This window comes from Ochotona princeps, chromosome 13 (genome assembly GCF_030435755.1).
Source record: "Ochotona princeps isolate mOchPri1 chromosome 13, mOchPri1.hap1, whole genome shotgun sequence".
In the NCBI taxonomy this organism is placed as follows: Eukaryota; Metazoa; Chordata; class Mammalia; order Lagomorpha; family Ochotonidae; genus Ochotona; species Ochotona princeps.
In genome coordinates, this window is record NC_080844.1 from 4,198,357 (window position 1) to 4,268,524 (window position 70,168).

General features: G+C 56.1%; 1 protein-coding gene across 1 annotated transcript; it reads left to right on the forward strand.

Annotated features, from left to right (window-relative positions):
- Positions 1-12,653: 12,653 nt before the first annotated feature.
- RET (ret proto-oncogene) lies at positions 12,654-57,669 on the forward strand. The gene is made up of 20 exons (XM_058671560.1): positions 12,654-12,931; positions 35,392-35,655; positions 36,587-36,874; positions 39,166-39,407; positions 40,194-40,389; positions 42,397-42,596; positions 44,069-44,327; positions 45,164-45,289; positions 45,559-45,669; positions 46,077-46,196; positions 46,455-46,711; positions 48,066-48,213; positions 49,274-49,381; positions 49,921-50,135; positions 50,224-50,346; positions 51,386-51,456; positions 53,112-53,249; positions 53,989-54,088; positions 55,181-55,328; positions 56,472-57,669. The coding sequence occupies exons 1-20, from the start codon at positions 12,856-12,858 to the stop codon at positions 56,627-56,629; spliced, it is 3,348 nt and encodes a 1,115-aa protein (XP_058527543.1). The 5' UTR covers positions 12,654-12,855; the 3' UTR covers positions 56,630-57,669.
- Positions 57,670-70,168: the final 12,499 nt, after the last annotated feature.

The following is a 70,168-nucleotide window of genomic DNA, read 5'->3' on the forward strand; positions in this document are numbered from 1 at the left end:
CCCAGGCCTTTCCCAGAACTGGGCACTGCCCTGACGGTGACCTGAGCTCTGGGACTTGGTGTTCAGTGCCAAGTGGAGCTGAGGATGGGCTCAGTCCATGAGAAGAGCTTGCAATGGGACAGCGTGCGGGGGAGAGGAACGTGGGCTCTGGGACAGGGTGGGAGGAGCTGCAGGGTCCCCCAGCACTGACGGCAGCGGGGTCGCAAAAGTTCATCCCAGAGTCTGCCCTCCTGGCCTGGCATGGAGGCTGGACAACATTGGTAAGACAGCCCAGGTGTGACAGAGATTCTGGGGGTAGCCGACGACATGCAGGACAGAGTGCTGGCATGACAGATGGGCAGGCTTACCCACATGGCCCCCAGGCTCATGTTGGTCCCTAGTGCTGACACCCTGTAAGAATCACACACACACACACTCATCCATACATACAACTGCACACATACAAATGAACACACACAAATGCAAATACACATATACACAGTACACACATACACACATGTCCTGCAGTAACCCCGTCATCCCTAACTCCTGATGGTGACTCACACTGGAGAGCCAATCCTTCGGTGCCACCTCCCTGCTCTGACCTACAGCCTAGGGTAAGGCAGACGACAATATCTCCAGCAGCATCCCTAGGGTAGGATACACACATGCACACATGCACACATGCAGACCCTGGTCGAGAGGCAGGGTTTGTCTCTCCTCTCGCTGAACTCCCTGATCCGGGGCAGGACAGGGCAGGCTGTCACTGGCAGCTTGATGAAAGGACGGCAAGGAAGGAGGTGGTGCCCTGGAAGGTGAGGTGGGAGCCTTCAGAATGAAAGATTTGGCCATTTCCCTGCAGGCTGCCGGGTATCTGATGCTCTCCTGCAGATCGGCAATGAGCTGTCCTGCAGAGAAATGGCCTTTTTTAAGCCTCCATCTGCGGGAGCGCTGAGCCACGGGTACCCCAGCATTAGTAGCACACTGGCATTCTCCGAGGTCCATTTCAGATGAGCAACCTTCGATTTCAGTGGCGGTTCATGCCTCAATTTTAGGATAATCATCACTACACAGAGAAAGCTCACAGAGTTCTCTTTAATGTTTGTTTATTTGTTTGTTTGTTTGTTTGTTTGAAAGGCAGAGAGAGAAGATCTTTCATCCCCTGGTTCACTCCTTAAATGGCTACAGTGGCCAGAGCTGGGCCAATCCCAAGCCAGGAGCCAAGAGTTTTCTTTGGATCACCCACATGGGTGCAAGGGCCCAAAGCTTTCTTTCCCAGGTCCTCAGCAGGAAGCAAGATGGGAAGTGGAGCCGCCAAGACTGGAACCAGTGCCCATATGGGATGCTGGCTCCACAGGTGGGGTATTAGCCAGCTATACACCACCTCAAAGTCTTTATTAAAACAGCCGTGGGGGTGGGGGTGGTGTAGCCGTTCAGCCACCACTTGGGGAAGCTCAGAGCCTGGGTCAGGGTGCCCAGATTCAAGTCTCAGCTCTGTTCCCCATTCCAGCGTCAGCTGAGACACACCCTGGGAGGCCACAGGGGACGGCTCAAGCACCTGGGTCCCTGCCACTGGTGTGAGAGACCTGGCCTGAGTTCCAGGTTTGACCTGGCCCAGCCCTTGCTATTGCAGACGTTTGCTGAATGGACCAGTGATGGAAGATTGCTCTGTATCTGTCTATCTCTCCATCCATCCATCCATCCTTGCCTTTTAAATCAATCCTTAAATTATAAAATAACACTGAACTGCTGCTCTTGGAAGAAGCCCACCCTTCCATCTTCTTGGCTGGGCAGGGATACTCCAGGTGAGCCTCCTTGGGGCTTGAGGCCCAACCTCACTGCCGTGGCTCACAGGTAACTAAGGCCTACGGCTTTCCTCCCAGCCTGTAGCTCCCTCAGCAGATGGCAGAAAGAAGCAGCAAGGACCCACATCTGCCCCCCAGGGGACAGCAGAGCCACCACAGAGCATGGCATAACCAGAAGCTGTAATTGTTTGGGCAAGTTTCCCCTTTGCCAAAGGCATGGCCCTGGAGTGCTCACAGATGGACATGTGCAGAGGATGCTATGCCGAAGTCAGATCATTCCCCTGAGGCCCAGGACTTGGCCCTACCCACCCACTCCCTATACCCCACCCTGGTCACCTCCCTCGACCCCTGAAGAAGCCTGCTGAGCAAGGAGTCCAGGGGCCAGGCACTGGGCCCCAGAGCTCATGGCGGTGGGTGGGTGCATGAGGAAGGGGCAGCAGGGTGCCCCCCCACCCTAAGTCATTGCCCCCAGCCCTGACGCAGCCAGCCCCGCTTCTCATTCCCAGGCGACGAGAGGTACAGCACAGTGTGTAAATCAGCCTACCTGGGGTGTTTAACCCAGGGAGGGTTCACTGGAGATGGCATCCCTTCTAAGTCCTACATCTGGTGATTTTATATTAATTCTTATAGCTGCCAGATTAATTTTTCTTCTGCTGCCTGTTATCTGTTCTTCATTGACTCGGAGACATTTCTGAGAAGTGCCTATCGAGTGGAGTATCAGCCACTCAGAGGCTGTATCCGCATCCCCTACCCCACCCCCCATCAACCTGCCAAGGCCTGCCAGGCTTTCATTAAAGAATGGAAATTCCTCCGCTCCCAATCCTCTGGCTTGGGAGAGAACAATGCACAGCCCAGCCTGAGGCACCGCCCACTGCCAGGCCTGGTGAAGCTCCCCGCCCCCAACCAAGGACACCCACACCCCTGTGCTAGCTGCACCAAGCGGGTCATCACCGAGACCATGCCAGCCCTCCCCGCTGCACATCTCACTGAATGTCCAGCCTCTGTGGCAGACAGAGCTGGGGCTGCCACTGGAGCCGTTCTGCAGGCAGTAAAGCATGCACCTGCTGCAGATTCCCTGGGTCCCACAGGTCCTCCGTGCTGACCCGATGTGGGCACTGCTGTGGGCACCCAGGACTGTCGACCTCACCCAAGGGGGCCCCGCTGAAGAGGTGGGTGTCAAGGGGAGACCAAGGGCTGCCTGCTGTGGGTGGGGGGAGCCAGTGTGCCCTGAGCACCCTCACAGCAAAGCTGTGGCCATAGGCGGAAGTCGAGGGTCTGAAAGAGCCTGGACAAGGAGGGGTAGCTCCGCACTGCCAGTTACCGCTAGAAGCCCTGTGAGGCCTGGGAAGAGTGGGTGGATTCCCCTCTGCTGTCCACTTGCTCTGGATCTGCAGAGCCAGAGGGGAACTGTCCCTGGGGGCCTGCGACAAGTGCACTGTGCCCTATGCAGTCTGGACTTGGGGGGCATGAGGAGTCAGGCAAGGCACTCAAGAACCACAGGCTGGTCGAGCAGTGAGTGGAGCGAGCACACCTGAGCTTGTACCTCAATCCTGTCACCTGGAAAATGGGGGGTACTGCCGCCCCCCTGGAATGAGTTAGCGGCCCAGGCCTCACAGACCCCCAGGGTAGGTCTCCTCCCAGCCTACCTCATCACACCTGGCCCTGGCTCTGCTGCTTTGGGGAGAAGAGGGGATTCAGGCTCTGGGAGACGTTTGCCCCATCACCACCGCCACCATCGCCACCACTGCCACCATCGCCACCAAGAGCTGCCTCAGCTCATCGGGACCCAGACACGCATGAACCAATGCTAGCCCTTCAGGGCTTGGTGAACACTGATCAAGGACAAAAGCAAGTGGGAACAGATCATTGCCTGCCACCCCACACATCCAGGTCCCCAAAGCCTCTAAACTCTTACAAGCAATTGGTAGAGCTACTTCAGAGACCCAGAGGGTACTGTGAGTACGGGCTCAGAAACTGGCCATCCCGGGGCTGGACTCTGCAAGGAGTACCCCTGCGTGCCTTAAGAGCTGAGGTTCTTAGCAGATGAGTTCTGGGCCCCATGTGGGGAGAGGGGAAGGGGCCGACCCTGGGAGAGAGGGGTGGGGGATAGGCAGCCAGGTCCAGTTCAGTCCTGGCCTCACTCACTGTCTGAGGCCAGCCCCACAGTGGCCCCACGGTCCTGTTCCAGGAAGTCACTGAGACCCTGGCTCAGAGACTGGGTGGGGGCTGAGATGGTCCCTGAGGACTGACTTGTCTGATTTCCCTCTGTTCCGGAAGTCATCTAGAGGTGGGGGCAGAGGGGGACGGGCCTCCTGCTTAGAACAGAGAACTTCTCACTTGTTCTCCACCCACCCACGGCTTGCCAGGGTCCCCCCAGCACCAAGAAGCCAGCCTGAGCTTCCTCAGGTGAGCCAGGTCCCAAGTCCCACCACGAGTCTCTCCTGCCTGGGATGCTCAGGCCCTGCCCCGTCTGTGCTCTCAGAGCTGTGAGGACCAGCTTGTGGTCGACCCCATAGGTTGGGAAGCCGGGCTCCGTCCCTAGCCAGAGGTGGAGGATGAATGCCCTGGGTCTGGAGTTTGGAAAGAGGAGCAAGCCAGCTCTGACGCGTGCCTGTTGAAGTGGGGCCCACGACGGGCAGGTGGGGGCCTGTCTCTGCCGGAAGGCAAGAGCTTCCAGACATGATTGCATCTGACCTTCTCCTCGAGTCTCCTGTCCCTGGCGTGGGGCCTGCAGTGAGCTCAGCTGCTTCCCACTCCTGGGCTTCATGGAGGGGAACATTGTCACATTTCCAAAGCACATGGAACTGCCTGCCTCTCCGGGAGTCAGGGGAACCAAAACCCGGAGTCTGTGAACCCTTTGGCGCGCCCCAGGCCCCAACAGCAGGCTCCAGAGAGGCCTCCCACAACCCCCAAAGTCCTCATAACCCATCCCCTTCCCCACACAGCTCCATGCTGGCCCCGGCACTGAGGCCTCAGAACTGGCTGGAGCATTCCTGGCTGAGCAATCCCATCCCAGGGCAAACCCAGGGGGATCCTCAATGGCCGCGCCCCTCTACTCACCCCACCCGCCTGCACCAGGATCCTGCAACCTGACATTTAAAGGGCCAGAGGGCAAATTACCTCCCTGGGCTATGTTTTAAGGCCAGTGTCTGCACACCACACTTCCTGATGTTTGTCTGACACTAAAAACCCATTAAAACCATAAACTTCTCCCACGGAACAGTCTCCGAAATGTATTTACCTAAAGGGCATCTGTGTTTGGTCTCTCCCTTGAGGGCTCCAAATGTCAGGCCCCAGGTGATTTATCTGGGGGCACCTCTGCCTTCTCCCTGCTCTCTGCCTGGTCCTGGGTCCCTCAGAGAGGCAGAGCAGAGAAGAGAGCCAGGGGCCCAGGGGAGCGTGTGGGGGCGGGTCTGCTGAGGGTGGGGCAGCCAGCAGGGGCCTGGAGGACCACAAGAGTGCACCTGAGAGTCCTCGTCCTGTCCCCAGCTGCTGTGCAGGCAGGATAGAAAGCAGCAGACAGTGTGAAGTGCTGACATGGAGACCACAAGTCCCACACAGACCAGGGTGTCTGGGCAGGGACTTGGAAAGAGAGGGCATTTTTCCAGGACCAGAGGAAATGGGAAGAAGCAGACAAGGGGTGCCCTCTCCCCGCTTCACTGTGGCCAGGGAGCCCCTGGGAAAGCCTGAGTGGCTGGAGTGGGGGCTGTAGAGAATGGGACGGGGCTGGCATCTCAGCATTAGCTCACAGGCCCAAGGGCCTGGGTCCCCTGACGGCCCTTCATCACTGCGTCTTAATAGTCTTAATATGCAAACACTCAGCAGCCCTCCCCAAAGAGGCCCCAGAGAGCAGCCTGCCGGAGGACCAAGATCTGCACCAGCCATTGCTGCCACTGCAGCGGGCCTGGGGAGGCCAGCACAGAGCCCTGCAGGGACCAGCACCTTGCTCAGGGTCCGGAGGTTGGGAGTGGTTGCCCAGGTGTGTCACTGTGATGTGCCCCGTCTTCTCCTCCTGCTTCTGCATCTGAGTCGCCCTGAAGTTGGGCTGCAAAGCAGAAACTGCTCACTCTGCGGACTGGTAGGGGCTTCAGGTTCCAGCCAGGACCTGCCCTCCCCAAGCACCCCAGAGCGTGTCAGGGGAGCGGTTTTTAGTGTGTAGTGGCTCTCACCTCTAACACTTTTTTTCTTTTTTTTTTTTTTTGAATAAATGTTTTATTTATTTTTTGATGATGTTTACATAGTTAATCAAGGTGGAGAGCTTCAAGGGTTAGGGAAAAGTGGGTGGTAATCACTTTTTTCCAAATTCTCTATTTCTTCTTCCTGTTTCTGGGGGAAGAGGGGAAGACAAGGAGAGAAGCCACACCCAATCTCCCAGCCGCCCATGTGCCCAGGGATAGGCCACAGCCACCTGATGTCATCACAGGGTCCAGATACACGCTGAGGGTTTTGTCCAGGTGGTTTGGGTAGTTCTGAAGTGCTGTCGATCTCACCAACCCAACCATGAGGGAACCCTTCCAATGCCCATTGGCTGACATAGTTGACCTTGCAGTCTCCACTCGCCCAGCTTTTACATCATCGTTTGGCTGGGGTAGTTGTCCAATTGTTCTGTTCTCTTGCCTCTGCTCTGGCACCAGATGTCCTCTGCAGGCCCCAATGGGCTGCCATATCTTCCACATGCATCAGGGCTTGCCACCCACTGCTCTGTCTTTTCCACTGAGGAGGTCCAGTTCTCACAGGTAGACCTGAAGGCTCAGACCAGGAGACCTAACTCCCCAGTGAACCCCTGGCACACAGACACACACACCTGACACCCACTGCCACTCAATTTAGCATGGATCGCCTCACCTTGGCATCCACCAGTGGGTGCTACAGCCTGGCTTGGTCCAGCCTGCCCTCAATTCCAGCTCCTGCTGCTGGGTGATACAACCTAGCCTGTCCCAGACAACCCCCAATCCTGGCCCTAATGTGAACTGGCTGGTGTGGGGCAGCCCAACCCACACCCTTCTTCACCCCATCCTGGCTCTCAGATCTGACAGTGGGTGTTGTGGACCAGCCCAGACTGGCCCGGCCTCACACCTGACCCACATGCACACCAGCAGGTACTGTAACCTGGACTGGTCTGAGCTAGGCTGTTCCTCGCCTTGACTCTTGAGCTCCCCTGTAGGAATTCTGTCCTCACAAAGGAGTTTCCCAAGCTCCCCTATCAGGTCTCCTCCCAGTGTCAGAGCTCACGCACACCAATGGGTCCTTGGCCAGGTTGAGTTTGTCCACCTCTTGTCCTGGCAGGAACAGTCTCCTTGTCCAAGTGGCCCACACCCATTCTGGTTCTTGCTGTTGGATGTAACAGCCTAACCACGCTTGGTCCATGCCCAGACATAACTCTCACGTGGTTCAGTGGGAGCCAAGACCTAGCCCAGCTGTCCTGTACTCACCCTGACTCTCATGAATACCAGTGGATGCTGGAGTCTAGCCCAGTCTGCCACTCCCCAGAACCAGTGCCCATCCATGCCAAGGGACACTGCAGCCATGTCCAGCCCAATCCACTGCCCCCATCCCAGCTCTCATGTTCATCAGTGGGAACCCCAACCAGCTAGGGTGTCTTTTTAGCTCCCCAACTAGGCCTGTTTCCAGCCACAGATCTTGCATGTGGCAATGGAGATTATAATTCTACAGGAATGAGCCCACCCACCCCATACAGATTCTTTCTCCAGACCTGATTCTCTGTGTGCTGATTAGTGTCATGCCCCAGCCTAACATTACCTGTCCCCTGTTGCGACTCTCATTGGTGGGTACTGTGATCTAGCCCTGCCAGGTAGGCCCCTAGCCCTAGCTTTAATATGTTCCAGTGACTAGTATTCAGTTATGGTTGAGGCTAATTACTCCAGTTCAGGTTCCATGTGTGCTGGTACTTCAATCTGATCTTAAAACTTCCTCCCATTCCCCCATCTCCAAACCACTGGGTCTCAGCCCCCTAGTCTACCGGCAAGTACAATAGAAACCTTGTCTATGGAAGTCCCTCAGTAGTCATCCCTCACCTGGACATGAACCTCGCTTGCTGGACAGATCCCCACTTGCCCTCACCTGTGACATCCCCCAGACTCCCATAAGCCCCTACTCCCAAATCCCCAGAACACACCACTGAGCAGCATAAGGGCTTCATTCTGTGCCATTTGCGCATGGGACACGTGCTATTGCTGCCTGTCAAAGATCCCCTGGCCAGGCCAGCCGTGGGGCTGCCTGTCACTGCTGCTGGGCAGGCAGGTGCTCGCCTTTTACACTTTAAATGCACGGACATGAAAAGTCCAGCCCCTCCATCACCATCACTCATGGTGCCACACTTTGCTTAGTGGGCACACAGCAGAGCATGCCTGTCAGTTTGGGTTCATTATGGGGAAGGGAATTCACTGCCCAGCCTAACAGCACCTTTTCCAGGGCAAAAGATCAGGCCTAGTCGACCTCCTATGAAGCAGAAGGGCTCACCGCCAGAATCCTGGACAGATAGGCTGACACTGGGAAGGAGGCAATGGGGGGGGGGTCCCAGGATATGCCCACTGCCAACCCTAGGGCTTGCAAAACCAGCTGGCCCAGGTCTGGAGAGGAGGCATGCCGAGCTGCCAGGCCTATCCATGGAGGCGAGGTTGGGGCTGGGAGCCACAGACAGCGCTGAGTCCCCACCCACCACTCCACCCCCATGTTCCATCCCCTCCCCTTTGTGCCAGGGCTGCAGTCCACCAGGATCCTGGCCCATTAGAAGGCATTAAGTGAATGGACTTCCGATCTGTCAGCATTCCAGAAACACAGCAAGAGTTTCCAGCTCCAAAAAAGCTGTCCAGGTCAGAGGATGACCTGTGGCTCCCACAAGCAGGAAACACTGCAGAGACCTGATGGGGAGGCAGGGTTGATAGAGCGACCCTCTCCTAGAAAGACAAAGGATGGCCCTGAACCGCCACCTGCCAAACTCTGCGGTGTCAGCAATTTGAATAGCCATATGGAGAGGGTCTTTGTTCACAAGAGCCTTGCTTTTTCTGAAAATGATGCCTACAGGACGCCCACCATATGAGAAGGCTTCAGGAAGTCTGTAGACAAGCAGGAGCAGGCAGCTGGTGGGTGTCATGGCACAGCGAATTAAGCCTACAGCACAGGCAACCCATGTGAGCACCTTTGTATCCTCCAATCCAGCTCCCTGCTTGACGCATGAGGGAAAGCAGCAACACAACGGAGGATGGCTCAGGTCCTTGGGACCCTTCCCCCATGTGGGTAACCTGGAAGAAGCTCCTGGCTCCTGGCTTCAGATTGGCTCAGCTCTGGCCGTTGTGGTCACTTGGGGAGTAGATCAGCAGATAGAGCTCTGTGTGTCTCTATCTTTAAAATAAACAAGTTTTTAAAAACAACACAAAGTAGAATTAAAAGATAATTTTGGGTGCAAACCTATTTTGAAATTCATATATACATACCAATGGTCTTTAAAAAAAAACCTTATTCATGGATCTTGCTTATTTTTGTAACCAAAATCCACCTTTTTTGTCACTTCAATTTGCCATGAACTTTTTGAAGCACCATTTCTAGTGAAGAAACGTGTTTTCAAAATGGGCCCAAGGACAGCCTAAGCAGGCTGTCTCCCTCAACCCCTTGCCCGACCCTGTTCTACATCCCTGGGGACTCCAGTGCCTAGCTTGCCCCCAGAGCCTAGCTTCCCCAAAGCTGGCTATCCAGTTCGGACCTCTGGCTCCCTGCCCCTGCCAGACAGCTCACCGCTGTGGCTCATTATGTCAGCGTTCCCTCACTGGGCATCAGGGACCCGACCAAGCCTCCTCAGCATCCTCTTGACCCAAAGGTTTGACCATTTCAGTCCGGAAAGCCATGGAGGAAGTCATCAATAGGCTGTACCGTGTTAAAGGTAAACAGCATCTTCCATTCGCCTCCGGTTAATAACCGATGGGCAGGCCCTCCCCAGCTTCCAGTGGCAGAGAGGAAAAGAAAGGGCTTCCCGCGGACAGCATCATGGTCAGAACATTCTGAGTGAGCACAAACGGAGCCCTATAGGAAGTGTATATTGAACAATATGACACACTGGCTTCTAATTGCTGCTGCCTCTCTGATCAATAATACATGTTTTCAAAAAGCCTTCTGTTTGCATTTACACAATGGACTGTAACTACTGCAAAGGATCCATTAAGGCCTTTTTTAAAAAGTGCATTCGTAAAAAGTTGTCTAAATCTGCATTACAAGGCAGATTGTGAAACTGCCTAGGGATGCTTTCCGGCTGTCTAAAGGGTGTGCAGGCTCTCTTCGCCTTGCGACTGGCCGACTGCAGGTCCCGGCTGCCTCCACTGCCTGCTGCTGCAGTTTGGACAGCTTCCTTCCCTGGCCTCAGAGCCTGTACGTGGACACGGCTGGGCCTGCAGCCCCACCCAGCCGTGCCCGTGCCTTGGGGCTGGGCGTAAGCCTGGGAGCATTGGCATGAATCAGTCCAGCACTCTGCAATGTGTAATTACAAGGCCAGCTGAGTGAGCTGTGCATCGCTGAGAGGACTCTGGGGTCTAAGATGCCCTCTGCTTCTACCCCGGCCCGCCGCCAAGCCAGGAAGGCAGAAAGCAAGGGTGGGTTTGGCTACAAGCCTCCCCCGTCCCCCTGCCTCCCAGCACATTGATGTGAGCTGTTACATGTACTGTGGTGGCCAGTTCAGAGCTGAAATCTCAGCCATCTGACAGGTAGCAAAACCGAGGCAGGGGCAGCTCCTAAGTTAGATCTAATTACTCCAGAGTTGAGACACTGCGACATCTTAGGCAATGTCTATGGGGGGGGGGGGGGGGCGGAAATAGTGTGTCTGCGAGGAGGGAGGGCCCGAAAGTCTCTTCAGGCAGCTGTTCTGGTGAACCTCCAAAAAGAACCCTGAAGTGGTGGTGGTGGTGGTGAGGGGTCACCAACTATGCCCGAGGCACTTTCCTGCAGCTCCAGGTGGCCACGCCCCTCAGCAGAGTGGTGGGTGAGGGTGCCAGGGGCCCAGGCCCAGTGAGGCTGAGTCAATGAGTGCCTGCAGGGATCCGACCTCATGTGCACTCCTCTATCTGCACGCCCTCCTGCCAAGAGAGTGTTTACACGTGGGGAAACCAAGGCTTGGAGACGGAGGACTAAGCAGAGCGGAGGAAGCATCCGACAGAGCTCTCTGGGGAGTCAAGGCTGGCACCTGCTGCTGTCACCCTTGCAGGGTGGCATCTGCTTCCTTGGCGCTGGGTGAGGGAGCTTCTGCCTGGCCTCAAGCCACGGGTGCCAGGGCTCCCTTCCACCAACAAGCCCAGGCTTCGGCTGTGTCCCTGACCCTGTCCGTGGTCTTTTCTCTCCGGTCAGGGACCTGGGCCTCAGCATGGGGGAGGATGTGCCGTGTGTGTGTGTGTGTGTGTACGTATGTTCACCATCAACACACACAGGCATACACACACCTTGTTCCAAAGGATGGAGGTGGGAAGCAGAGAGGGACAGGCAGCAACACAGCCTCAGATAGACCCTGTCAGCAGTCACATGGAACGCAGGCCTGCTGACAGCCTGGCCAGTATTGGCCAAGGCCTGCTCAGATGGTCCTTGGGCACTGCCAGGGTGGACTAGCCCAAGCCACTCTCGTCTCTCTGCATTCTCTCAGGAGAGAGCCACATAGGCCTCTCCCTTCCGACTCTGCTCCCCTTGGTGGCACAGGCCTGCTGTGCAGCTGGCACCATGGACATGGGCATCCAAGGGCAGTCCCACGGCCAGCTCTAGCTTCCTTAAGGGCCCCCAGGCAAAGCAGAGTTTGGCATCCACAGGGTGGCTCTCGGAGGTTGGCAGGCCCCTCACCCACTCACCCAGGAGGGCCTGGCCACCCACCCATTAGCAGGCTGGCTCTTGACAGCTGGGTTTGGCCCAGCCCCAAAGCAGCCTCTGTCTTGGCAGCTCCTCCTCCTGACTTCACTTTGACTTCATATCTGCAGAGCGATGTGGAGGTCGCTTGTTCAGCTCTGAGCTCAGCCAGGCGAGAGGGCGGAGCTCCGCGCACAGCGGAGAACAGGAGCAGCAGGTCCAGGGGGCACCCCGCACACCGCGGGGGACTCCCACTCTGCCGACCTACCGCGCCCAGTTACTGGCAGGACCTCAAAAGGGGTTGAGGGGACCCCACGGAGGCCCAGAGCCGAGCCCCCCATTAAGGTCCCACTTTTAGGGTGTGGCTATGATTTCAAGCGTCATCTGGGGGGCTCTCTGGTCCTGCCTGCCACTGGCTGTCCCACGCAGGCCGCCGCATGTCCCATGTGGGAAGGGGAAAGGGGCACCCGGTTAGCCACCAGCTCCTGCGTCCTTAGAAAACCGAACCCCGAGCCAGGTCCCACCGAGTGGCCCCGTCCTGCGGAACACAAACGAGACTTAGGGGATCCGTTGCCTGTGCACCACAGGGGCCTGCATGAGCCACAAGCCTAGCCAGCCCCGCTGGACCCAGCGGCGGCCGCGCTCCCGCCGCGCCTTCCCCGCTGAGAAATGGCGGAGGATGCTCCCGGAGCCCGGAGGCGCGGCGCTCACCAGCTCTTAGGGCCTGTGCGGTCATTTTCCCAGCCGGTCGGCCAGACCCGGCTAACCGGCGTGGCTTCCCTGCCGGCCGCTCCGGACCGCTGTAAAGGGCGAAACGCAGAGATCACAGGCGTGAGCACAGGGGCCAGTGCCGAGGTGCGCCAACCCCGGTTGCCAGCCCGCCCAGTGCGTGCCCCGCCTGGCACGTCCCGCACCTAGCTCCCGCACGGTCCGCACCCGCGAGGCGGGAGCCGGTACCCCGGCCCCGCCCGCCCCGCCCCTGGGCCCGCCCCCGCGCCACCCCGCCCCTGCCCGCTCTTTCCGCACAGCCTGCGCCCGCCTAAGCCTCAGTCCCGCGACCCGAGCCCGGCGCTCCAGAGAGGAGAGTGCGCCGGAGTCGGCGCCCGGACGCACCGCGCCCGCAGTGTCCGCCGCCGCGTCCTGGCCGGGCATGGGGCGGCCCGGCTGAGCCCCGCACCTCACCGCACCCCGCTGCTGGCCCGAGCCAACCCTCCAGCCGTGGCACCGGTGCGCACGGGCGATGGCCAAGGCGACGTCCGGCGCCGCGGAATTGCGACTGCGACTGTGGTTGCTGCTGCTGCCGCTGCTCGGCGAAGGTGAGTCGTGCGAGCTGTCGGGACGAAGTTAGAACAGCGAGCGGAGTGGCGGGGTTGGATGCGCGCGGCAACGCCTTTCCTATGCACGGGCGGCTGCGGGGTTGCGGGGCCGCGGGCCTGGGCTGAGAGAGGGGTGGCCGCGGCGGGCCGCAGGCAGCGCACTGCGGGCCTCGGCTGCTTGGGTGGGTCGCGGGGCAGAGGTTGGGCGCGGGGCTGGGAGACCGGCTGGGTGGGCATCAGAAACCGCAGCCTCACCCGGGACAGGTCAGGGAATCCCTGGGGCCCCTGAGCCCCGACCCCCCTCGGCTTGCGCGAGGAGTTGTGGTTGGTGCGGGAGCCCGTTGCGTCCCGCTTTCCTTTTCGCGTTGCACTTTAGGGCTTGTCTTCCCGGCGCGTGGGGCGCTATCCCAAAAGGTGCTTTTCCCCGGTGCTTTTTTTTTTTTTTTTTTAATGTTCGATGCTATCCAAAAGCTCCAAAGCTTCGTTTGTTGGGGTGGCTTCTCTTCCTCCACTCGCCCCTCCGCCCCCGCGAGGGCCTGCCGTGCTCCGTCCGAGTCCCATCCATTGGCCGCGAGTCCTGCCTTTCCGGGGACCTGGGCGACTCGGGGCGCCTTGGCTCCGCTTGGGGTGGGGTGAGGCGCTTCGATCCTTAGCTAAGTCGTTCGCTCACGGGTCCCGCTGTTAGGTGCGGCCTCGCCGGGAATGACCACCACCCCACCCCACTCCACCCCACCCCTGGCCGAGTGAAGCCCGTGGCTGTGAGATGTTTAAAATCCTCAAGTGCGCGCGTTTCAGCGTCCCCACAAACCGGTGCTCAACTTGGTCCCCTCCTTGGAGGGAGCGAACAACGAGCCAGGAGTGGTTCTGAGGCTGCGAGCCTCCCTCGCTTGGGGAGTGGGAGTGAGGGAGGAGCCCGGACTCCCTCTCCCCACCCCTTACGATGGGCATTCCGTCTGCGAACCGTTTTGGAGCAGGGAAGTCGCTGGTCACCTTGCCTGTATCCTGCAGGTGCTACAGAATCTGGGCTCATAGGCCTACGCCAAGCAGGCTTGGTGTGTGTGCATCCCACTACTCTACCCAGCAAGGGAAACGGCCAGCAGTGCCCAGCGAATTGTAAGCGGAGGGGCCCTGGGATGGGGACCCTTATCCTTTGCTGGACTCTTGCTAGAGGCTGGATTTTCTGTTGCTTTCAGGATTCCAGGGTTGCGACTTTGTAGTTGTGGGCATGTGGTCAAGTGCTGGGCCATCTCCAGAGATCTTCCCTATGCCCGTCCACAGCTGATGGCAGTTGTGGGGGAGTGCATACCGCGGGGACCCCAGGATGCAGGCAGCAGGCACCCTGTAAGAGTGCAGGTTGCTTTCAGTACTCGGCCCTGAGCTGCTGGCTACAGCTTCCCCAATCCAGTGAGCAGGCTCACCCTCGCCGTCTGATCCCTAGTTTGACCACAAAACCTTGGTTGGTGTCAGTAAGAGTGGGACAGTGGTCACACCCTCTGGGAGGTCTTTATCCAGTCCTGGGGCAGCTCTGAATCAGCAACAGCCATCCAACCCACCTGGCCCACCAGCCCAGCCCTTGCCCTACCACCCCGGAGGGGGAGCATTCCAGCCTCGGGCTCCCTCTGGTGGATTCAGTGGTCACTGGGCCGGTTCCATGGGAGAGGATGGGTCTCCAGGAGTGCCAGCTCACGCTGGGCCCTTGCTCCTGGAAATGGGTTCACCAGGCTTGTGGTCACCCGTGTACTCCTCGCAGCATGATCTGGCTGCTTCTCACCCCACCCTCACGCAGGTGCACCCAGAGATCAGGCCCTCCTGGCGTATCCCACTCAGTCTCCCCAACCCTGGCCCCTCACCTTTCCTACACATGGTACAGGGCCCCAGGATGGACAGAGCTGGGCAGCCTCCATCCTGGCACCTCTCCAAGGAGACTGTGGCCTTTGGCTGGTTGCCACCAGGACCCTTGTCCCTGTTGCCTGGCTGAGGCCCAGCATTTGGACAGCTCTACTTACAAGGAGGGATCTGTCCCCTTGTTCCCCAAGGGAACCCACAAGTTCTGCAGGTGCCTTGGCTGGGCAGTGCCCTCTTGGTCCCCCTCTGCCTCTGGCACCTGCTGTGCCAGAAGACCAGAACCACCTGCTTCTTCCTTTCTCTTGGGCCGCATGTGGGCGGGAGACTTCTTCTCCTGCCTTACCAGGCTTACCTTGGGTCTGCTTTGTGCGCCCAAGGCTGCCTGCAGACCCAGCTGGTTGGTGGGCTCCTGAAAGTAGGCCCTGTGGTGGAGAACAAATGGCAAAGTTTATGGAGCCCATTCGCTCAATTGCCTTTATTCTGCAGAATTGCTTTAGGGACTGGCTAAGTAAATCACTGTTTCCTTGGTGGCGTGACAAAAATGGGATGCATTCACCTAATGGGGCGCTAATGGCCTTTTAGCCAGGGGAGGGGAAAAACTAATTAAAAAATATGGAATCTGCTAAAATAGAGGCTGGGTTGCTAAGGGGGGGAGGGAGGGCCCCCTCCCTGGAAACTGTTGCCTCCTGTCACCCTGGGGGACCTTTCCCCTCAGGGTCCCCTTGTGCTGGGTGGCTGGGGACGATGTGGCAGTGGCGGCGGGGGATGGGGGGCTCACGGTGTGACTGGTCCTGGCTTCAGCCCCCATGTGCTAGCCCCTTGTATCCTCATAAGCCCACCCTGGAGCTTGTGGTGGGTCCCATTTTACAATGTGGAGACTGAAATCCTCGTGGCCTGGCAGAGGAAAAGGGGTGGCGCTGAGCCTGCCCCCACGCTGTGGATCACCCACCTCCCCTGTAGTGACAACGTGGCACAGTGCTCAGATGCAGAAGCCCCCTCAGCCCGAATCTCAGCTGATTTCTCAGCAGGAAACTGGCTGGAGTTGGCATGTAAGGGATGCTGGGTCAGAGAAAGCCAGTGTCTGCGGGCGGGGGGCGGGGGGGACAGGGCCAGCTGAGTACAGAGATGAAGTAGCCCTGTCCTCATTCCTGCCCCCCCCCCACCCGCCGCCCCATCAACCACTGTGTCCCTCGCACCTTAGCAACTCCTTGACCTGGGGTCAGGGGGGACCCTCCCACCCTCCCACTGTCCTCAGGCCCCTTCTCCATCTCCTGCTGTGTAGCTCCCCACTTCCTCTTCCTCCTTCTCTCACTTCTGAAGTTGCTTTTGCTATGTGACATAAAGTAACAAGGCTTGATCAGGAATTAGGCAGAGCCAGGAAACAGCAGAAGGATCCTCCCCTCTGCCCTTCTCCTCCCACCTAAGCTGTCTGCTTACAGAGGTGAGTACTCAGGGAAGCTGGGTGGTGGCTTCCCTCTGGGGCAGGCAGCATAGCGCACTGGGGTGCATCTGTTGGAGTCTGGCAGGGCCAGCCTTTGTGTCCTCGGGGTGGTTGTGCCTCAGCCCCGGTGGGGCAGCTTGGGTGTCCTAGAAGGATGACAGGCCTCCATGGCATCCACCTACACTCTCCTGCCCCAGGGAGCACCTAGCAGGGGCCAAGGTTACAATCTCCTGAGAGGGCCTTCGAGGGCAGGGCAGCCTCCAAATCAGGGCTCCAGGTTCCCCTGCACCCCAGGGCCAGGCCAGTCACAAGGATGTGCTTTGGTTTGACAGCTGAGTGATTAAGGGGACTTCGCTTGCAGAAGCTGGGACATCAGCAGACCCCTGAGCTGAGTGAGGTGACAGGGAGCAGTCTGGCTGGGCGGGCACTTCCCCTGAGCCTGGCTACAGGGTGGGAGGATGCCCCAAGACCTTGCTGCTTGGGCACCACCTGGGCCCTGGAAGTGAGCAGGTGGTCAGCCGTGAACAAACACCTTTGTTTGCTTTTGTCTCACAGGAGGCACTACAGCAGCCTTGGCATCCCTGCAGCAAGGTCACCTGGGCACCTGAACAGGTGTGCGCCTGCCTGGTGAGCCAGGCAGATGCCGGCCTTCCTTCTCAGCACCAGTGCTAACCGGCGGGGCAGGGGCCTCTGCTCAGGGGAGATGCCCGTGGCCCCTGCCCCCGCTCCCCGTCCCCACAGCTTGCACCCCAAGCCTAGGTTCCTCAGTGTTAGGGTTCTGTTGGAGCCCAGGGATCTGGGGTGTGCCTGATGGGCTGTGTGGGCCTGGAGCAGCATATGGGTGGGAGGAGGGTAGACAGGACCACGGCCATCAAGCTGTTTGCGGTAGCCCTGGTGCTTCTGATTGCCGGAAGCTGTTGTCTTTGCGTTTCCGAACAGTTGGGTAAAATGGAAGCAATGACCTGGAAGATTCTGGAGAAGGTGGCGCTTGGGGCCAGGAGTGAGAGTGGGGACTAGGCTGGCTGAGGCTGCACAGATTCAGGGGGTTACTGAGTTCACTTGTCTAACTCTTCCTGAAGCAAGCCAAGATGGAGGAGAGCTGTGACAGGTCCCAGACCACACCCCCACCGGTCCTTTCCCTGGCTGCCTGGCTGTCCCTGCCCAACCCTCCATGTCATCTGTGGGCATCCTGGGCACCCAGGGATCTGCCTTGGGCACAGGCACCTCTCCATGGAAGCAGAGCTCACTTGCATCAGTGATGAATGCTTTGCCTGGATTTGTGGCCCAGCACAGGTGGTCAGCTGCAGGTCACCACTGCAGGAGGCTCACCTGGCGGTTCCTCAGGTGTCTCCCCATCTTGGGGCTTCACCCTTGAGGCTCAGGTGACTTCCGTTCCATACCCAAGTACCCAGCTGTGTGCCCAAGGTGGCAGAGCCTGTAGCCCTAGCCCTTGGCTGCACCTGGTCCATTTCTTTCCTCTGTGTGGCAAGAAGCAGTTCAAGAAACAGACATGGTAGGCAGAGGTGAGCAGAGGAATAAGGATGAATTCAGAGCACACGGGAAGGTGTGTGGGAAGCTGGGGAGAGGAGCGGCTGAGATGGCTCAGGGTTCAGAGCCATCTGGAGACAGGCTGGAGTCAGGTCCGGGCTTGATGGACCATTCACAGGGTGGCGTCGGAGGTCGGGCTTGATGGGCAATCTGGAGAGGGCGGAGCTCAATTGGCTGAAGAGGGTGTGGAGTGGGGAGGGCCTTGAATACGGTCGCATTTGGAGGGGGAACATCTTGGCTATGTCATGACATCTGGTGGAAAGATGGGAATAGGAATGTTGGCCATGGTAATTTTATCATTGGCTGAAGGTCACCGCTGGGACCAGTCTGTAGCCACACCGGAGGTTTTCACCTGGCGTCTGTTTTCTGCTACGCAGGTGGGTGGAGGTTAGTGAGACATGCATGGAGCAGGGTTGGCGAGCACATGAGAAGGGAGGTTAGAGCCCTGCGCAGAGAGGGACTGCCCTTTGCTAATGCCACCTCCCTGTCTATATCACCTTGACCCGGGTTTCCTAAGTTCTACCAGTTGAAGCCCCACCATGGAATCTCACTGCAGAGGGAGGATGGGATCCTCAACCCTGCTGTACCAGGCCAGCGTGGCAGGAGCTGGGGGTTGCAGGAAGAGGGGCCAGGCAAGAGAGGTTATCACAACTTACTCTTTTAAAAAGCAAGGTAAAATTTGCGTGGCATTAAACATTTTCAAAATGATCAGTGGGCACTTGACAGCAGTTAGCTCATCACCTCATCCCACGACCTGCAAAGGGGAAACCCTGCACCCATGACACAGCCCTCCATGTTTCTAGCCACTGATTCCTGTGTCTTTCCTGGAGACTTCACCGGAAGGTGCCGCCTTGTCTGGCTTCTGTTATAGGGCTGTCAAGTTTCATTAAGGCTGGGGTATGTGATTGGTCTGCCTTTCTTTTGAGTGCCACATGTTATTCTGCTTGTTTTCTACCTTTGGACTGTTAGGAACAATGTTGCATGAGCCCTGGGTACAAGTATCTGTTTTCCTGATTATTTGCTGCTCTGTTGGGTGTTGGGAGGAGCGAAATTGCTAGATAATTATTTTTGCCTTCCTGAGGAACTGCCCCAACCCTTTCCCACATTGATTGAATCGTTTACTTTCCCATTAACTGCAGGACAGAGACTACAATTTACCCACATCTCCCCAGCACTTGGTATGTTCTGATTTCCTTCTTTAGATTGACTTAGAAGGCAACATATCCTGGGGAGAGAGAGAGCTTCCATCCATTGGTTCACTCCTCAAATGGCCATGATAGGGAGCTGGGGATTCCCAATTGGGATTCCCACATGGGTGCAGGGACCCAAACACTTGGGTCGTCTTCCATTTCTTTTGAAGGTGCATTAGCAGAGAGCTGGAAAGGAAGTGGAACAACCAGGACTCAACCCAGTGCACATATGGCATGCTCGTGTTGCGAGTGGCAGGTGAATGGGCTGTGCTGGTGCTGTTTGTTTTTAATCCTGAACTTCCTAGTGGGTACCAGCTGGGATGCTTGCAGCGACTGCCTGCCTCTGGAGCCATCTCCAGTCCTCCGCCCCTGCTGCGGCTTGGAGGCCGGCCCTGTCATTCTGCTCACTGCTGCTGTGCCTTCACCACGTGTGGCCAGGGACCAGCTCTGTCCTGCATCTCCGTTGGTGCCTGGGCCTCCAATCCCTGGCGAGGCGTCCATAGCTCCTCTGAGGTCTCCATGTGGGCACTGAGTCACCACAATGTGCCTGAGCTCCGAGGCAAGGCCACATCCAGCTCATATGCCCCGAGCCAGGCCATGGGGTCACAGCTGGCACCCAGGAGCCCCGCCCCATGCTCCTGGAGGGAAGGTGCCCGGAAGTAGCGACCCCCCACACCCTGTTCAGCTCCGCCACAAGGGGACCCCAGGCTGCCCTCTCTGGCTCAGACTCTAAAAATAACCAGCAGATCCGCCTAAGTTGATTACCCTAATGGGGGCTGTGTGATGTCATGCCCCAGAGCCCTGTCCCCTGGGACAGCCATGCGCAGAAGCGGCACTGGGCTCCCTGGTGCTTTGGTGGGTCCCAGCAGGTCTGCTCGCAGAGTGGGTCCCCTGCAGCAGGCACCCTGCAACTATGAGGGCAGAGCCGGAAGTGGAGTCCTGAGCCTGGCCACCCCGAGGGGTCAAGAACTTGGATCTGCCCCTTGGTGGCACTGTCATGCCTCCTGAGATCATCACAGGCTTAGGAACAGGAGGCTTGCAGTCCCAATCCTGTCCCAGCCCCTGATCCCTCTCCCTTGAGGGGCCACGGAGACCAGAGCCTGCCCTGATTGCCTCCATGCAATGCCCACACCCCACCCTGCCTCTCAGACCCTGGCTGAGTGATTGTCGTGGTGAGAGTGGCACACTGGAGGGTTCAGAACTGGAACTGGGAGGACGAGCCTTGGCTTAGCATCGGGTACAGCTGGCTCCTTTCACAAGTGGGGAGACAGGCCCCATCTGCACATATGAATAGCAGCCCTTCTACCTGCAGACACATTTTGCTGAGATGTTAAGGAGCCGGTTGGTGGGAAGGCTCTGGGGTGGTTCTTAGCAGGTCATTTATGGCCTGGGGCTGCCAGCAGGTGGACGCACAGCACAGGTCCCCCGCCTGGGTGCCCTGGTCCTCACGCACATGTGTGCATGGCCACCATACAGCGAACCTGGAGTGAGGATTGGGGTGGAAGTGGGCAGAGTGCTCTGTCAGCTTTGCATCTTAGGGTCAATGTGGATTGGGGGTAGGGATGTGTGTGAATCAACAGCACAAGGACAGGCTGAGCCCTGGTGTGTGCTGGGCACCCAGGCCTGTGGGATCACAGCGGGTGATGTCTTGACCCTTGTCACCTGACCCCCACCCTGAGCTGGGGCTAGTGCGCACAATGCCAGTGGCCGGGACCTTGAAGCAGCAGACCTTGGAGATGAGGGGCCTGGTGACCCACAGTGCCGGGTCATCGGCAGGCCACTTGGGTGGCGATCCTTCTGCAGCCAGGCCTTGCCCTAGGAAAGAAATTAATTGTAACCTAATTGGCAGTTTCCTTTGCCTAGAAGCAGGAAGGAACTACCACAGAGCAAGGCTGGTGATTAACTCTGCAGCAGCTGGGCAGTCGCGTTTCTTTGGGGAGCATCCGTCATGCCGGCCTGGCTGCTTCAGCTGGCGGGGCAGCTGTGGGAAGTATGGGTGGTGGCCCCCTGGGGGCAGCAGACTGGGTCTGGCCCCTCTGATGCTGCCTGGCCATTGACCTCTCTCTCTCATGAGCCCACAGCCCCTTTCTCTCCCCAGCACGGACTGTGTGATGATGGCTGGAACTTCCTACCCTGTCCTGGGCCTGGGTAGAGATGACTGTGAAGTCCGGACCTCCGCTATCCAGTGCTGAGTGGGGAGAGTGAGGCCTTCCCCAGCTGGGAGGGAGTTCCTGGGCATCCAAGCATGGCTGTGCCTCCCGGGCCCTGGGCTGTCATTCTCAGTTCTCCTCCATCCAGCTGCCCTTGTAGGCTGCCAACCGCCCTGCTGGCTGGGGGCCCAGTAGGACGGGCGTCTGGGGAGTTGCTGCAGCGCTCTGGGCATGAGGTTCGGGCTGGAGGGATGATGTGGGTGGGGCCTCTAGAGGGCTGCGCTGGATGGCGAGGCCGGAGCAGACGGGCTGAGGGCTCCGCGTGCTATGCAAGAGTCCTTGGGTATTGGAACATCCCAGCTCAGGTTTGGAAACCTAAAACTGCTTGTGTGCTCCTGGTTGAAGCCTGTGCCCAGCACCTCAGTGTGGCCACAGCAGTGCCATGGCAGTGCCCGCCAAGCACTGCTGACAGACTTGGAAGAGAAAGGAGTGTGAAATCTAGGACTGAGACTGTACCGCCTGGTGGTGAGTAGTACCCTCATTGTGCCTTTATTGGACACCAAGTGTGTACACTGAGCCTCCTGTTTGCCTGATGGTTTTCCAGGCAGAAGCTCACGCTCAGGGCCTTGGGACCGAGACAAGCTGTCAGGCTTTCCTTGAAGGCGACCTCTGCTGAGTAAAGTTGAGGCCAGAGCCCTGAATCCAGGTCACTATCCCCGCCATGTAAGGCTGCCAGCCTGCCCCAGGTCCTTCCTCCCTGCACACACCTGCTGTGTGCCAGACAGGCCAGCCAAGTCTAACACAGCTGCAATTCACCTCAGCATGACAGGAGGCAGTGCTAACTGCAGAGGTCATGGTGGTGCTGATGCTGGCTTAGCGATGTTGCAAGTGATGGCGAGGTGGTGGAGGTAATATGGAGGTGACGTGATGGTGGAGGTGATTGGGGAAGTGCAGGTGTGGAGGTGATGTTGTGATTGGAAGGTGGTAAGAAGGGGTGGCTGTGATGCTGATTGGGATGACGGTGGAGTACCTTTGCTAGCTGCGAGTCACAGCTCTGAGAACTTAGTGGGATGGCTGAGGAGCTGAGTCTCCAGGGACATGGGGGAAGCCCGAGACGTGGAACACAGATGTACCCCTTCCCCTGCCCTGCCCCAGACACTCAGCGAGCTGGCCCACCCTGCCCCTTCCCCTGCTTCTCCAAGTCATGACCTCTTGGCACTACAGGGCTGGACATCCAGGTCCATCTGGCTTCCCTGTCCTCTGCTGTCCAGGCCCAGCCGTGCTGACCCTGGCCTGCCTCCTCCATCACAGCTGGATGTCATTTCCTGGGCCACTGCTGCCCACCCACCCTGGCACACCCTGCTCTGGCTCTCTTGTTTCCCGGTCAGGAGTTTGTTCAGAGTGGACAGTTTCAGGAGCAGATGTCAGCTGGGCCAGAACAACTGATGCTGGGGCCAGCAGTGCTCAGGACCTGCAAGGCAGGAGGAGCGCTCCACCCCCTTAGAGCTGCCTGGGCACTCCACATGGCAGGTGCGGCTCTCCCTTCATAGACACATGCCATGTGCATAGGTGGGCACTGCCCCCGTCCAGGCAACCTCTGGTGCTCACTGCCCCCCCCCCCACAGGCCAGCTTTGACTGCCTCTGCATGCAAGAGACACACACAGCAGAGAAGTTAAGAGTCTTGAGGGTGCTGGATATGAGGACCCCTACACTGCCGGTGAGGGTCAGATAGGGTGGGTGTCGGCTCAGCAGGCAGGTGTGTGACACAGGCCCTGTGACTTTCCACCTTCCAGGCCTGCCGCACGGCCTACACACCCCTCAGGCAGGTGACACCAGGAGCTGGGTAGCAGGTGGGGAGGTTGTGAGAGTCTCCAGTCTTCAGGGGAAGGGCCTGTCCAGCTCGGTTTCCTTGGTCGCCAAATGCCCCCGTCTGGAGCCTGGCTGGGTAGCCGAGAGTATGTCTGCCTGGCTCAGAAACTGCCCTGGCTCAAGGGTACACTGGGGATTGCTCCTCTGTCACCTCTCCCTGGGTCCCTGGGCAGCATGGGAGCAGACACTGGTCCTTCCCATGGGCGCTGTCCAGGGTGCCAGGGCTGAGCTGGGTGGCCATGCCGCATCCTTCAGGAGGCCCCCAGCAGGCCTTCAGCCCAGAGCCACCGCCCCTCACACTGCAGAGGGCCTGAGCCGGTCTCTGAGCCTTGTCCTTGAGGTTGTGATGAGGAGGGAGGAGGTAAGGCCTGTGCTGCTGTGTGTAGGGTGCCTGCCTGTTTGCAAGGTACTCTGCAACTTTCAGCTCAACTCTGCAAGTCGGAGAAAACAAGACCAGCCAGTGAGGTTGGGACTTGGTGCCCGGGTCTGCCGGGGGCGTGCACTTGCCTACAATGGCAGGTGGAGAAGCCAGGAGGATGGTACTTCCAGGTGCCCTGGACCAGGCTGGGTTGAGCAAGTGCAGAAACTCAGAGCATAGGGCTAGGAGTGCAGACTGGGGAGGGCGGGGATTGGAGGACCCAGAAACACAGTTGGGAGTTGGTGTGTGGGGCAGCTGCCACAGACAGGGCCTCCAGGGTAAGGGACCGTGTGAGCTGCCCCTGCAGATAAAACAGAGAGAGGTCGGGCTGGGGCTGGGGCTTTGCATTGTCACACAGTAATGCTCAGTGGCCGCCTGTGGGACCCCTAGCAGTAGCACCTTGGCCCGTTGTAAGGGGAATTGAAAATGGAAAGCCTGGGTCGGTGGCTGAGCACATAGCGGCTTCGGGCAGAGCATAGCTGTGATGTACTGCATAGAGCCTCTGGCTGCTCCACTTCCAGGTCAGCTCCTTACTAATGAACCTGGATAGCCTGAGCCCCTCCACACACATGGGGGCCCAGATGAAGCTCCCAGCTCCTGGCTTTAGACTGGCATAGTCCTGGCTGTTGTAACCTTTTGGAGAGTGAAGCAATGGATGGACGATCTCTCTCTCTCCCTCTCTCACGCTCTCTCTCTCTCTCTGCCTACCTGTCTTGTCTCTCTTTGTAACTCTGACTCTATAAGGAGAAGGAACGGACACGGCTGTGTGTCAGGATGAGTGAGTGGCCAGAATCTGAGTTCTGCCTTCTTGGTGCCCCTCGGACTGAGGTCGTGCACTCTGGCCTGAGCCCCATCCTCCTGGGAGTTTGTCTCTGCCCCAAGAATTCAAGCCAGGGCCACAGCATGAGCCCTGGTCCTTCCCCTGTGCAAAGGGAGTTCTGTGGTTTCTAACCATGTAGACGTAGCACAGGCATGCCACGGTCTACTTTATCATTATGTGCTCTTTGCTGTTCTATTTATTTCTTTGGATTTAAAGCATTGACAGCTACAGCCTTCCTGTGAGCCCCAGGCACCTGTTGCTGCCAGGCTCAGGGACCCAGAGGGGCAGAGGCTTTCTCTCCAGGTCTGCGTGCCCTTGTCCCAGGGACTAGCAGCCGCTTCATTTGCCCTGGGCGTGGGAGCTGTGGGCTTGTCAGTGACCGGCAGGTGGCAGAGGGGTGCCAAGAACTTCCTGCTGCTTCCAGGCTTCTAAAACCGGTCCCTTCACTCAACCCCCATCAGATATCAATAGCACAAACCCGAGTCGGACCATGCCACAGCTAAAAGTGCTCGTGAGGGCCGGTGCATGGCATGGCAGGCTAATATCCCCTGGAGCCCCTGGTGGACAGCGACAGGAAGTGGAGTGGCAGTCTGCAGGAGGGAGGACAGTGCTGCTTGGTGGGTGCACAGTTTTCTGCTTAACCAGAGGCATTCTTGGATGGGTGGCGCTGATGGTTGCATGGCACTCTTGAGTTCACATGGTGCCTCCCATCTGCACCCTGGAACCCGACCAGGGTGGTCAGCTTCACCTTGTGAATTTGACCACAATTGAAAAGACTCCCCAGATCCCAGGACCTGGCAGTGCACACTCCTCCAAAGGTGGTATCTTCTATGGAGCTCTCCCCAGGCACCGTGAGGGGAGAGCTCCCTCACAGAGGCCCCCTAGCTGGGTGGGACTCACAGGAGGCTCAGCCAGCTAGCTGCCTGCGGGTGACCCCACCGGGGCACCCACTGTTGCAGCAGCCACCCGCTGGCCATGCTCCTCTGCAGACCATTCGCTGAGCTGCAGGTGGACCGTTGTGTCCCAGGCCCTTTGTGGCTTGGCTGCACCCGTGAGTGAGCCCTAAAGACTGCTCTGGGAGGCAAGGGATGAGGCAGACGAGGCTCCCCAATGTGCTGCTTTGCACTGACAGCACCCTGAAGCTGGTGCCATACCTGAGTGACCTCTGGCAGACTGTGTTCTGACCATTTCCGATGTCTACCAGCACTGCCACACCTCTGTTCTTGAAACCATTTCTGTGTTTGTTTGCTGGTGGTCCACTGGTTCTCGGCTCAGAGGGAGTGGGCTGGCAGATGTAGCTGGAAGGAGAATGCGGGGTAGGAGTTGAGGGGAGCTACCCGAGGCCCTCAGGGGGCAATGTTTATCCTATAGGCAGCGGCTGCTGCAGGAGCCAAAACGCTTCTCCTGCTGGCCCTGGCCACTCTGCGGCGTCAGGGAGGGAGCTTGGAGTGGGCTGGGAGTCCTTTTTCCAGCTCGCTCAAAACAAAGCCATCAGAATGGTGGGATTGGTAACTCCTTCTTTCCATTCTGCTAATGAGCCAAAAGATTTGAGGGTGTGCTCGTTGCCTTCTTCATTTCCTGTGATAAAACTGGAAACCTAGAGGAGACACAAGCACTTTACACCATCTTCAAGATGCTTCCTTTTTCCACATTTAAAAAAAAAATTATTGCAATGTAGATTTTCCTGAAAGGAGGAGACACAGAAAGGTCACCCATCTGCCGGTTCCCTCCACAAATAGCCACAGTGAAGCCGATCCAGAGCCAGGAGCCAGGAGCCTCTTCCAGGTCTCCCACACGGGCGCAGGGTCCCAAGGCTTCAGGTCATCTCTACTGCTCTCCCAGGCCACAAGCAGGGACGGGAAGCAGAGCAGAGGGACAAGAACCGGCATTCATACAGTGGTGCTTACAGGTGGAGGATTAACCAGTTGAGCCATTACGTCAGCCCCTCTTTCCACATTGTTCTTTTTCTTTTCTCTAAGGCTTATTTATTTGAAAGAGTTACAAAGAGAAAGATGGGGCCTGGCGGCGTGGCCTAGCAGCTAAAGTCCTCGCCTTGAAAGCCCCGGGATCCCATGTGGGTGCCAGTTCTAATCCCGGCAGCTCCACTTCCCACCCAGCTCCCTGCTTGTGGCCTGGGAAAGCAGTTGAGGACGGCCCAAAGCTTTGGGACCCTGCACCTGTGTGGGAGACCCGGAAGAGGTTCCTGGTTCCTGGTTCCTGGCTTCGGATCGGCGCGCACCGGCCCGTTGCGGCTCACTTGGGGAGTGAATCATTGGACGGAAGATCTTCCTCTCTGTCTCTCCTCTCTGTATATCTGACTTTGTAATGAAAATAAATAAATCTTTAAAAAAAAAAAAAAACAAAGAGAAAATGTCTTTTTCCACGTTCTAAAGGAGACCTAACTGCCTATTCGTTGCTATTCTTGTGGAAAAAAACTAGAAGCTCAGAGGAATTGGCATTTTGGCTTTCAAAGGCAACTTTTGGGGAGAAGCGAGATACTTTTGTCTCTTTTTTGTAGATCTATTTATTTTTATTGGAAAGTCAGATATACAGAGAGGAGGAGAGACAGAGTGGAAAGATTTTCCGTCCACTGATTTACTCCCCTAAGTGACCGCAACAGCCAGAGCTGATCCAATCCGAAGCCAGGAACCATGAGCCCCCTCTGGGTCTCCCACGTGGGTGCAGGGTCCCAAGGCTTTGGGCTGTCCTCGACTGCTTTCCCAGGCCACAAGCAGGGAGCTGGATGGGAAGTGGAGCTGCCAGGATTAGAACCGGCGCCCATATGGGATCCCGGTGCGTTCAAGGCTAGGACTTTAACGACTAGGCCACCACACCAGGCCCAGCCCTATATATTTTTGTAAATATCGTTCATGTCAACTAGGATGTGGGCTGGGGTGGCTAGACAGAGAGGCACTCAACAACATCCATGAGGGCTGGATAGTTGAGCTGGTTAGATGGAACTAAGCTTTAATACCATTGACAAGTACGAGAGCCAAATGGGATGTGGGACAGACTGGACTAGTCTGCTACACATACTGGCAAACCAGGGTAGGGGGCGGGCCTGGTGGGGGTTATTGTGGGTCACTCCGACTAGGCTGCAGCTCCCACTGGTTGATGTGAGGGCCGAGTATGTGCTGGGTAGAACCAGGCTGGACTGCAACACCCATTGGTTCCAGTGCAAGTCGGGACTGAAACCAGAACCAACCCAGCAATTGAAACCACCAGCTGATCGTGGAGATGGACTGTGCCGGGCCCTGTGCTTGCTGGAACATACAAGAATCTGGTCTGGGAATACCTCAAAGTTTCTGTGGGGATCTCCCCAATCGAACTGCTGGACTCAGAACCCTAACCAAGAAAAGACAAAAGAAAGAACAAGTCAATCAACCACCTCAGCTATATGTTGGCAGCGAAATACTGGGCAAATGAAGACTCTATGATGGACTATGTCAATCAGTGGATTCTTCAACAACCTCACCGAGCTGGGAGTGGCGAAAATGGCAGAGATTCATAACTGGTGAACTATTAAAACCACTTGAGCAAGAATCTCATAGCATGCCCCACATCCGGGACTTGGGGAGGGTGGGAAACTGGGTGGGGCTTCTCCCTCAATATCCCCCTTTACCTCAGATACAAGAAGGAAACAACATGGACATAATAGTCTTACCCACTTCCCTATAGCCCCTGAACCTTTTTGCCGTAACTAACTATGTAAAGATTGTCAACAATATAAATAAAAAATTTAAAAATATATATCGTTCATGTCACAGTTTCATAGGCTCAGAGATTTCCCCTTGCACCCTCCCCCCAAGATGGTGTACATTTTCAAAGAAACTCTTCCTTTTATTGTTCCACCAAGGAACTGATCTTGTTTGCATGTAGCTCTGTACACTGCTATTCCATCTGGGTGCCCGGTTCGAGTCTCAGCTGCTCCACTTCTGATTCAGCTCTCTGTTGATGCACTTGGGAAAGCAGAAGAGGATGACCCAAGTATTTGGGCATCTGCCGTCTGTGTGGGAGACTCAGAAGGAGCTCCTGGCTCCTGGCTGCTGGCTTCAGCCTGGCTCAGTACTGGTTGGTCTGTAGAGTCAACCAGTAAATAGAAAATTTCTGTCTTACCCCTCTCTCTGTAAGTATGTCTTTCTAAATTAATCTCAAAAAATAAGTTAATCAAGGGCCCAGCACAGTAACCTAGTAGCTGGGTTCCTTACTTTGCATGTGCTGGGGTTGCATGTAGGTGCCAGTTCGTGTCCCAGCTACTCCACTTCACATCCTGCCTGGGATGTGGCAGCTATGTTGTAACTGCTCTGGGTTTGTGAATGTCCCATCCTCCACCACACTGCCCAGCCCTGGGCTGCCAGGATCCCCCACAGGGACAGCTGGCCTGCAGGGAGTGTGCCTGGAGAGGAACTGGCTGCTGGGGTCTGGTTCCCACTCCCAGGGGACGGGGAAGATGATTGCGTTAGGAAATTGTCTGTTAAGGGGATTCTGCTGGCTCGTCATAAAACTGTCATCTGCATGGTCTGTCCCTCGTCATGGTCCTGGCGGGGGGCAGTGCCTGGAGTGATGGAGGGTACACCCTCTGCAGACGCGGCACTGCTGTACACACTGCAACTCTCCGTTCTCTCCACATGCCCCCACTTTTCCTGGAGCCCTGCATTTCCTCCCCAATGCAGGGGAGCGTTTCAGTGCTCAGGGTCCCAGGTGGGTCTCAGTAACGGGTCACCAGGTGCCTCGTGGCGTTACACAAGAGGTCAGATAGCAGTAGCAGTGTGTGCTTGTGATGGGGGGACAGCACAACTCCCTGCAGAAAAACAGTGACAAGGTCCGGGAACCCTGGGCTGCATGTGGCTCTGCAGGGCAGCCAAGGCCCTTGGAGAGGGGAGCGGGCCCCTGCCATGGACCCCACTGGGTCTGGGCCACAGAATGGGGTAGGGCTGGCTGAGTGCCTCTGTATGCTCTGAGGGTATAAAGTGTGTGTGTGTGATCACCAGCAAATATACAGCAGTGAGTTTGCATGGTTCTTGTTTTTGGTTTTTGAAAGATGTACTTGTTTATGTCAAAGGCAGAGTTACAGCAAGAGAGATGTGAGAGGTCTTCCACCCACCCACTCACTCACTCCTCAAATGGCCACAGCAGCCAGGGCTGCTCCAGACTGGAGCCAGGATCCAGGAGCTTCTTCCAGATCTCCCACGTGGTTGGTGGGGGCCATCTTCTTCAGCTCTCCCAGGTTAGTGGAGCAGCTTGGACTTGAGCTGGTGGCCCCTAAGCCATGGCTGCAACTGTACAAGAGTGTGAGAGGATCCAGGTTTCCTTGGATCTGTGGGGACACTGGCTCCAAGACCCCCAGCACGTGGCCCAGGCCAGCGAGTCCCTTGTGGAAGTGGAGCAGTCACTGCACAGGCCCTACACACATCCTCCTATAGACTTCACTTGTTTCTTTCTGTTTTTCTTGTGTTTTTTTTTTTTTAAGATTTGGAGAGGCCGACAGAACCTGTGGCACTGACCCATGCCCCCGATGCCCACAGCAGCCGCTCCTCTGGAAGGGCCAGAGCTGGGAGCCAAGAACCCAAGCCGTAGAAGTGTCCCATGGGACACCAAGCATCAACGGGAAGCTGGAGGGAAGGCACAGAGCCTGGTTCCAGCATGGGATGCAGGCTCTTGACCACCGTCGAGGGTACCTGCAGTCACTAGTAACAATGTAAACACTGAATGGTTAGACTGTATCATTTAGTGCACTCTGGCAAGGTGAAAGTCTTGTGAAGATACATTTCGTTCCTCCAGTGTTTCTATGCTGGTTGAAGTTTAAGGCTTGGAGCCCGGGGTACATGGAGGCCTGACTGTACTTGGGAGAACAGACACCTGCTTGTGGGTCAGGTGTAATGGCAGGTGCAATGGAATGCATGGTGTTGGGACTGTGAGAAAACCAGGAAGAGTGTGAGGCGTGTGTGTCAGGCCAGGGCCCATCAGGAAACGCAAGCCATAGCCTGGCCTAGCAGGCTGAGCCCACAGCAGGAGCGAGTTGCCGCCTCTCACCCTGCACATTCTTCATCATCCACAGTGTTCTATTTGCAAAGGAGGGTGCCCAGAGCCCAGCGTCAGCCTGGGGAGCGTGCACACACATGTGGACAGGGTGCCCAGGGCGCGTGTGTACTTGTGCACATACACACGCATGTGTCGGGGAAGGGTCAGGACTGCTTCCATCTGCAGCCACACAGGAATGTGTCCGACTTGTGAGCCAGGTTGCAGAGGGTATTGGCCAGGCTACAAAACCAAGTTAGAAGGAGATCCCCAGCCACAGGCAACAGGGGAAGCCTTGGCAAGCACAGTGATGACCTGGAACCTCCGTCCCCAAGGAGGTGGAGCTAGGGCAGGGTTGCCTCTGCTGGGGTTTTGGACAAATGCACCTGCAGCTCCTTTCCCCATGCACCTGCGCACCCACTGCATGACACGCATGGGCTGTGAGGGTTCATAGGCCCCCCTGATGAATGTGAACAGCAGCTTGGGTTCCCTCTAGAGTGTGCTGTGGGCAGTGAGGGACCACCTAGGCTCTGCAGAGTTGCAGGAGGGCATGCAAGGCAGGCTCAGCCTGGTGGGACCCAGATGGAGGAAGGGTGGTTCTGTTGCCACAGCAGCATCTGGCAAGAAATTAAAGGTCCCGGTGGGGTCCTCAAGGGGCAGTCACCCCACCCTTTGCCTCACCCCCACCTTTGCCAACCTTTCCGAAGGCGTGTGTAGCTTCTCGGCTTTGGAAATGCTTCCTTGGTCTCCCAGCCTCAGGATTCCCGTCTGGGACATGGAGCATGGAGCATGCTGAGGTGTGAGCCCGCAGGGAGGTTTATAACAACACACACCAGATCAGAGGGGTGGCTCTGAGTGGCTTGCACACACCTGCCTGGGCCAGCAGGACCTCCTCTGACCACCAGCAGCAGCAAGAGACCCAGCAAAAGCCAGAGGGGCTCTACTGCCATCCTGGTCAACCCTTCGCGGCTCTCTGCCTTCACTCACTATGGAGGGCCATGTGTTATGCAGATCTTTGTTCTGGATTGGTGACGTCACACAGGTGGGGGAAAACCCTCTGCGTGTACCCCAGGGCTGGCGCTGCACCCACCTCCTCCATAACCAACCCCCCAGGACCATGTGTTTTCCCATCTGAAAGTGCCTGTGGCAGCAGGACCACCTGGCAGGCCTTTTGAATACATCTGCATCTGTTCCTGTTCACGGTCACCGCACAACAAGCAAATCCCTCTTGGCTGCAGCAAGGGGGCCCCCCACTGCAGAACCCAGCTCTGCAGGGACACAGGACAGGCCATGAGGGTCTCAGGGGAGCACAGCTGGGCCCCTTTTCTGCTTCTGCACCCTGAAGGGGTGTGTATGTGAGTCAGAGGGCCCACAGTGGAGGCAGCTGTGAGAGACTGCCCTGGACCTGCTGTGGCATGTGGGTGCACTGGGCACAGCACCTCCCCCACTCCCTGGAACCTTCCCACAAGGGACAGCTGCCGTTTCTTGAGAAGCCCAGGACCTTGGCCTGTCTCCCCGAGACAGAGAGCTGGCAGAGCCACTTCCGCTCCAGTGACCTAGGCTCAGTTGTCGGCTTGTCAGGCTGTAAGAGTGAGGACACACACACACACACACACACACACACACACACACCTGTGATGGCAAACATCCCACAGGGGTGCAGTGGTTGCAGCTGGTAGCCTTGACAACCCAGGTGCACGGTGCACAGAGGCTGATCAGGCTGGCTGAGGCCTGGCGTGGCTGGCATGCTGTCTTGCCCCTGGGCTGCCTGGGGTCACCACCACCTTGGGAAGCCGCTGCAAGCGAGTTTCTCACCCTCCCAGGGTCTCACGTGAGGTCCATGATGGGAGACAGAGGCAGTGTCCTGTGGTCGGCACTGGATGGGGCACGCCAGAAGCCCTGCTGAATTCTGACTTCTGCAAGGCGGGGTTGGAGCCAGCCACCTGCAGGTGGAGACGCCCACCAGGGGACCCTAGACTGGGAGGCTGAAGTGCAGGGGCAACTCCAGGAAGGGTGCCTGTCTGTGGGGCCTGATGCAGAAGAGCTGAAGCCAATGGCGCTGTGCCAGGGAGCAGCGAGAGGCTGCCCTCCTGCCCCCTCCAGGGTCACCAGTGGAATCCCAAAGAGTTGAGTGCTGAGGACTGCTACGGGGGCTATTCCTGCCAGGCTGGTGGGGTAGGCAGGTGCATTCAGCTCTGCCGGGCAGCCCCTGCCTGTGGTGTCCACAGTGAGGTGGGGCAGGGATGGACAGGTGGCCTGGCCTTCGTTCTGCTCCGTAGAATGTCCCGGTGCGGCTCCTCCTACCCCCAGCACAGCTGCTCCAGACCAAAGGCCATGTGCCCACAGGATAGTGCTGGGATGAGGCCGCAGCCTGGCCCTGCCTCTTCTGCTACCGCCCCCTCCCCACCATGAGATGGAGCACTTCTAGGTCCCCGCAGGTACCGCTTATTGGGAGGGACTTCGCCCGTGGTCCAATGTGGCCCCTTGCACTCACTGGGGGCAGCCTCTTTCCCTGCCGTTCTATCCCTGCTTGTCTTGGAGATGGTCCCTGGAAAGCCTCACGTGCTTGGAGCCCGGGCATTCTGATTGGTTATGACCCACCTGACATACAAGTCCGGGGAACCCAGGCAGCAGGCGGCTGTGGCATCTGGGAACCACAGACGCCAGGAGGAGGGGACAGAGGCTGAGACAGAGATAGCCTAAGTCAGCCACACCTTGTGCATGGAGCTCTCGTGCGTGCTGGTATGGTTCATGCATTCTAGAATGCATTCACAGGTTGATTTTAAGCATTTTTACCTGTGTGCTATTCATCCCTTTGGCAATTCATAACCGTTTTTTAAAAGTTTTTGTTTATTTGAAAAACAGAGAGAAAGAGGGAGAGAAAGGTAAAAAAGAGAAAGACCTCTTCCATCCGCTGGTTCATTCCCCAAATAGCTATAACGGCCAGTGCTGAACCAGGCCAAAGCCAGGAGCCAGGAGCCTCTTCTGGGTCTCCCGTGGGGGTGCGAGGGCCTGAGAACTCGAACTATCCTCTGCCGCTTTCCCAGGTGTGCTAACAGAGACCTGGGTCCAAAGTGAAGCAGCCAGAACTTGAACTGGTGTTTGTTTGGATGCCAGTATCACCAGGAGAGGCTTAGCCAGCATACCTGTGTTTTATAAAGGGAAAAGCCACCTGATGCAAATTGGTGCTGTTAGCTCCAGAAGTGTAAGGCTCAGAGGCATCCAGTACAGCCACTGCCGCCATCACCACCACCGTTCTAGAACTTTCCCACTCCCCTTTCTCCCTAGACCAGCCCCTGACGGGGGCGTCGGGCATCATCCTGGCTCTGGGGTCAGGATGCTGAAAGCGTGGTGTCCTCCCAGTACAGCCCTCGATCTGAAGTCTAGGATCGCCTTGTCGCTGGAACCACCTTCTGCTTGCTGCTGCCGCCCTGTGGCTGATGTGTGGATGACAACGCTGTCATGAATTTAGCTGCTTTCTCCACTCTCAAGGGTATAAAGCAGAGTTGGGTTGCTGGTTCGCCGGGAGGCGTGTATTTTTAATTTTTAGAAACCACTGTCCTTTTGTTTCATTGTAGTTGTTCTATTCTACACTCCCATCAGAACACACAGGCTCAAAACATTTTTTTTTTTTAAAGCTTGCAGTTGAAATATTTTTTTGCTACAGAAGCAGTAGTCACCCTGGTAGCACAGCCAGCTCAGCCTGCCACAGCTGAGGCTGGCATCCTGCCTTCTTGGCCGGCTTGGGGGCTTTGTATGCTTCTGCCAGGAGCCATTGGTGGGCGGCAAAACTTGCATAAGTTAAAAAGCAGCGATGTGGGCTGCACCTTGGTGGCGATGGGTGCGGCACAACCCTCGGAACTTGCCCCCTCTGCTCTGATCCGTGAGGATGTGGGGTCTACTCATTGGCTAGTGGCCTCTTGATCTTGGTGTAGTGTCTTAGGCCCCAGCAGGCCAGGTTGTGCACAGGCGGTACCTGCGTTGACTGCCCGGGGCTCCAGGTACACCTGTACTCCTTCACCCCGTGCTGGCTCATCCACTCCAACCCATCCACGGAGGGTGGTGTAGAGGGTCTCTCAGGATCCCACCCCGTGGGTTTCTCAAGTCATGCGGTAGCTGTGTTGGGTGGACTATGTGGGGCTGTGTTTGACTTTCTCGGCACCTGAGTTCTAGCTAGGTCACAGTCCCTGTCTGGTGAGATTCCAGAGCTTGTCCAATTCCTTGTGCTTTGTTGTTGGTGTTTATTTTGCTATTGCCTTGTTTTGTTTGTTTTTTCAATTTTCTTTTTCTGTTTAAGAAAAAACTTTTAAAGATTGATTTATTAAATGGTTCAGCACAATGGCTCAACTGGCTAATCCTTCACCTTCAAGCACTGACATCTCATATGAGCACCAGTTCGTGTCCCAGCTACTCCAGTTCCCATCCAGCTCCCTGCTTGTGGCCTGGGAAAGCAGTCGAGGACGGCCCAAAGCCTTGGGACCCTGCATCGTCATGGGGAGACCCGAAAGAATCCCCTGGCTCCTGGTGTTGGATTGGCTCAGCGATGGCCTTTGCGGTCACTTGGGGGAGTGAACCGGCAGATGAAAGATTTCTCTCTCTCCGTCTCTGTAGAAATCTGCCCTTCCGATAAAAATAAGTTTTTAAAAAGTTTTTTTTTTAATTGAAAAGAAAGATGTACAGAAAGAGAAGAGGCAGCAATTGGTTCACTCCCCAAATTGCAGCAACAGCCAGAGCTGAACTGACCTGAAGGCAAGAGCCAGGGACTTCTGGATCACCCATGTGGGTGCAGGGTCTCAAGCACTTTAGCCATGTTCCAGTACTTTGCCAGGCACATTAGCGGGGAGTTGCATGGCAAGCGGAGCAGCCAGGACACAAACTGGCGTTCATATGGGATGCCAGCACCACAGACAGAGATCTAAGCTTCTGTGCTACAGTGCTAGTTCAACTCCCCGGATGTTGCCCATGTTTCTGCCACCTGCCCCCTCCTCCCACCCCACACCCACCGCCCCGTTCTTCCCTGTGTTAGCTCCGTGAGGGCTGGTGTGCGCAGTTCCGGGACCGGAGGTCAGACATTGCCTCCTGAGCTGAGGACGGTAAAGGCGTGTGTTTTCTCCTGGCACCCCCAAGGCAGCCGTCATTGCATGCCCTGTTTTCCCACAGCCCCCCTAGGCCTCTACTTCTCACGGGATGCCTACTGGGAGAAGCTCTATGTGGACCAGCCGGCCGGCACACCCCTGCTCTACGTGCATGCTTTGCGGGACATGCCTGGGGAGGTGGCCAGCTTCCGCCTGGGCCAGTATCTGTATGGAGTCCACCGTACCCGGCTGCACAGGAATGACTGGATCCGCATCCAGGAGGACACTGGTCTCCTCTACCTCAACCGGAGCCTGGACTACAGCTCCTGGGAGAAGCTGAGCAGGCGCAGTAAGGGAGCACCTCTTCCCCACCCATCCCCAGTCCTGCATCCCAGACCCAGGTGGCTTCTTCATGACTCCAGTGGAGCTGCCTGGGAAAAGCCTTGAGGTTCTGGAAAGAGCCAAAGCTCTTTGTGTTTGAGCAGAAGAGTCTCAGAGAGAAGGAGATACAGACAGGGAGAGATCTTCTATCCACTGATTCGCTCCCCAAATGGCAACAAAGGCTGGAGCTGGGCCAATCCCAGGCGTTCCTTCTGGGACTCCCACAGTGGGTGTCAGGGGCCCAAGGGCCTGCACCATCCTCCGGTGCTTTCCCAGGACATAAGCAGGAAGTAGAACAGCAGAGACTTGAACCCATGCTTATATGCGTGCCAGATCACTGGCTGCCCAGAGAAGGTGGGTGCACACCTGCTTAGTCTGTGGCTCTTCCTCCTGCGTCCCCCCAGCACATGGGATCAGCTGGAGTGGAACTTGCTGTCTGCCTGCCTGAGCCCTCTGTGCTTGGAGAATGGCCCAGGTCCAGCCATGAGAGAAGCCACACAGAGGCTGGGCCATGCCAGAACAAGTCACACTATTGGGGGATTGACGCAGCTCACGGCCAGGCTAGTGAGAGAAAAGCAGAGGTGAGGGAAAGGCAGATGGAGAAACCCACCCCATGGGACAGCCAGCTCCCATCCCTGGGTGCCAGGTGCGTCCATGGGGGCAGGGTGGCAAGGGCAGCTGCTGAGCCCCACATACTGGGCAGTGCTGCACCCAACCCCCTTGGGCCCTTCCTTGAGCAGAGGCACTCGAGCTAAGACCTGAATGACCAGAGAGGCAGACATTAGGGGCACTGGTACCATGAGCACAGCTGGAGCTGGGAGGCGGCAGAGCCCTGTGGCTGACCCACTCTGCACCCCCGGCACGTGTGGCCTACTCCTCCTCTCTCTCTCTCTCTGCAGATGGTGGCTTCCCCCTGCTCACCATCTTCCTCCAGGTGTTCCTGTCGCCCGTGTCTGTGCGTGAGGCCGAGTGCCAGTGGCCCAGCTGTGCCCACGTCTACTTCTCCTGCATGAACTCCTCCTTCCCGGCCTGCGGCTCGATCACACCCCGCCAGCTGTGCTTCCCGGACACTGACCTTGCCTTCCGCATCCGGGAGAACAAGCCTTCCGGCACCTTCCACCAGTTCCGCCTGCTGCCCATGCAGTTCCTGTGCCCTGACATCAGCGTGGTCTATAGCCTCCTGGGAGGTGAGTGCCACCCTGCTGCTCAGCCCCCTCCATGCCTCCAGCATGGCCCGAGCTAGGGACTCCTGTGGGAGCTGGGAGTGGCTTCTGGAAGGGGCTGGGCTGGATGAACACTTCTTGGTCTGGGTGGAGGCGCTGAGCAAGGGCAGGCTGGCAGGCACCAGGTGTGCAGCCCTAATTGCTTGGAGGTTGCCAGGGTGGCCCCATGTGGGTGCATTGAGCCACTGAGCAGAGCAGAGCATGGTGAGAGAAAAGCCTGGGGGAGGGGACAGGTCTGGAGGCAACCTGTAGGACTTTGCCTAACAAACATGGGGATCCATGGAAGGTTATAGGAGGAGGGTGTTGACAGGATGAGGGGCCAAGAGTGGGACCCCATGTGTGTGCAGGAGCCGCTGGTTCCCCCAGTGGTGTCACTGAGATCTAGGCGGAGGTCCCAAGGGTGCACATACTCCCAGGGCAGGCAGTAAAGCCACAGGCTGAACCCAAGCAGGGTCTCTTCCCATAGCCCCCTTCCTCTCCCTGGGACAGAAGTGGATGTACGGGATCCCTGCCCTTGGCTCATGCCCTTTCCCTCATTTGTGTAGAGCTTGGGTTTGGGTCATGACAGCTGGAAGAAGGACAGCTCCCCGTGTGTGTCCCCTGGGCCGGGCCCACTCTGTCAGTAACTGGTTTCACTCTCATCTAGAAGCAACCTAAGCTCACTTTAGAGAAATGGGAGAACCTAGCTAGGACACAGGGGACACCTGACAGCCTTTCCTCCTGTCGGGGTTATTTCTGGAGGTCTCCCTTGAAGAGGGTGTGGTGGCTCGGCCTCCACCACTGGCTAGGAGCCACTGTAGAGCGCACAGCGAGGCTGCGAGCCCAGCATGGCCTGGCTCACCCCGATTGATGGGGAGGAACTGCTGTGAGATCACAACAGACACCAAGTGTTGGATGGAAGGAAGTCTTACTAGCCGAGCTTGGCGACGGTGGCTCCTGCTACACCCCAGGAACCACTGCCCTGCCTGGCTGAAGTCAGGGGTTCTTTAGCTCCCACGGACACACGGTAGCCAGATTTTCCAATCAACTCAAGTGGTGCGTATTACAAATTGTTAAATAATCCAATCAACTCGCACCTTAGCCGGTCAGTGAGCAAGTGTGTTTACAGCAGCAGATCGTTGTGGTTAGCCACACTTGAAACCTAGCCCTACGCCAGGGCGATGGCCCTGTCCTGTCCTCTTAAAATACCACAGCTGCTCACTGCCATCGGGCGCCATCACCCGGCTGTACCCTGCCACAGGACAGAGGTAGCACACCAGGGCAGGCAGTGCCAGCACTGGCCAGCGTCCATGTCGGTCAGACACCACAGGTGTCTCCCATGTCCTGGCTAGGTTCTCCCACTTCCCTAAAGTGAACTTCCACAGGTTGCTTCCAGATTTTTTTTTAAAAGATTGATTTTTATTTATTTGAAAGGGAGATTTCCATAGAAGGGAGAAACAGATGTTCCATCACTGCTTAATTCCCCAGAGGGCTGCCACACGCAGAGAACGGACAGGCCAAAGCCAGGAGCCAGGAGCTTCCTCTGGGTCTCCCAAATGCGTGGCCAGAACCCAAGCACTGTGGTCATCTTCCACTGTTTTCCCAGCTGCATTAGCAGGGGACTGGATGGGAAGTGGAACAGCCAGGACTGGAACCTGTACCCATATGGGATGCCAGATTCGCAGGTGGAATCTATAGCCCTGGCCCCATACCGATATTCTTAAAGGTTCCCAAGGGGGAACCTGGCACAACAGCTCAACTGGATAATCCTCAGCCTCGGAGCTCAGGAATCCCACATGGGTGTCAGTTTGTGCCCCGGCTCCTCCACTTTCCATCCAGCTCCTTGCCTGTGGCCTGGGATGACAGTCAAGGATGTTCCAAAAAAAGCCTTGGGACCCTGCACCCGTGTGGGAGGACCGGTAAGAGGCTTCTGTCTCCTGGCTTCGGATCAGCTGAGCTCTGACTGTTGCGGCCGCTTAGAGAGTAAACCAGCGGACAAAAGATTATTCTGTCTCTTCTCTCTGTAAATCTGTGGTTTCCTATATATATATTTTTTAATGTTCCTAAGATTTCCTCATGCGATCCAGCCAATGCCTAGAACTGGGTCCTTGGGGTCAGGTAGCTGAAGGCAGGCCACCCTCCGGTACAGTGTATTTCTTGGGTGATGAGGTCTGAGCACCTCCGCGAGCACACAGCACCGCAGGACTTTGTGGCACTGGACTTTGCAGAGCGTCCAGCGGCCGGTGGCCTCTGAGCCCTGTGTGCGTGCTGTGCAGGTGAGAACGGACCCTTCCGCTGCGCCCCGGACAGTCTGGAGGTGAGCACGCTGTGGGCCCTGGACCGGGAACAGCGGGAGAAGTACGAGCTGGTGGCCAAGTGTACGATGCGCAGCATGGAGCGTGAGGAGGAGGTGATGGTGCCCTTCTCCGTGAGCGTCTACGACGAGGACGACTCTCCGCCCACCGCCCCCGGAGGCCTGGACACCGCTGATGCCATAGTGGAATACAAGCGCAAGGAGGTGATACTGCCTGCCCTGCTGGCCTCTTGCGTGTCCCTCTGCAGCTGATTCCCTGGTCTGTGTATTCCCCTGTGCCCGATTTGAGAGCCTGGGCATGCGCCCAAGTCTGTGTACGCCTGTGCTGTGCGCTGTCTGCCAGCGGCCGGCCAGGGAGCAGGAGGCTTTGAGGCTCCGGGTTAGAAGCCACCAGGAACTGGAGAGCTGTAGGCAGGCCTATCTCACAGGGGCCCCCCTGTGCGGGAATGACTTTCCTGGTATTTGCAGTCTCCCCACTGCGCAGGTGCAGTGTGACCGCCACCTGCTGGGTCTTGAGCCATTCTGCAGCCACTCCAGCCTGCTAGGAGGGGGTCTCTGTGTTGTCTGCCAGATGCGGGTTTGGTGGGGGTGGGAAAGAAAGGCCATCCTGGAGGGGCAAAGGCTAAGTGAGCCCCTCTTCTGGGTGCAGAAGAGGAAGTGGTGGCCTGAGAAAGCCTAGGTGCCCCTCTGCTAAGGAACACCCAGAGGAAGGCACTGTGGCCGCACTCTTGCTTGTGACCTTGAACTGACCTTGACACTGGGAGGTCCAGCTTCAAGAGAACAGTGAGAGTGCTAGCCTGCACCACGGACCCATTGCCTTTGAGGGAAGTCGCGTCTACGACACCGGGGACTGGGCCAAGCTGACAGGTGGCCCCGTGAGGACTAGCACCCAGGGCAGCTCTGTGCATCTGTGTGGGGCTGGGCCAGGTCCCTGGCTCTAGGTCTGGGGTCCCTGCAGGCAGTCTGACTGCCGCCTTCTGCCACCCCTAGGGCACCGTGGTAGCCTTGCTGCGGGTCTTTGACGCCGATGTGGTGCCGGCATCCAGGGAGCTGGTGAGGCGGTACACCAGCACGCTGCTGCCCGGGGACCCCTGGGCCCAGCAGACATTCCGTGTGGAGCATTTTCCCAACGAGACCCTGATTCCGGTCAACGATACCTTCGTGCGAGCCACCATGCACGACTACAGTAAGTGGCCCGTGGCTCCCGGGCAGGCCCTTGCCTGCAGCTCACGCCCTGCCTACCCTTCCTGTGTCCTGCACTTGGCCTTGGCCACGTTGCTGGGTTTTCACAGCCTGACCTCCTCGCAGACTGTTTGGCAGACCCCCTCCCCAGCAGGGCCCCACACACTGCCAGGGTCATTGCTGCTGGAATGCCCACATCTCTGGGGCCTTCTGCAGCCCCGGCTCCTGCTGTTTAGCACTGAGCTGGCCCGAGTGCAGGGACCATGGCCCCCACCCTCTGCAGCTCTGTGCCACCCAAATCCCAAGTCTGGCGGTGCTGAGGTGGGTGTTGGCTGGCTGGGTGAGCCATTCTGTCGATTCCCACCTCTGTGTCCTGGGGCCACTTCCAAATAAACCACTGGCCCTTGGGCTCTGCTTACAGGGGTGCAGGGTGAGGGGCACCTTACACCCCACTGCCTGTACTTCAGTCTCCCAGGTGCCCATCCCATAAAACCTTCCAAGGCCTCCACCTGCCCCATGGCTCCCTTGGTGAGCCCAGAATATGCCAGAGCTGACCTCCACCATTCCATCTCTGCTAACCTCCCCCGCAGCTGCGGTTCACGGCAGGTGCACGGCAGGTGCGTGAGAGCCTTGGGGTTCGCTGGAGTGGCAGGGTTCTGGGGAGAACTCTGGCGCCTTTTTCCCAGAGCCTTGGTGCTGGCACAGCTTCTGTTGCCTTGTGCCCACACACCACATGCACAGCTTGTCCACACAGTCATTCCACACACACACACACACACACACAGACACACACACAGCCTGTAGTTATACACAGCTTGCCCGCACACAACCTGTGGTTACACACAGACTGTAGCTACATACGGCCTGCTCACACACATCACACACACAGCCTGCCCACACATACACCACACACACACACACAGCATGTCCACATATACCACATACATAGTCTGTCTACACAACACACATACAATCTGCCCACCACACACACACACACACACACACTCCTGTCCACACCGCATAGACACAGCGTGCCCACATACACACACTGTCCACACACAAACCACACACGCAGCCTGCTCACACAGCCTGCATTCCCCCACACATAGCCTGCCCACACACACAGCATGTCCACACCACACCACACAGATACTGCCTGACCACACACACAGCCTGTCCACGCACACACCACACACATAGCCTGTACACACATATCACACACACAGCCTGCATTCCCCACACACACACACCTGTACACACATATACCACACACAGCCTGCCCACACACCACACACAGCCTGTCGAAACACACACACACCACACAGTCTGCTCACACATACCACACACATACACACACAGCCTGTCCATACACACACCACACACACATAGCCTGCCCATACACACACCACACACACATAGCCTGCCCACACACACACCACACACACAGTCTGCTCACACATACCACACACATATACACACAGCCTGTCCATACACACACACACCACACACATGGCCTGCCCACACACACATAACCTGCAGGTAACACACACCTCACACATCCCACATCTACACACCCTTTAGATGACCTGCACATAGCACATGCCCCAAAATGCACAGTCCCCACAGCATACAGGAACGCATCATACAATACACAGACACACCATATACAAACCACACAGAACACACGCCATACAGGAGCCTGCACCATATAGAAATAAAACAGACAGGGTATACACGCATCACACAGACACCACACATCCTTACTATAGCATACACCGTATCCCTCACACACTGCAAGCAAGCCACTGTATCCCAGGAACTCAGTCCCCTTACCATGCACACACAGGTATCCCCCTGCGTGCTCCCCGTTGAGCTCTCTCCTTGGAGCCGACTGCCCCACCCCAGGCATGTGACCAACAGGTGTCTTCACAAGTGATGGGCTGTGCCTCTTGAAGGAGACGAGCCAGCCAGCCCCCACAGCTGGGTCCTCACTGTCACACTCCCTGCACAGGACTGGTTCTCAACCGCAGTGTCCCCATCTCCGAGAGCCGCACCTTGCAGCTGGCCGTACTGGTCAACGACTCGGACTTCCAGGGCCCGGGGGCCGGCGTCCTCCTCCTGCACTTCAATGTGTCTGTACTGCCTGTCAGTCTGCACCTGCCTAAAACCTACTCCTTCTCTGTGAGCAGAAGGGCCCGCCGTTATGCACAGGTGAGTCCTGCCTGCCTGCCCACCTAGGGGGCCAGTGCGGGTCCCACATGGGAGTGGGAATGGGTGACACTCCCCCCATCTGAGATCGGTGACCCAGGAGTCTGGGAGATCTCCCAGCAGGCAGGGCCAGATAGAGACTCTCAGTGCCCTGCTCGCCCTCCCACTCTTGATGTGAGCACAGCCTGGGATAAATCAGCCCCTGTCCGTGGGGATTGGCTCTACACAAACATAGTCACGTGACACTCACACTCGCGGCACAGCCTTCCAAGTCAGGACACACAGATTGACCCAAAGTTGACAACCTTTTTCTTTATCTAAATTCAGTTGATTTGAGACAGGGAGAGAGATCTTGGATCCATTAGGTCCATTCACCAAAAGCCCACAACCACAGAGCTGGGCCTGTCTGAAGCCAGGGTCCCAGAACTCCTGGGCCAACCTGAGCCTATTTGGTTCGCATATGGTGTGTTTGTGTGCTGTGTCAATGCATTTCTGTATGGTGTGGGGACGTGTGGTATGCGCATGTTCTCTACAAAGTGTGTGTGTGCAAAACATCCAGACCTCCATCCAGGCTCGCCAGGTGCTCAGTAGCAGGAAGCTGGAGTTAGAAGCAGAGCCAGATGCTAAACCAGAACTTGAACCCAGGCCTTCTAATAGGCCATGTGGACATTGCTAAGCAGCGTCTGATTGCTCTTCCAAGTTCCCACCCCACCCACAAACTCTTTGAAACCGGCTGCCCATCCCTCTCCTTTAATGGGGGCAGTGAGAGGCCAGGGTAAGGGGATGACATTCTAGAAAGATCTAGTGTACGGAGTTAGGCTGGACAGAGCAGTTGCTGTGGAGATGGGCTGCTGTGTGGTGAGCCTTACTCTGATCTCTTAAGACAGGAGTTAAGGACTTTGGCCAGTTTGGGTTTTCTTAATTTGAAATACAAAGTTCTCACATGTGTTTGGTTTACTCCCAAAATGTCAGGAGCCAGGTCTCCTGTGTGGATGGCAGGGGCCCAGGTTCTTGAGCCGACTCCCAGAGTGTGGTATGCATTAGCCATACTTGACCCCAAGCCCTCCAGCTGCTGTCCAAGTTGTACCTTAACTGCTGCACCAAATCCAGCCTGTCCCACCTAACTGCCTTGGACCAAGTAGGGCTCAGTTAGAACTGGCTGTGTGCTGGTGGGCAGGGCAGGGCCTCTGGCCTGGGCTCTTGGTGCAACCCCAGGAGAGATACAAAGAATTCCCCTCCCAGGCCTAAGGCTCAGTGTCCCCACAAGAAGAGGGCCCCTGGCTCCCAGGATTCCCAGCCAAAGCCTGTAGCGTAGGCTGGCCTACAGAGCTCCGACCGACCCAAACAGCGAGTGGTGCCCTTGCCTCCAACACCCAGGTCAGGGCCTGGCCAGGTGAGTGGGTGCCAGGCTCTCAGGGGAGCTGCTGAGCCAAGCTGGGGACCCTGCAGTAGCTGAGTATTCCTTGTGTCCCCAGATTGGCAAGCTGTGCGTGGAGCACTGCCGAGAACTGAGTGGCGTCCAAGTCGAATACAAGCTGCAGCCCGCCAGCGCCAACTGCAGCGCCCTGGGAGTGGTAGCCTCGGCCGAGGACACCTCAGGGACCGTGTTTGTTCACGACGCAGAGCTCCTGCGGCAGCCCGAGTGTGCTGAGCTCCAGTACCTCGTGCTGGCCACTGACCAGCAGACCGGCCAGCAGACGCAGGCCCTGCTGCTCGTCACCGTGGAGGGGATTTGTGAGTGCTGTGCTTCGTGGAGGGCCGGGGCAGGGGTCGGTCCCACCTCTTTCTGGTGTCCACCACTCCCAACCCAAGGCTCCTTTCCTCCCAATGAGAGTGGCAGTTACGCCCGCCAAGCATAGCCTGGTGTGACCATGTAGCAGATAAAGGTCATTGCTCCCTCATCACTGCCATGCACATACAACTGGTTTAGAACAGCTGCAGGACCAAGCACAGGACCCAGGAAACAGCTAGAGTGCCAGGTAAAGGGCGAGCCATCCACTGGGGCCAACCGAGCGTTCCTCAGCCAAACTGGAAATCCAGGAGGCTCGATGATCTAGAACTTGGCTGAGCATCAGTGCAGCACCACAAGTGGAAAATTCCACACCTGACCTCACAGGATGAATCCGCTGAGAACACAGGGATAGGCACATGAATTGCTATACAAATGCTATGCACCTCCAGACGGTGTGTGGACCAGCAGAGGTTCCACCTGTGTGTAGGTTAGGGCCCCACTCCGAGGGTCCTCACTAGGTAAATACAAAATGTGCTTACATGCAATGTGCTTCTCAGTGAGGGAGCTTGGAGCCATATAAGCATGTCCAGTGTCCAATGGACAGAGCAGCCTGTGAGCGACTGCACACAGCACATGGCCATTTCGCTGCTCTCCTCTCTGGATGTGTTTCATGCCCTGTTGCCAAGTCTGGCTACCCTCATGTCCCTTCATCCTTCCTGCCCCCTGGGAGCTGCTCCTGGTACCCTGGCCTTGACCTCTGTGTCTGTCTTGGGGTGCTGGCTGGGTACTCGGTTCCGTCCGGCTCCCCTCCCCATGACTGCCATTCTGTCACTCCTAGACATGGCCGAGGAGGTAGGCTGCCCCTTGTCTTGTGCAGTCAGCAAGAGGCGGCCCGAGTGTGAGGAGTGCGGTGGCCTGGGCTCCCTGATGGGCAGGTGTGAGTGGCGACAGGGAGACGGGAAAGGTAGGCCACACCCCCACCCCACACCGGCCTGTGGAGGGTGAGGACTGTGGGACACGCAGAGCCCCCTCACAATGCAGGGGACAGAGGCTGGGGATGGTACTAACAGGGCAAGGGCCTTCACCTCCCAGAGGCACCTGACTGGGATAAACTGGAATGGATATGGTTTGTCCCAGGTCCCACTGTCAGCCTTATCCAGGGCCCCACCCACCTGTGGTCCCCTGTGTTCGGGGGTCTGAACGGGCTGACGGCCACCATGTTTCCTGTTGCAGGAATCAGCAGGAACTTCTCCACCTGCTCCCCCAGCATCAAGACCTGCCCCGACGGCCACTGTGACGCGGTGGAGAGCAAGGATCCTCACATATGCCCCCAGGATTGCCTGCGTAAGCGGTGCCTCAGCCCACAGGGTGTGGGGGTCTGCTGGGAGCAGAGACTACGGCCCCAACCCCTGTTTGAGCCAGGGCACCCGGATCCAGCAGACCCACCCCCAAAACAGATCCCAGCAACCTGTCTGCCCGTCCCCGGGTGGTGGTAGTGATGGGCCGGCCAGGGGCAGCCCCCACCCAAACGGCTTGCCCACTCAGGGGCCTCCCCTTCTGGCTGAGAAGCACCCAGATGTTAGTAGGAGGACGTGGGCAGTCTGGGTTCCATGACTGGCGAGGCAAGGGGAGTGGGTGGGGGTCAGTATGGGACCCTGTGGGCCTCTGAGCTAGCCAATGTGAGGTAGGGGAAGGGGGCTCTCTGAGGTCACGCTGGAGGCTGAGGGGGCTATGTGCATGTGTGTCCTCAGGGGGCAGCATCGTCGGGGGTCATGAGCGCGGGCAGCCCCTGGGCATCCGAGCCGGCTATGGCATCTGCAACTGCTTCCCCAAGGAGAAGAAGTGCTTTTGTGAGCCCGAGGACAGCCAGGGTGAGCTCCCCCAAGCCCCACCCCCAGGGCCTGGTAGGGCCTCAGCCCCATTCCATCCCATCTCAAGTCGCTGTGTCCCTGCCCATCCAGGTCCAAAGGAACCCAAATAGCAGACCCTGAGACAGAGGCATGCAGGCGGTGCCATGTTGGGCTCTGTCGCTGCAGTGCTGGTGGCCAGGGCGGGGAGCACAGGCCTCCCCCTCGGCCGGCCCCACCAGGCTGCTGAAGCCCACTGTGTCTGCCCCACCCCTGCTGCAGACCCACTGTGTGAGGAGCTGTGCCGCACGGTGATCGCCGCCGCTGTCCTCTTCTCCTTCCTCGTCTCCGTCCTGCTGTCCACCTTCTGCATCCACCGCTACCACAAGCATGCACACAAGCCGCCCATCGCCTCGGCCGAGATGACCTTCTGCAGGCCCGCCCAGGCCTTCCCTGTCAGTTACTCCTCATCCGGGGCCCGCCGGCCCTCGCTCGACTCTATGGAGAACCAAGTGTCCGTGAACACCTTCAAGATGCCGGTGAGGGGCCCTGCAGGGTGGAACCCATTAGAGGAAGAACATCCCAGTGCTAAGGAGAGTGGCCAGACAGAGGCTGCAAGGGCTTAGGGAGTCTGTATCATCGGGGACCCCCGAGCTGAGCTGGGATGCTGTGTTCTAGCTTCTGTTGGCTGGGGAGAGACACTGCCTCCATGTAGGCAGAGCTGGGGCTCAGCCAGGGTGTTGGCAGCAGTGGAGGCTGGGGGCCCACATGGCACAGAAGGAGGTTTGGAGCTCTGTGATCCCCAGTGCTCTTGCCCTGGGCAGCCCCAAGCCTGCAGGTCAGCGTGTGCTGGCTAGGCCTCCCTGGATCCCTGGCAGGTGTCCCGGGAGTTGGAAGCTCAGAGAGCCACAAGGGTGTTGTGTGGCACGAGGAGGACCAAGAGACATGGGCAGGAAGCCTGGGACAGCTAGGCCTGGGAAAGGGTGGCTGTGTCTAGGGCCTCAGCTGGGGCCTGATTTGGATGACACCCAGCTATCAGCACACGCGTGGGCCAAGGAGGCCTTCCTTGGTGTGGTCAATGTCACAGTCTTCTCCCTGAGCTATGCCTTGTGCAAGCCCAGCAGGGTTATGGTGAGGTGGGGCTTCTGTGGGTAGAGAAGTGCAACCCTCGGCTGAGTCAACTCCGGAGTCCAGGGTGACGCCCTCAGGCTGCACTTGGCCCTGCTGAGTCTGAGCACATGGTGAGGGGTGGACTTCCGAGTTTCAGGCTCAAGTCTGTGTCGCCCGCACATGCACAGGGTTAGCTTGAGTCCATGTGTCTAGGAGAGGGGTTCCAACGCCACCTGCTGGGATGGACCCAGCTTGCTGACCCAGTCTGGAGCAGCTGAGTCAGAGTTCAAGCACATGGGGCTGGGGCCTGAAAGGCATCCAAGAAGGCTAGGAGTGGAGCCCGAGTTGTGGATGGCACTTTGGCAGGAGGGCCCAAGGTGGGATACCGGCCAGAGGCCGAGCAGGGGGCTGCAATCAGGGCAGGTGGGATGGGCAGCTGGGACAGCCAGAGCCTGGCCAGGAGCTGGGGGCTGGGGCAGGCACGGAGTGTCCTGGGCCCCTTCCTTTGCAGGGACCTGGGTGTCCACAGCCCTGGCAGTGCCTGATACCGAGGGAAAAAGCTGTGCTATTGCATGAACACACTCAGGTACCAGGCAGACCTTGAATCCTCATTTGAGACAAGGTCACATGGATCCTGAGTAGCCAAGTGGCCACAACTGCTGTCCTCAGGCCCTGCCCAGCCTGGCACCATTGTCAGCGACGCAGCAGTGCCAGCCCTCTGCATGGTGGGACGGGCCTCCTTCCTTCACACTTTTCCACTCTGCTCCTCCAACTCCCATGTAGGTGGATCCCAAGTGGGAATTCCCACGGAAGAACCTAGTTCTTGGGAAGACACTGGGAGAAGGCGAGTTTGGGAAGGTGGTCAAGGCGACAGCTTTCCGGCTGAAGGGCAGAGCTGGCTACACCACGGTGGCTGTGAAGATGCTAAAAGGTAACCCAGTGCACCTGTGGGGGCCGCCAGGGTTGGGGAGGCCCTTACCCCCCAGTGGGACCTGCCCGTGTTGGGCCAGTGTCCTGAGGCACTGAAGGCTAATACCCTGCCAAGCTACTTTCAAAAAGCCTCTTGGTAGGAGGCTGCTGGCCGCTACCCCATTCATTCCTCCCAGCCAGTGTCCCTTGGGACCTGATGCCCACCCCTATCCTGACCCCTGCAGGCCCTCCCCACACCCAGGTGATCCCTGTGAATACGGCCAATCCCGCTAGAAGCTGGCTCTGAGTGGGCTTGTGCCAACCTGCCTGCAGGTGAGCAGGCGTCTGAGCGGCGGCTCTGGCTACACTGGCGACCCATCCTTGGCTCTCTGTCCTGAGGGCCTGGTGGCAGCTGGGTTGTGCAGCCATGAACATGGGTGACCTGTGTACTCCATGCACAGGTTACTCGGTCATTCATGGAAGCTGGATTACACATTGCAGCACAGGGTGCTTCCCCCACACGCTGTAACAGCGGAGCCCAACGCTGGGCACAGCCTGAGCTGCCCTTTGCTTCCAAACAAGTTCCTAGGACAGAGGTGGCAGCTGGCATGGAAGGCAGGGGCATGGGGCGATTGTCCAAGACATATCCTTTTGAGTCTCAGGAGACCTGCAGGTGTAGGCACACAACAGGAACTTGAAAGCACAGCTGTGACCACCCCAGGACGGGTATGCTGGGCATCCCCTTCCACAGAGACCATCGTCTTCATGGGTGCAGGCAGGCTCTTCTAAGACTAGGCGGTTCATTTTAAAGTCCCAAGCTGACATCTGGGATGGAGCTAACTGGTTGATCTCGGGCTGGGCTCTTGGCACATTGGAGACCCAGCCGTGGGTGATGTCCCCCTGGCAGGTGTGCAGGGACATCAGGCTGTCCCCTTACCTTTCCAGCAGCTGCCCAGACAGGAAGGCCTGGAAGGCGTCCTTGGGACACAAAGACACCTGCTCTCCTGGAGCAGACAAGTATGCATAGGCCTCTGGGTGACTCTAACAGCCCTTGGCAATGCGCGGTTTGTTCTGTATTTCAGAGAATGCCTCCAACAGCGAGCTACGGGACCTCCAGTCGGAGTTCAACCTCCTGAAGCAAGTCAACCACCCCCACGTCATCAAGCTGCATGGTGCCTGCAGCCAGGATGGTAAAACAGCCCCTTGGAGGTGGGACAAGGGGTGGGATTACCTGGCAGCCACTGCCATTGTCCTCTCTTGCCCTCTCCCCCATTCTTTCTCCTCCTGGGAAGCCTGGGCTTCCAGTTGCAGCCCCAGCCTGGAGCATGTTGGGGGAACGCATTGAGAGAACAGTAGTAGGCACTGTGGTTGGGTGTGCAGCCCTTGCAGCCACTGGGAGAAGGGGAGGGCTCAGGTCTGCTAAAGCCAGGCCAGGTTCAAGCTTGAGCCACTGAATCCCTGCAGCCAGCCACGCTGGACTAAGGTTGCAGGAAAGCCCTGGACATACCTAGCAGCAGGCAGCCACTTTACACTATGGTGTTTAGTGAGCTGATATCTACATGGGCAGCCCAAGGCCTGGGACAAGTGACAAGAGATGGGTCTTGCAGATCTTCAGGTTCCCCTCTGGCTGCTCTCCCAGAACTATCCACAGCCTCCTGATATCCCCCACTCCCTGGAAGCCCCCAGCTGGCCCACCCTCACACCCCCAGGTCCCTGTCTGTATCCCCAGGGCCATTACTGCTCATCGTGGAGTACGCCAAATATGGCTCCCTGCGCGGCTTCCTCCGGGACAGCCGCAAGGTGGGGCCTGGCTACGTGGGTGGCGGAGGCGGCCGCAACTCGGGCTCCCTGGACCACCCGGACGAGCGGGCCCTGACCATGGGCGACCTAATCTCCTTCGCCTGGCAGATCTCACGAGGCATGCAGTACCTGGCCGAGATGAAGGTGGGTGCCTCAGTGGCCAGGTTGCTCCCAGTCCAGTTCCCTGCCTAGCACTCCAGCCTGAGGCTCCCTGCCATCTTCTCCCTTGTAGCTGGTGCATCGGGACCTGGCCGCCAGAAACATCCTGGTGGCTGAGGGGCGGAAGATGAAGATCTCGGACTTTGGGCTGTCCCGGGATGTTTATGAGGAAGATTCCTATGTGAAGAGGAGCAAGGTACCGGTCATGGGCTATGCCACCTGTACCTGCCGTGGGATGGGATGGAGTCGGGGAGGGGTAACAACATGTCCAAGCCCTCTGTCCTGAGTCCCGAGAACCTGTTATCTCTGTGGCTTTTCGGTCCCCACAGGGCCCTCAGGGCCTGACTACTGTCCCCTTCGAAGGCCACCTGCTGCTGGAGAAGTCATGCCTACTCTCCAGGCCCTCTGGGTCTCCATGGCTCCTGGCAGCTTGTAGCTTATTCATTGTAGGAATGAAGCAGTGGCCTACTTTTACATGGAGGGGCTTCCAGGCAGGTCTGGGACCCCTAAGAGCCGACTTTAACCTCTTCCTACTCCCCAAAACAAGAAAAGCACAATTGGTCCATGCTACAATTGATCTTTGCCCTATGGGGTAGAGAGAAAGGAGATGCGAGTCATGATGGGAGAACCATAGAAGGGGTCATCCAGGGTGGCCTGTTGACAGGTGAAGTGGGCAGGTACCAGGCCCCTACACTAAGTCCCCCTGCCTGCTGGACACTGCCCCAGTGGAAGGACCTAGGGAACCCTTGAAGGGAAGAAAGCTTCAGTGGGTGTTGGGTTGAAGTCCCCAAGATGTGTTTTTTTTTTTTTTTTTTTTAATGGATCAGTCAGAGGAAAAAGCTGCTTCTCAAGTTGCATTGGGAAGTTGCATTTTGGGGGGACTTGGGAAGCAGGTCCAGCCCTCCTGTGGGGATGGGGCACTCCCTGGGATCCCATAAAGGGAGCTCCACCCAGCCACACGCCTTGTGAACGAGGGATGCTTTCACTTCCTGTGGACAGCATCAGGGGTCTCTGGCTATGGGTCTCCCTAACAGGCATCCACGCAGGCCTGCTCCAGGCCACCTTGGTCCCCACCTTCCTTGGGTTCGGTTTCTGGCAGGGATGTGGGCACTGGCTGGGGCCTCAGTCTGGCCTGAGGTTTAGCCTGGAGCACTGGCCTCAGCTCACTAGGGAACAGATGCTGGCTGCCAACACCTCATCATGACCTATTTGCCTGTCTCTGTACCCCCGTTCAGGGCCGGATTCCAGTCAAATGGATGGCAATCGAGTCCCTTTTTGACCATATCTACACCACGCAAAGTGATGTGTGAGTGCAGGTGCTACCTTCCTGGGCTGGTGGGGAATGTGATGTCTGTGCGCCGCCGGCCCTGGGCCCCCTTCTAAAATGCCAGCATCTGGGGAGCCCTGAGCTGAGGAGCCTTCTTTCGTCCGCTGAGCAAGGCCTGGCCTGGGCAGCACAGTGTTTGAGAGAAGGGGCGGGTAGCCAGTTCCTTCCCATCTGGGTTTCTGGATGGCCTGGCCAGTTTCCCTTCTGTGGGTCTCCTGGTGGCCCTCTATTCAGACCCAGCTATCTCTCTGGCTGACTTTGTCCCTGCTTCCAAGAAGGGCTTGCGGAGGACTCTGAGTCTGCCCAGACCTGGCCTTGAGTGTGTCCATGCCCATTCTTCTCCAAAGTGGGAGCCAAAATGTGTTCAGCTGGGTTTAATCCAAGCCACAGTGACCTTTACAGACAGACCACCCATGTTCTAGAATGTTCTACACTCCCCAGACAGGTATGTCTCCAATGATAAGGGTCAACTGTGAAAAGGCAGTTCCTAGGCAACTTTTATAAAGCATTGGTTTACTTATTTGAAAGTTAGGGTTGCAGAGTCAGAGATTTTACATCTACTGCTTGACTCTGAAGTATGGCCATAACTGCCAGGGCTGAGCCAGGCCAAAGCCAGGAATCAGGAGCTTCTCCTGGGTCTCCCATGTGTGTAGGGTACTTGGGCCAGCTTCTGCTGCTTTCCTAGGTTCATTAGCAGGGAGCTGGGCCAGACGTGGAGCAGGTAGAACTCGAACTGGTGCCCATGTGGGATACCAATGTTGCCAGTGGAGGCATCATTCACTATGATGCAGTGCAACCTCCTGAAGCAATTTTTAAATAATTTATTTGCTAAAGAGAGGGAGAGATCTTCCAACCTATTGATTCACTCCCCAGATGGCCATAGTGGCTGTTGGGGCTTGTGCAGATCAAAACTAGGAGCCCAGAACTCCATCCAGGCCTCCCACATGGGTGGCAGAGACCCAAGCACGAGGACCATCTTCCACTGCCTTCCCAGGTGTGTTAACAGGAAGCACAATAGCTGGGGCTCAAACCTTTGCTCTAATTCGGGATGTTGGCACACCAATTGGTAGTTTAGCCATGGCACCACGACGCTGGCCCCAGTTCTTCAGTAATTTTAAGAAGAGTTTTCTGATGACATAAGTTGACTAATGTGGGACAGTTGGAGACTGCTAAGACCACTAAGGAGACTACAAGTTGGCTGGGTCACACTGCCCATCACAGGGCTGGCCTGCGAACTTATTAGGTGTGGTTTACCACCATAAGCAGGTTCGTGTGATATCATCTGCTCTGTGATAGCATTTTGTTAGCACTCCACAGATTAATGTATAGAACATGGTGAAGCACACAGAAAGGGAGGGGAGGGGATGGTGCAGGGACCCCCAGACCTATTAGTGAGGTCCTCATCCCTTCTGCTGCCACCTGTCCCTTTTGTGGGTGTGGCTGTTGACCTGAAAGCAGGTTGGCCTGTGTTCCAGCATCCCAGAGGTTGGGGGCAGCCTGGCAGACCCACTGCTGCCACCTGCAGCCATCTGTACGGCCAGACCAAGGAGTGGATGAGGCAGCAGCAGCTGCAGGAGTGGGTGAATGGCTGGGCTCCCCAGGTGAGCTGCTCACCACCTGCCTGCTCGCTGCAGATGGTCCTTTGGTGTCCTGCTGTGGGAAATCGTGACCCTGGGGGGCAACCCCTACCCTGGGATTCCACCTGAGCGACTCTTCAACCTCCTGAGGACTGGCCACCGCATGGAGAGGCCAGACAACTGCAGCGAAGAGATGTGAGTGGGGTTTACCTTACCAGGCCTGAGTCTCCAGCATTGGCATCCAGGGCTTTGGTGGGGAGGGGACATGGGCACCCATTCTACCTGTCATTCCAGGGTAGCTTAGGTGAGCTGAGTGGCTGGGAGTGGCAGGGCAGAGGTCAGAGAGCCACCCTTGGGTGTGGCCATGGACACTGGCGTGCCCCTGGAGGAATATCTGGGCGCAGACACTAGTGCACTGTGAGCTCAGGGCCTCCTGGGGTGGAGGTGCTTGGGAAGGGGCAGGTGACTGAGAGTGGCCAGGGCCACATGCTGGGCAGCGGCTGGGTAGAGCTGGACAGGAACAGCCTGGGTCCAAAGCCTTCCCACTTCACACCCTGGCATCTGGCTCAGAGGGTTCTGGGGATGCAGAATAGAGGAAGTAGATCCTATCATCCAGGGGCAGGGACACTGGAACATTCATTCTGTGGTATGTGCCTGGCTCAGGGTGAGGTGGAGCTTGCACGGCGAGGAGGCACTGCCTCCCTGGGCAGCTGTACTGACCAGTACCCAGCCATCACAGTGAGTGTGGCATCCCATGTCTGGATGTGGGGAGTAAGAATCTGAGAAGCAAGGTGAGCCTCAAGGGTGCTGCAGGTTCCCTGTGTCCCTGAGATCCTGAGATGGCAGAGATGTACTGTTGGCCTTGGGTGCTGGGTGTGGCTGCCATCATGCTGGTGCCATGGGGCAGTGACCAACCTGTGCTCTCCTGTACCAGGTACCGCCTGATGCTGCAGTGCTGGAAGCAGGAGCCCGACAAGAGGCCGGTGTTTGGCGACATCAGCAAAGACCTGGAGAAGATGATGGTCAAGAGCAGAGTGAGTGCCCGGCTCATTCCCACAGGTGGAGCATGAGGAGACGGACAGGAAGAGATGTTGTATCCACTGCTCCATTCCCTAGATGGCCACGGCAGCCAGCGCTGAGCCAGGATTAGAAACCAGGAATCTGGAACGCCATATGGGTCTGCCTTGGACAGGCAGGATGGCAGAGGCCCAAGCACTCTGCCACTTTCTCAGGCGCATTAGCAGGGAGCTGGATCTGAAGTAGAGTAGCTGAGAGTCGAACTCTGGGCCCATATGGGATTCCAGCTCACTCCATTGTGCCACAGCACCAGCCCCAGAGTCCATGTCAGCTCTTGCGGTGCCTTGAATGCAAGTAGACAAGACTGTCCTGGCGGGAGAGGGGGGTCAGTGCGCTCTAGGGCCGGGGAGTAGCAGATCCACATGAGATGTGTCTGCGCGATACAGTGCACTTGGAGTTTAATCAAACATCACTTCTAAGGCCGGAGCCTGTGAGAGCTGGCTGGACTCAGGCGACGTGGCCTAACAGCCAGGAGGCAGCGCACAAGGGGGCTTCCTGTGCACATTTCTCCAAGCAGGCACAGGCTGGTGGGACCTGGTAGCCGCACCCTGGGCACCTCCCTGAGTGGTATGTTTTTGTAGTGGCGGGAGGAGAGGAGGGTTAAGCTGAGAAGTGGCTGGCAGGTGAGGCAGCTGCTCAGCCTCTGCTGACTGTTGCAGGGAGCTTCCTTCAGGGCCGCAGGCACCTCCCCTGACAAGGGCCTGACATGCCTGGCTGGCCTGGGGCACCCTGGTGCTATGCAGCACCTGCTACTGCCCAGATCCTGGAGAGCACTGCCTCTCAGCTCTGTAGAAACAGAGGCCAACTCAGTTATGCCCAGGGGCAAGAATGAGGTCCCAGTCAGAGCAGGACCAGGCAAGGCAGGAGCCTGGGGACTCAGCCAGCCTCCCAGCATGCGGGGATCTGTACCACAAAGCAGCCGGGACACAGGCATGTGAAGTGGGGACACAGCCAGGGCCTGGGCTCTGCCCGATGGGGTGTGTCCTGCAGTGGTACCACGGCCAGGGTGACTGGCCCACATGTGTGCTCTCTCTTCCTCTCTCCCGCAGGACTACCTGGACCTAGCCGCATCCACACCATCTGACTCACTGCTCTATGATGACGGCCTCTCGGAAGAGGAGACGCCCCTGGTGGACTGTAACAATGCTCCCCTCCCTCGCGCCCTCCCCTCCACATGGATTGAAAACAAACTCTATGGTAGAATTTCCCATGCATTTACTAGATTCTAGCAGCGCTGTGGCCCTCTGCCCTGTCCCCTTTGCTGTCTGTAATGCTTCCCTCTACCAAGTGTTTCTGACCGCAACAACATCTCTCTATTTGTAAATGTCTGACTTTGCATCCGGTTTACATGCAGGCATTTTTTTGCAACTCTGTTGTTTTTGTTTTTTTTCTTTCTTTCTAAGAGGATGTGAAAACAGGCCTCCTTTATGCACCGTTCAGCAGCTTGGGATGATTAAAACAAGAGCAATCAGGCTCTGGGGAGGTTGAGGAAAACATCAAGAGAGTCGTGTGCAGGCTAGAAGGGGGAAGCGAGGTCCCACTCCCTCCACTGGGCTGCTCTGCAGCAAGTGGGCACCTGTCAGAGTCTGGGTGGGTGGGGATGAGGCAGAGGACAGTGAGAGGACAGCCCCCCGAACTGCTGTTTTCACATCCTTTGCCTTCCCCTCCCTACGTCATGATGACTGTCACTCATGAAGCCAGTGCTAGAAGCTGGAGCAAACGTGGTCTGTGGTGCCGTGGTGTTGCAATGGACAGTAAATCCGGTTCTTGCCAAAACTCCTCCTTTGGTCTCCGATGAAATCCGTTCACATTTTCCCCGTCTCCTAATGCCATCACGGACCGTTTTGAAATGTTGGAGCTGCGAGCCATTTCTCCGGACCGTTCCTTCCGCATCCCCTTCCCCACCCCACCCCCACTCTGAGTGCTCACCCCCTTTGGCGCGAATGATGCTGGGAAGCGGGGGGGCTGGCCCGTGTGCGCCCCCCTGGTGGGGATGGTCCTCTCTGTTGCAGGCTCGGACAACCAGCCAGTAGGCTTCTTTGTGTCACAGAACGTTCTAGAAGACGTTCCCCCCTACCCTGAGTTATTTTTAGAAATTTCTATACAAATTAAACAGATCAAATATGCCTCCGATTTAAGAGCCGGAAGCTCCAGAAAGTCAAACTCATGTGCCCTGAATCCAACAGCGTTTTGGGACCCCGGTGCACAGACCCACTAGCCATTGTCCCAGAGACCGCGAGTTCGGTTTGAGCATCTGAGGGAGTTTTGCCAAGGCCTTACTGTCTGCACATGGAGTGTGGAGGCTTCGGTGCAGAGCGAATGATGTGTTTTCATTTTTAGGCATGTCAGACCCGAACTGGCCCGGAGAGAGTCCTGTACCACTCACGAGAACCGCTGGCACTAACCCTGGGTTCCCAAGATATGCAAATGATAGTGTATATGCTAACTGGATGGTTTCACCCGCAGCAGCCAAACTAACGGACGCCTTTGATAGTTAACGGTAGCTCTGGGAAAGGTAACGGACTCGCCAGGGGAAGAACCGTGCTCACAGCGGCAAGTCCACCGGCCCCCACCACCACCCCGCTGCTCCTGTGCACACCACACTGGCCAAGCCAAGTCCACACCCCAAGGTGGCAGGCTTGCTCCCGGGAGTTGGCGTTGCTGGTTGTCAAGGTGGTGTGTGCCCCAGTCGCCGAGGACTTTGCCCTTGCAGCAGACATGGTGGCTAAGTAGTCCCAAGCACCCTGTTGGTTTGTGTCCCTCTGTGAATGCCACGTGCAATGTGTCCCCCTCATGGGTCTGCCGCTCGCCCCCTTGTCTGAGACATTGTACCTGAATTCTTGGGGTTTCTCTGGTTGTTGCCAAACAAAGCAACGGGGATTAGACAGGAAGCACATACGCACACAGCAGGGGTGTACAACGAGGCCGGAAGGAATGAGCCGTCCTTGTTCAGGCCGAGAGCCTGGTGGCACTAGCTGATGATGTGCCCCTTGCCACAGCTGGAGGGACACCAGGGGACCCTCTGGAAGGGGTTGGGGGAAGGGTGTAGCATTTGAGGTCCTGAGAACAGCTCTTCCTTTTTTACGAAACAACATGTAACCTTTCCTTAGGAAGGTGTTTGGTTTTTATCCTGATTCCAATGGTTCTTAGATTTAGCACAATGGAAGAAGAGTCGTGGCCACCTCACCGGTGTAGAAGAGGCGTGCGAGAAGAGGGTTCCCGTCCCTGCTGGGCCCGCCGTATCATCCTCACACATTCAGTCCCCAGTGACCACTGTCCCCAGGTGAGGTGAGGTGAGGCAGGAGACAGGATGCAGAGAGGGCCGGGGGCTGGCAGTGGGGTTAAGGTGTGTGGCAGAGGTGGTCTGCAGTCCCAGATTTACAGGTGTCTCTCAACTGCAGGGCTGCCACCAGCCTGCCCCTCCACCAACACGGCAGCAGCCAGCTTGTGTTCTGCGTTTGAAGACCCATGCACAGGGGTCGTATCCACTTCCTGGCGAAGGGACAGTTCATCTGATGGGAGCCCAGCCTGCTCCCACTCTGGGGATGTCCTAACGTGGCGGGGGGGGGGGGATGGCGTCTTGGCTCTTATAGAGCTCATGTGACCACAGGCTTGCGGGCCAGCCCTCCCTGTGCTTGCCGATGGATGCCAATAGAGCACAGTGCTCCTGCTGTCCTCCCATTCTGCCCGTGTCGCCTCCGGAAACTCAGACTTGTCTCCGCTGCTAGTTTGCGGTCCCATGCGTTGCTGGGTAACTTGACGGAAAGCACCAGCAGCCCTGGTGGCTCGGTGGGGCCCTGTCACTGCAGGAGGCTGCCAGAATATCACCTGGTCCTCAGACTCCCAGCACTGTGGCAGCCTCAGCGATAGTGGCTTCACAAGCACTTCACAAAAGCAGGACTGTGTGGCGAGGAAGCGAGGTGAGGCAGCCTTAGAGTGCGTGTGCGCGCGCACGACCGGACAAGTGCTTCTTGGACGTGTAGAACCTGGCTTTAGTTTGAGCCATCTTTTCAGATACACTGTGATTCTGGTTCTTTTGAAAATTCCCGTAGTCAGGGGCAAGTGAGTATGTAGATGTGCTTCACGGTGGTTTTACTAAACGAAAGCACACGTAGAGACACGCTCTTGGTGTGTTTAACATGCCTAGGTAGTCCCCACAATGGCTGCAGCAGGTTCACCCCCAGCCAGGTGAGAAGTCTGGGTCTTCGCAGCTGACTCGGCGATTGGAATGAACCTGTGACTAACACGCCAGCCATCTGATCCTGAGTTAGAAAGATACCCATTGGAGTGGTCCCCAGGAGATGGGATTTTCATTTACCTATATGCAGAAGTTGCTAAGTATCGAGTATTATTGAGTGCTACGTAGTAATCTATCCATTATGGAGATTTGTAACAAACCAGTTATGAAGTTACTAAATCATACCGTGTTAATTTGTTTTTGTAATCAAGGTGACTAAGAGTAATTTCAGTTGTGTAAATAAAATGATGCCGTATCAAGTGTGTGAACTTTCTTTTCTCTTTCACTTCTTCATCGCAAACTTCGGATTTCTCATGCTAAAGTTTCCATTCAAGAATTAAAATGTCACCGGGGGGCTCTGACTTAAGTAGCCACTGGGGGAATCTGTCGTGGTCAAGGGCTTGTCCCCAAGCACTGCACAGGGAGAGGTCCCATGAGAAGGACTGTCCATCTGCCAGCTGCGCTGTCACGGGAATTCCTTCAGCCACTCTCTGTACAGTAAAACAGCGGTCAATACCAAGCCCAGGTGTTTGCAGTTCTCCAGCAAGTTGCGTACTGTCGACTGTTGAGAAGTTTTCCATGAAATTATTTGGAAAGACAGAGATGTGTAGAGAGAATTTCTATACACTAGTTCAATCCCTACACAGACATGATGGCCAGGAGTAGGCTTAGCCAAAATTGGGAGCTGGGAACATAGTCCCAGTAACTGGCACAAATTCTGTTGCAAGAGCCATCACTGCTGCCTACCAGGCTGTGCATTAACAGGGAGCTGGAGTCAGGAACTGGGGCAGGAGGTATCGAAGCAAACCCAGTACCCCATCATGGAACACAAGCAGTGTCCCCTGGGCCAAATGATTGGCCCTCATCTGGTTTTTGATTGTGTTGAGGAAGGAGATGCAGTTGGACCAGAAGGAATGGAAGATGTGTTTGTGATGAATGAAGCTCCATGAGCAGTGAGAGGGAAAGCATGGACCCAAGTCCCAGGGAGCCTAACTCGGTTGCTGCCTCTGGGTATGCCAGGACCCCTTCCCACAGCGCCTGGGTAAGAGTAGCTGCATCATGTGGCCAACACTGCTTGTGGCCACCATTCATCTGCGGGATTGCAGTGCTCTGGACACAGAGCAGACACAGGCTTGTGTATGCATCACCCCATGGCTGCCCCCAGCCAACAAAGCTTCCCCTGTCCCCTTGTGCATACCTCTGTGTGGCTTCCACAGAGTCTTCAGGCAAACCTTCGCTGTGCTTGGGTAACCCTGCTGCAGTTTCTAACAGATCCGCGCTCTGCATTTTGCATCTCGGGGACCAGTTGCCTTGCTGCAGCCTCTACTTTGGAATGTTTACTAGCAGCCAAGGCTGACGCCTGCTGGTGCCAAAAAGCCATTTATTTTTTACCCAAGGACAGACTTTTCATTAGGCATATATGTGTGTCTATTTTTTGTACTTCGTTTTGTCCAGAAACAGCACATTTCTCTGCCCACCATGAAGCCAGCTAATATTTGGGTGAGGATCTGGCTGACTGTGTCTCAAGAGCAGAATGAATACTTGCCAGAAGTTCAGAATAGACTCCAGGCTAAAGCATCCCCGGTTCCCCAACCGCTGCCCCAGGCAGGCAGAGCAGTGGCTTTCTGGTTTTGGTGCCTGTTGACACGTACATTGTTCTGCTGCTTTTGCAACTGGTAGGTGGTTCTAGGAAGGCCTAGGAGAACCTCAGCTGGGGATAGCGTTGTGGCACATTGGGTTAAGGCCACTACCTGTGATGCTGGCATCCCATAGGGGCACCGGTTTGAGTCCTAGCTGCTCCATTTCCAATCCAACTCCCTGTTAATGTACCTGGGAAAGCAGTGGAAGATGGCCCAATTGCTTGGGCTCCAACACCCATGTAGGAGTCCCAGAAGAAGCTCCTGGCTCCTAGTTACAACCTGGCCCAGCCCAGGCCATTGTAGGGACTAAAACGGCAGATGGAAGATATCTCAACTCTGCCTTTCAAATAAACGAATGAAAGGAACTCATCAGTGCTGTGGCCATGAGTAAGATGTAGCAGGAGAGGACGAGATGGGCACATGGCAATGTGGCAGGCCTCTCACAGCCTCGGCAGGAAACTGCACAGGGTCTTGTCCCTTGCTTGGGCATCCCTCCTTTAGTGGGACTTCTGTGTCTGTTCCTTCGGGGTGATTGCAGCCAGGGCTAGAACTTGGCAAAGCCTTCTACCACTTAGGGGGCTTGGACTCCCATGAAGGACCATCTTAGCTGAGATCCCAACATGCCACAACCAGGATAGGCAGAGATGGTTTGCAGGTGAAGCCCATCATGTCCTGCCACGAGGTCGGTAGATGACTGCTGACATCTGCCAGATGAGCTCTGTCCCCAGATCAAGGAGACAAACACCATTGACACCCGAAATAAGTCTTTGCAGCTGTGGTTTTGTGTCCTGTCTTGGGTGAACAGATGTTCTCACAGTTGTTGTTGGGGTGTTTTAAATCACAGGGCCTGGCTGCCCAAGATCACCCCAGCTGGAGCCAGGTAGGGGAGCTTTGGCAGTGGTGGCTGCCACAGGGAGCCGGGATGGACAGCCTAACCCCAGCCACAGCGATTTTAGGGTTTCCTGCTACCGCAGGAGAAACCACAAATCCACATCCTTGCAGACTTACGCAGAGCCATTCAAGTTTAAAAATGTTAAGTGTTGGAACTGGTGAGGTGGCGGTCAGGCTAATCCTCTACCTACAGAGGGTGCCACTTTCTGTCCCCTGCTTATGTCCTGGGAAAGCAGTGGAAGATGGCCCAAAACCTTGGGACCTTGTACCCATGTGGGAGATTCAGGAAGACCTCCTGGCTCCCAAGCAGCAGTTTAACCTGCCATGCCACAATAGCTGCCCTGATTCTTAAGTTTCGAGTTGTGTGTCATTCTGAATAATGAATGTCATGAACTCAGAATGCCTTGCAACTTAGAACTTAGGAAGGTTGAGATGCTACTTGGACACCAGCATCCCGTATAAGAGTGCCTGATTCAAGTCTTTGCTACTCCGTACCTCTAAGCCAGCTTTCTGTTAACATACTTGGGCCCCTGTCACTCAGGGGAGAGCCAGATGGAGTGTCCTGGCTGCTGTGGCCAACTGGGGAGGGAACCAGAAGATGGAAGACCTGCCTCTCCCCTCTCTGTGTCACTATGCCTTTCAAATAACTAAGTAAACACATCTTTCAAAAGAACTTAGAAAACATTAGTTTTTAGATTTTTTTTTTTTTATTTAGCATTTCAGACTGCAGTTGGCTGTGGGTAATTGAAACCACTGGATAAGGGGGAAACTCCCTGTAGTCCTTAACATGGTAGAAATAAGTAAAGGCCATGGCCATCTACGTAAAAAGCAGCAGAAACTTTTTCTGAACTTGCTATAGCAGAGGATTCAGCCAGCATCGCTGGCATTTGGCAGAGGTTCAAAGGCAGTAGAGGGGTGGGAAAAATGGTTTTAAAAAAGTCAAGGAGAGGTCATAGGTTCTGAGGCTAACTGACAGTAGGATGTCTACGTGGTTACTTTGGGGAACATACTTGGCTTTCTGCGATTGGTTCTGAGTTAGAAATTGAACGTGCGCACGCACGCACACACACACGCACACACACACACACACAGTAGGGAAGCTGGCAGCTGTTGACCAAGTCCTAACTGTGGTTGATTGCGGTGGAGGCTGTGGCTTGGCTTCCTGGCCTAGCTGCTGCAGAGGCTGTGGTCAGAGTCCTGTGACCTGGACCTGGTCTGCACATTCAGTCTCAATCCCCTCTTTGGGTCATCACATAGGTTATCCAGCCACCTTCATGGTCAACTCAGTCATCCTTTCTGTTGCTATAATATCGTGGTGATCAGCTGATAAGAATAAGACACAGGGACTGTAACTGTGGTACACAGGCATCCATAGGAGCGCCATTTTGAATCCAGGCTGCTCTGTTTCTGATGCAGGCTCATTAGCATGGGGCTGTCTACCTCCTCTTACCAGCCCCACCTTCACGACCTGATCAGATCTAGTGACCTCCCAAAGGCCCCACCTCCAGATACCATGAGCATAAATCTGAGGACTCAGTTCCTAGCAGGTGATAAAGATCACCGGGACATGCACACATGTACACATCACAACAGAAGGAATGTGTCCTGCCCTAACCACTGCACAAACAGGGAATGGAGGAGACAGGCCATGATGGTGGGTGACAGCCAGGAGGTCTGTAGAAAATGAGAAGGATAAACAAGCATGCTTTCCATGAACAAGACAGGAATTGGATAGGGGCCTTGGCCCAATGACTTGGATGGAAATCACCCACCATCTGAAGACGTGCATCGTCCCCAAATGACTTGGTTTAGCCTCATCCTTGTCAAGGTTGGTTACTGTTGGGGGCTCTCTGAGAAAGGCCTGGTCTGGTGTCTCACTGAAGCAGCCTTCTGGATCGAGGACCCTTGGACCTTGCAACTGTGTGGAATTCTGGCTGGCTTCCTTGACTGTGAGGCGGGAACCCACATAGTGCTGGCCTGGAGTTGGACAGCTGGGACTGTGTTCACACAGAAAGCATATTCCTCACCCTTGGAGATGGAACCTGGATGAACTCCACCTGACTATGGGTGGCTTGGGCTCTTGACTGTGTCTCACTTTCACAAATTTCTCTGCTGACAGCTGACCCCTAAATAACCCCCTCTATCTTTAGAGCGGCACCTGCCATGTCAACTTCAGATAGTAACCGGTCATTCTGTACAGCTTTGTGGAGACACTTAGCTCCTTTGGTGCTACCAGGCCACTCTCTCTTGAGGTTCTCGAAATGAAGGATATGGTTGAGTGTTTGCCATTTCGTTCCTTTTCAGAATTGGGGTCTACATACTTGCATTTTCTCATGACCTCTTTTGCATCTCTCTGGAGATTTTGTTGTAGATGTGGCTAAGGTTGCTTGTCTGACATGATGATTTGTGACAGGGTTTCCTTGAGTTTTAATCTTAGCATTTTTTTTCTGAGACCCTCCCTCTTTAAAATAAGTCTCTACCTCTCTAGCAAGCAGAAATACAGCACCAAGTCACTTAACGTGCTGTCCATCTTGGTGGGGTATTCCAGCACCCTAAAATCATGAAGCTGCCTCTCCTATATGTACTTCCTCTCTGATCTCTGGCTCCAGCTGACGAGCTGTAGCGGGTGTATGCTGTCGTTTATGCTGGTTGGCAAAGGAAGCTGAGGATACAAAGAAGAGTTCCATTGAGGAATGGTATACCCTACTTGATGACTTCCGGTGTCAGCTGTGGAATGCAGCTTACATGTGTCTCAGGGCAGGGTTCTCAAGCCAAGCCAGAGCCAGAGTGTTCTCTAAATGAAGAGGGATCATCCCAAGGCTCCCCTTCTTTTACAAAAATTTAAAGATTTTTATTTTTATTGGAAAGGTAGAGTTACAGAGAGAAAAAGAGATCTTCCATCTGCTGGTTCAGTCCAAGCCGCAACAGTCATTGTTGTGCCAATCCAGAGCCAAGAGCTCCTTCCAGGACTCTCATGTGGGCACAAGGACTTGAGCCATCCTCCACTGTGTTTGCTGGAAGCCCTTGGGTCTTGCTCACTTTCAAGTACACGCCTAATCCTTTCCCTGACTCTTCAAGCGTTATTGGGGGGCATTTGTGCAATAGTCTGATAGGATCCAGCTGAACTGCCATTTGGCATTTTGACCCTATAGAGCACTGGGTAGTACCAAGCTCCTCTTCTGGGTATTCATCAAATAGAGGAGAAGGACGTGTATTCAAGTTATATGGGTGACCAGGGGAGACCTGTAGGATCTCCCCAATACCTCCAAAGGCTCCAGTGTGCAACTGATGTGGTATGTTCTAGCTGCACCCCGAGTCTGTGCTGAAGGAGTTTGCGGGGCTTATATCCCAGAGGAGGAAAGAGTGTTTTGCCATCAAGGGCTCAGAGCTGATAGGTGAGAGCTGAGAAGAGAGATTTCCACTGGTTGTCTGATGACTCCAAGAAAGAGATGGGGTAAAGGTGGCAGGGTTAAAGGTAGAAAGAGTAGCACCTGTTTCTATCAGAAATTGATGAGGCTGGCTGGCCTGTGGTACCCTGCCACTTGTGATGTCTATCATAGGTGTGTATCTGTATCAGAGTGCCGATTCGCATCCCAGCCACTGCTTCCAAACCAGCTTCATGCTGGTGCATCTGGGAAGCTGAGGTGCCTGGGTCCTGCCTCCCACATGGGAGACTCAGAAGGAGTTCCTGGCTCCCGTTTTTAGCTTGACCTATCTGTGGTGGCTATTTGAGGGAGTGGACCAAAGGGATGGACCAATCTCTCTGTCTTTCTCTCTCAAATACATCTTGGGGGGAAAATTGATGAGGCTGCCTTCGGTGGTGTGTACACTGTGTCCTCTTCAAAGACATGTTCAGAAGTCCTCACGCCCAGAACCTATGACTTTGAATTTGAGCTTTCATTCATGTGACCAAGTCAGTGTTTATCCTGCTGGATCGGGGTAGGTCTGAATCCAGTGGCTGATGTCCTGCGAAGAAGGAAATGTGGACACAAGGGAGACGCAGGGCAGGAACCACAGGAAAACAAGGGCGGTGACTGGGCGTGGCATCTACATGCCATGGAACACCAAGATCGCCAGCAAGCAACAGAACTGGGAGAAGACGAGGCAGGACCCTCCCCTGGGAGTGTGGCCCTGCTGGCCTCTGGCCTCCTGGACCACGACAGGATGCATCTCTGCAGACTTGTTGCTCCTGCCCAGCGTGTGCAGGTCCCTGGAACCTCCCCATGTGTACCTGTCTCTTGGAGCTGCTCTCACAGCAACCTGTGAGGACCCTGTGTGATACCTGGGGCTCAGTCACCTTGAGTGCATGGGGAATAACAGGACATGATGGCCCTTGCACCCTCAGAGCACCTCACTGATCTTGGGGACGGGGGACAGTATTGTTGCATTTATAACATGAGATAATCTTTTCTTCCAGCGTCCCTCTCCTTAGCCATGTCCACAAATGTCCGTGGCAGTAGGTGATGGGTTGTAGTATGGCTACCTTGCTTTTGGAGGGCGACAGGTCAGTTTCTGGCCCTGGTCTGTATATATTTGCAACCCTGCAAAGTGTCCATCAGGTGTTATCTTCCAGGGGAAAGGGTTGTTTCTCTTTTTCTCATTTCTGCTTTTGAATTGGGTCTCCAATTTTAAGTTCAACCTTATTGACAAAGATGAGCAGGCTGCTTTCCAGTCTTTTAAAAAGACAAAAAAAATTTTAAAGATCTATTTATTTATTTATTTGGAAGGCAGAGTGAGACAGAGAGAGAGAGGTCTTCCATCCACTGTATCTCCAAGTGGCTGCAGCAGTTGGAGCTGAGCCAGGCTGAAGCTAGAAGCCAAACATTTCTTCTGTATCTCCCATGAGGGTGCAGGGGTCCAGGCACTTGGGTTATCATCTGCTGCTTTCCCAGGCACATCAGCAGGGAGTTGGACCAGAAATGCCACAGTCAGGACTCAAAGCAGCGTCCATATGGGATGCCAGTGCTGCAGGCGGAGGATCAGCTTGCTATGCAATGTCAGCTCCAACACTGCGAAGTGTTGTTTCACTTATCCTGAAAGTTCCCTATTGATTTATCTTTTCTCTGTTTGTGTGACTGAATTCTGGCTCCATCTTTTTTATTGGGAATGGTTTCGATATGGCTTTTGATAGACTATGCCCTGTGTTTTGAGTCTTTGTGTGGACTTCCAGGAGATGGAAGGTTCTGTAGGCCCTATTCCAGGTAAGCCCAGTTGCTTTTGCCACTTGGGATTGAGTGTTTGAGGTTCTGATCCACATAGGCAGAAGCTAATGCCTGTCTGGTAATGCTAGGTCGTGTGTACTGTCACCCATTGTTCTAGGAATATTGGTTGGCCTGGTCTGGATTGGTAATGCCTTAATCACCATTGTTAATTTAGTTTGCATTCAAGGTTTACATTCTGTGATTGCCAGCACACCTGGCTTATGAGAGGGATGGGTGTGGAGAGGGAGACCTGACATGTTGGGGTCTTAGCAGAGTTAGCGGGAAAGGGTAGGGGCCAGGATAAAAAGCAGAGAGGTGGAATGTAGCCGACATGGGGAAAGACTTGAAAGAGACAGGGGGAGCAGGAGACTGGAGCTGGGGAGGCCACTGGAGGACAAGCTGGGAACGATGTACTGGAAAAGCAGGCTACTGTGTGGATGTTTAGATTTGTCTAAAGTGCCCATTAGCTTGGCAGAAGAAGCATTTAGGGAAGCAATTTTTGAACAGAATTCCATTTGGAGACTTCTGACTCCTAATGACTTTCAAAACATGCTGCCCACTGGGCCTAGAAAATCCTCCCTTTCTGGTTCACGTCATGTCTCCTGTGAGTGACTCTGTTCAAGTTACGCCCCCCTAGGGCGGGCACTGCAGGCCCCATGGGTCACTCTGCTGAAGGTAACGCTTGTCAGAGGTGCTCCACAAGAATTGGGATCGCAAAGAGAACACACGCAGGGAGCAGGATTTCAACTCAGGCAACAGCACGAGCGCCAGCTAGCCACAGTGGGAAGAATGCCTTGCTTGTGTCTCTTGGGACACAAAACCGGGACCAAACAAGAACTATGTGCAGGTTTATTGGTAACCACAGCAAAGTGTATCTAAGGAGGTACACTGGTCTGGTGAGACCTGCTAACTTGGTCTGTGAGGCCAAGTCAAACAGTCTCTTTTGAGGCCTAGGCTTGTGTTTTTCTGTGACTTTCTTTCTCAGGACTAACAGCCCAACACAAAGCAGTCACACAGAACGCAGGGGAGAGGGGTGAACAGCGACAGCCTGATCCTACAAGAGCGGATCCTACAAGAGGGGATTGGTAAGGAAACACGGCTAGAGCTGCCCTTCCACTTCACGCCAGGAAAGCTGGGTTTCAGACACGGTGCCAGCTTAGCCACAGGGCACTCACCAGATGAGCTACTGCACCTAGGGGAAGGCTGAGGGCCTCGGGGGACAAGAAGTGCTCGGGCTCACAGCCTGGGGACACTAGGAAAACTATGCAAATGGAGAAGATGAAGTGAGAAGCAGAAGCTGTTCCCTCCTCCTAACCTCATGCAGTCAGGGGCCATCACTGTGGACTGCCTGTGGCCGAGACAGGGAACACAGTAGAAAGCTTCATTAAGAGCAGAAGGAGCGGTTAGGGGGACCCGGGTTTCACTCAGAGGTTACATGTTGGGGAAGCTTTGAATAAATTATTGTTCCCATTGGGAACACATCCCAGTTGTACATTAGGATTCCTCTGCCCTGTCCAGAGGAACTCCTTGTTTTATAAGCCTCCAACAGACCACACCTGGCCTGCCTCAGAATTTGAATTCTGCACTGTCATCTCCCCACATTCAAATTGCATGTCTAGCATTTGATTTAAAAAAAACACAAAAGCTAACAATGCAAATTCATGGGTGGGAGAGTCACGTTTCATTTAGAAACGCTAATTCTTAAGAGAGGATTCCAATGGTTGTGAGAGGCTGTGGCAAACAACCTAACCCCGCTACCCTGACTTCTAGCCCGGGCCCAACCCAGAACAGCTTCCTGTTTTCTCCACTGTCAACTGAGCCCTGTAACTTCCCTCTTGGGGTCCCTGGGGTGTAGGGTTTCAGAGAACTGGAAGAAGCATTGGCTGCCATGGGTGTGCTGGGTACATGGTGACATGGCGAGATCAGTAAGCAAGGCAGGCTAGTGTGAGGGAACGCAGAGAGCAGCCGCTGCTGGACATAGGCTGCAGTGCGTTAGGAAGCCAGTGGTTACCAATCTGGTCACTGGAGACACAGGGTTCTCTCTCAGTGTGGACTGGCCTTCATGCACGCAGGCATGCAACGTACAGTTGCAGCAAGTGATTCTAATGGGTCTGGCCCTCTGCCTGGCATGGGATGCCAGAGGGAACAGGAGAGGCTACGTCCATTGCCCTGGTGCAAGCTGATGAGATCCAGGGACTGCGGGAGGAAGGGACAACTTGAGAGGACAGGGTTTGGTTTGTGAACTTTTCTTCTTAAAAGCTATTTGATATGGGGCCAGCTGTGGCACAGTGGGTTAAAGTGCTGCCTGTGACACCAGCATCCCATGTAAGCACCGGGTGAATCTCAGCTGCTCCACTTCTGATCCAGCTCCCTGCTAAGTGCTTGCGAAAGCAGCAGATGGTTCAAGTGCATGAGCCACTATCACCCACATGGGAGACCAGCATGGAGTTCCAGGCTCGCGCCTTTGGCCTGGCATAGCCACAGCTGTTATCAATCAATCTTTTGTGTTTTTTTTTTAATCTGTTTGAACAACAGAGAGACAAAGAGAGATTTCCCCCTCCAATCTGCTTGTTCCTTCTCCAAATTTCTACAACAGCTGGGGCTGAGGCTAGGCCAGGCCGGAGCAAGCAACCAGGAGCCAGGAACTCTGTCCAGGCCTCCTATATGAGCAGGGACCCAACTACTAGGTGTGTCCCAGGAGCTGCATCAGCAGGAAGCCAGGACTCAAACCCAATCATACCAATATGGAATACAGGCATCCCAATTGCTGGGCCAAGTGCCTCCTCCTCTGGTGGGTTTCTTCAGTAAATTGAATGGAAATGTCAAATACAGAAACTGAACCAAGGACATATGGTAGAGTTAGACAATGCTTAACAACTACAAAACTGCCAGCCTAGTAGCATAATGTCCTGACCAGTTCAGTGAGCGGTCATTGTTTTAAGAGATTTATTCTGGAGTCCAGGTAAGTCTGCTCAGAGATGCGGGTGTCTGAATCTTCCAGCCATGTGGCCGTGGCTGGGAGAACCTGTGCCAGGCCAAGTTTCCCACTGAGGATCCCAGTTCCCCATCCATCACTGCCAAGCTATGGGCAAATTCTGGGCTTATGGGTGGCCAGAGCAACAACAGAGCCAGGCTTCTCACACTAGCCGGCAGTGAGCTCTGGGGTCTTGGGGGTCTGGAATTACTGCCTAAGGACATTCATGGATAAAGCCACAGTATGTGTACGTGAGGAATGAATCCTGAGGGACACCCAAGAACAGGGCCACTGTACTTACAGGTAAGCAAGTGGACTGAGACCTGGGGGTTTGGAGGGGAGAGATTGGAAGCTTTGCATGGGTCAGACTGATTCACCAGCCCACACAGCAATCCGGAGTTGGGTTTGTACGCATGGAAAACTCCTGATCACCACCACCACCACCACCAGTCCACACGGAAGCTAGGGCTGGGGGCCTGTCTAGAAGGACTAGATCCTAGTACCTCGACTGAATGTTGGAACAGAGGACAGGTCACATTAGGCAGGGCCATGACACTAACCAGCACGTGAAAGAACCAGGTCTGGAGGTAGATTCTGTGGGGGATTTGTGGGCCAAACCCTGCAGAAATGCAGAAAGGCAGGCTGGGCAAGGTAGTTCCAACTGTTGGCTAAAGTGTGGGTTGGTTTTGGAAGGGGACAGACTGGACAGGGCCAAGCAAACCTTAGCTCACCGGCAAGTGCAGAAACCAGGCTGGAGCGCACATCATGCTGGGCTAGGCTGTCACACCTACCAGTGTACATGAGCCAGGGATGAGAGCAGACCAAGCAGGGCCAGGTTCCAGCACATGCCATTGAGAGTTGGGACTGGGGGCTGGCTAGGTCAAATCAGGCTACAGCATCAGAAGGCAAAGGCCAAGACAGGAGAGGGGTTATGCCAAGCTGGATCAGAGCTACCACTGGCATGCACAAGATCTGTGGCTGGGATCAGGCCTAGATGGGGAGAAATGGGGACGCTGTGGCTGGGTTGTGGTTCCCACTGGTGAGTGTGAAGGCCAAGGTGAGGGCTGCTGTCTAGTCTGGGCATGGCTGCAGTG

Excerpts from the sequence above, each read along its gene's own strand:
- RET (XM_058671560.1), top strand. The coding sequence starts at position 12,856 with ATGGCCAAGGCGACGTCCGGCGCCGCGGAATTGCGACTGCGACTGTGG. Across the intron at positions 46,197-46,454 it reads TGAGCCCGAGGACAGCCAGG|ACCCACTGTGTGAGGAGCTG; the intron begins GTGAGCTCCCCC and ends CCCCTGCTGCAG. Across the intron at positions 49,382-49,920 it reads TGGTGCCTGCAGCCAGGATG|GGCCATTACTGCTCATCGTG; the intron begins GTAAAACAGCCC and ends CTGTATCCCCAG.